Source organism: Panthera onca, chromosome D2 (assembly GCF_046562875.1).
Source record: "Panthera onca isolate mPanOnc1 chromosome D2, mPanOnc1 haplotype 2, whole genome shotgun sequence".
Classification (NCBI taxonomy): Eukaryota; Metazoa; Chordata; class Mammalia; order Carnivora; family Felidae; genus Panthera; species Panthera onca.
Window position 1 is genome coordinate 81,325,400 of NC_138349.1, and position 60,948 is coordinate 81,386,347.

General features: G+C 44.1%; 1 protein-coding gene, 1 long non-coding RNA gene and 1 other non-coding gene across 4 annotated transcripts; 1 reads left to right on the forward strand and 2 right to left on the reverse strand.

Moving 5' to 3' along the window:
- Positions 1–13,375: 13,375 nt before the first annotated feature.
- LOC144613143 (uncharacterized) lies at positions 13,376–29,911 on the reverse strand. Its single transcript, XR_013550430.2, has 3 exons — positions 23,091–29,911; positions 21,662–21,810; positions 13,376–21,495 (listed from the first exon to the last, which is right to left on the reverse strand). It is a non-coding gene; the product is annotated as an uncharacterized LOC144613143 (long non-coding RNA).
- Positions 29,912–29,959: 48 nt separating this feature from the next.
- Positions 29,960–59,808, reverse strand: LOC132685551 (uncharacterized). 2 transcript variants are annotated; one of them, XM_078434138.2, is made up of 5 exons: positions 51,850–59,808; positions 35,238–35,392; positions 34,949–35,044; positions 34,205–34,282; positions 29,960–32,590 (listed from the first exon to the last, which is right to left on the reverse strand). In XM_078434138.2, the coding sequence occupies exons 2-5, from the start codon at positions 35,242–35,244 to the stop codon at positions 32,454–32,456; spliced, it is 318 nt and encodes a 105-aa protein (XP_078290264.1). In that variant the 5' UTR covers positions 35,245–35,392; positions 51,850–59,808; the 3' UTR covers positions 29,960–32,453. The 2 variants fall into 2 exon arrangements, 1 of the variants encoding a protein (XP_078290264.1); XR_013550429.2 differs by lacking the exon at positions 34,949–35,044 and having other exon boundaries at positions 29,960–34,282.
- On the forward strand, positions 54,338–54,443 carry LOC132685717 (U6 spliceosomal RNA). Its single transcript, XR_009613286.1, has one exon. It is a non-coding gene; the product is annotated as a U6 spliceosomal RNA (small nuclear RNA).
- Positions 59,809–60,948: the final 1,140 nt, after the last annotated feature.

The following is a 60,948-nucleotide window of genomic DNA, read 5'->3' on the forward strand; positions in this document are numbered from 1 at the left end:
AGCTAGTAAAAAGAAGTGGTTTTTAAACCCAAATGTGCTAAAATCTACAATAATACTCTTAACCTAGAACCTTCTACTCTACTCCAATGCACATTGTTTACTGACTGTACTATTACAAAGCTACTCAAGGGACTCTGACATCAGATGATGTGACCGGATCTGAGAGTCCCTCTATCTTCCTGAGGTAGATGCAGAAAAATAAACTCTTTCCGGGTGGCCGTTTCTCTTACGAAACCTGCCTCACCACTTAAAAAGTACAAGACGAGCATGGGCAGAACACTCGTGCAGACTGGCCTGGGTGGGGGCGTCTACGCTGATCTGTGTTCATTCTTGACCTCTTCAGCCTGTCCTCTGCCTATGCATTGGTTACTGGGTTTAAGCCCAAGGCTGTTCCTTGAAGTCCTGCCAAGATGAAGAGTTACCAAACACAGGCACTTTCCTGGTACCACTTTTTAGATTTAGTTTGAGGGCTTCAGTCTATGCCTAGCACCACCATTTTAGAAACTTATGGCACCAAAACTTTCTCCTCTAGAAGGAAAAGCACATCAGCAGGTTCTCCTTGGTTCAGAGTTGGCATGGGTCAGGGCACTGTCGATACATTATTTCATTTAATCTTTACGTCCACTCTGTGAGGTCTGTGCAGACAAGAAAGCTGAGATCGAGAGAAGACAAGTGACTGGTTCAGGGCCTCACAACTCGTTAGTAGCAAGATTTTGACTCGGGTGGTCTGACGCTTCTACTCTTTACTACCTCTTTATTCTCTACTCAATGAGAAAATGAAGTGACCAAGATCCACATCTTCAATGTGGCCCAAGGCCGCCATCTTCATCAAAGACCCATAGGCTCCCAGATGGATGCTATATTCCAACCCATTCGAGTTAAGAATTTCCCTTGACTGTTGTGGTTCAGCTTTTACATGTTTTAAAGCCATCCTTTGCTGGAAGAAGACCCCACAAACACCACCAAATAAGCAACGGTGGATATCCAAGATTAGCTACTGGGTATATTTTTAGTTGACAGCTCCTCAATCTCCATGGTGGCGTCCTGGATTGCTCCCAGAAAAAGGGATCCTTTCCAAGACTGGATATGTGAGAAAGAAGTGGACAGAATACAGAAACTAACATTGGAATACTGCAGTGTTTCCATGAGGGAATTCCCCCTCCCTCCAGCGTATCCCTAGAAATTGTGTTATTTTTCTGAATCCCAAATCCCAAGAAGAGTTGGTCAAGAAATTGAGCCAATGGGGGAAAGTATTATAATCACACTGAGAGAACTGAAGTTTGGCAATCAACAGAGAGCCACTACTGATTTAACGGAATCCACTGACATCAAGTAGGAATCAAGAGCAGCATAGCTATCAACACGAGCAGCCAGGGGTTAAGGCCAACATTTCAGGGAATCAGGACCAGCACAAGTAGGAGGGGAACTGCCCCAACCCAGTTGATCTTGCTTGTAGCGGTTTCCATGTTTTGAGTGTGTGTTCACGGCCCCCTTTGCAGTCAATGGGGGGTCGTGTGGGGGAATAAACAGCAGTATTAATAGGGGTGCCTGGGTGGCTCAGTCGGTTGAGCGTCTGACCCTTGATTTCAGCTCAGGTCACGATCTCACAGTTCGTGGGTTCGAGCCCCACCTTGGGCTCTGCACTGACAGTGCGGAGCCTGCTTGGGATTCTCTTTCTCTCCCTCTGTCTCTGCCCTTCCCCTGCTTGCACACGCGCTCTCTCTCTCTCTCTCTCAAAATAAACTTTTTAACAAATTTATGTACACATAGACTTATAAAAGATCCCATGAAACCAAAATATGCACCAAAATATAAACCATCTCAGAAGGAAAATGAGTTCTTAAATTGTCAGTTTCGACATGATATTCTGCGTTATGCTGTTAACATTTCCTGTAGATCCAATCTTACATTATTCAAATACTGACTATTAATGTTTGCTGGCGTTTTCAAGCATTTGAATATTTGCTATAAACTACAGTTCCTTGCAAATACTCTAAACTTGATGTTACTTACGTATTAAGTGCATTTTCTTAGATAACCATCCTAATAAGAATATGAAAACGTTGGAATATTTCAAGAATAACTTAGGACTTGGGGACTTCCTAAGAATTTCTGGGAGGTCTGATTTCTCACCCTTGAATCCCAGAAATTAAGATCTGTTGGAAATTTGGAAACACTAGGATTCTTAAATGAAATGGTTGGAGCTGGAAAGGTGGAGTGCCCTTCTGCACGCTCTAGAGCCTACTCTTTTTAGCTTTCGGGAGCCACAGCAGCAGCCCCCAACCCAAGTCATCCCACCAGCCGATTGCTGACATGTCACTGCTGCTGTGAGCTCTGGGACAAGAGACTCGGGATGAGCTATGAAGTTGGGGTGCTCACTGCAGTGCCCAGAACTCAGCCTGCTTTGGTCGAGGCAACGCCACACTGCCCATATCATCCCTCGTAGGTTCTTGGTTGGCCCTTTGAGGACCCATAAAACCAAGAGGAAGCCAATCCTAAATCCAAAGGAAAGAACGAGCTCGATTTTCCAGAGACAACACGTGAAACTTAGACCAAAATCTCCCCCCCGATTTGTAGAGAGGGGACGGAGGAGTCGAAGCCTGCCACGAGCTGTAAAATCGGAGGAGACGCAGACCCCAGAGAATATCCCACAGACGGTGAGCGCTGAGGGCTCCCTGAGAACTAGGTTGGACGCCAGTGAGTTCAGGACAACAGAGAAGCTGACACACCTCTTCTCCCTTATTTTTGTCCCTGCCACCTGTTTGTGGCCAACACTGAGCTCTAGAACACCTTGTCTTGGCCTCGTCCTCTGTATGGCCAGTGCCTGTCCTTTGAGAGAAGACACGTCTTTGAGAGGTAATTCTATCTGAATTTTCCTTATGCATCTGTTCACCTTACCCCCCACACCGAGCTTGGCAGCCTACCCACTCACCTGTGTACCTGTATATAGAAGTAAATATATACATATATATATATGCATACATAGTATATACATACGCACATATACGTATATATAGTTAACATATATGTAATATGCAATAGACGTGAATATATATAAAGATAGGCAGATATTGCCAAAAAATGTTAAGTTCGAGGGCAGTAATTCATCAAGAAAAGTCCACTGTTGGAGTAGACTTCTGTCTGTGCCTGGACGTTCTATCCAGTTTCCTCCCGTACGAATGCACTGCACAAACAGAGCTCTATCTGCCTGAAAGTTCTTCATGTAGCTGCTACTCCCCGAAATGGAACTATCAAGAAGTAGGTTATCCGCGTGCAAGGATCTATGCCAATCCATTCTCCATGCATTCATTGTGAGTGCGTGTGCTGCCAGAATGTGGTCTTGTGCAGTTGTTTCTTGAGTTCATTTTATTAATAAATCCAAGCGTTTCTCCAGAAAAAGAGGCAGTGGCGGCACATTTTTTAAGGAGCAAACAGCAGACTTCACAAGACAATCCCCACCTGACCAGCCGGCGAGGACTCGGGTAAGCCCCAAACCCAAGAGTGACACTCAGAGTGACCTGACATGGGGTGTTCAGGCAGAGGAATTTGGTCTTTATTCTGGGGAGAACGGAAAGCCCTTGCGAGGTTTGCAGAACATGCCCAAGGCAATATTTTCGGAAGATAAATTTGCCTCTTGAATGGGACGATACAGTCATCTGTCGGCCAGCAGTTGGCCCATTACCAAAAGTACCTCTCTACAAACCACTTTTATGTTTTTTAGCCGATTGGAGGGTACGGGGAAAGAGGCTACAATACGCTATTACATAAATTGCTAGGAAGTAGGAGACCTGATGGAAGCCAGAGACTCCGTGGCCGGATGGAAGAATGGGCAAGTCCTCATCCGAAAAATGAGAGTCACATTCCTACCGCGTGAGACTGGGAGTCAAATGCTCGGCAAGGTGCCTGCCGCACAAGTGTCAGACGCAGGGCCTCCGGAATGGGCCTTCCCAGAATCTCTTGAAATCCTCTCCGCAGGCAGCTCTTTATTGCCCTTCAGAGGATCCCTCACTGTGCCGTTCTCCAGCTTGGACAAGTTCCAATCGGGGGTAGAATCTGAGGAAATCATTACGAAGGCTGAGGGTGTCGACCAGGGAAACAAATTAAGTGCTCGTGCAAGCACAATGGCGCTCCCCAGAAAATGTAAATTGGTTGGACACCCCTCGGGTTATGCAGGCGTCCCTTACAGATGCGAATCCACCCTGTGGGGGCCCCTTTACAAACGGCATCGACCGACAAATAGCCTTGCTTAAATCCACCTTAAGAGAATTCTCCAGAAATGGCCATGCCCTGTGCTCTTCCAAGAACCGAGTTGGTTAGGATCAATTTGTTTCCTACTCAGTTCATCTTTTACCCCCAAACACATTCTCTTGGAGCAATCTTCCTCTTTAGAAGTTCCTCTCTTGGGTTTTAGAGAACATTTTGGCTTGGACTCTTTCTAAAATTAAAGCCAAGTGCTGCCGCTCTCAGATGCAGTGATATTTCGCTCTGACCAGAGCTGACTATCACAGACGCAACCCAAACCGCATAAGTTCTTATTGTTTAAACTGTCCTAAGCAGCTGTTAAAACATACCCTAAGATATCAAAGCCACTCTAATTAACTTCCTGCTTCTCTGGGACTTCAAAGTCTTTCAAAAAGTTTTAAATAGGGTTTTTATAGAGAATTTGACCTAATATTTAAAGAAAATTTTGCAAGCTTGCCCAAGAGACTCCAACTTCTTCCCTTTTCCACCACCCTCCCCTCCCTACTCTTGGAATTCTGGAACTATCGGGGAGAAGTGAGGAGAAGGATCTAAATCTTCCATAACCAAAAGGATGCGTCTCTAGGCACATCCAGGTTATTTCTCTGCTCAGTAGTTGACCTCCTGCCTGAATGGCTTTCCCCGACCCTCCCTTCTCAACCTGGCAATCCTGTCCCATCCTTCAAGGCACAGCTCAAAGGCACCTTCTCTGGGAAGTGCCCCTCCCAGAGCCCACGCAATCTCCACACCTCTGCCAGGGCGTGACCGACCAGATGAACTGGAATGCATTCATTTGAGTGCCTGTCTCCAGCTGTGTAGACTGGGAGATCCACAGGGCAGGAGCTGTTCTGTATGAAGCTTCGTGCTCCCGCGGGGTTCTGCACGTCCACAGTCAGGGCTCAACAGGTGTCTGATAAGTGACTGAATCCCAACTCATTCTGGGCAAGATAGGGTTGCTTTTCAATGGATCCGTTTCTCACTCATTTTGATCTCCCTCCCTTGGCTTTCTTCATAACAAAGTCATTGGACTTAGCCATCAGAACTCTAAGAAACAGTGTCATAAAAATAGCCAAAACTTAGAAATAAAACCAAAAAAGGGCTGGGGGGCGGTGGAGCTGCGTATCTTTCCAAGGCCCCTTTATTGGAGCATGCAATCAGCTCATCTCCTTGTTCCTATCGACATAAAGGCCCCCGACTTAGTGAAGTTACCTGTTGTCTTACAGATTTCTGTCTGGAAGAGAAGCAAATAGTTTCTGCCCAGTGGAACAGATAACCCCTAGGATTTACGGCCCGTTGGACACTAACCGGTTTATATATAACTCAAATCCTATCCCTACATTTCTTTATTAAATTGCCTGTGAATAGGGGCACCCGGGTGGCTCAGTCAGGCAAGCATCCGACTCTTGGTTTCGGCTCAGGTCATGATCTCACAGTCCGTGGGATCAAGCCCCGTGTCGGGCTCTGTGCTGACAGCAGGGAGCCTGTTTGGGGCTCTGTCTCCCCCTCTCTGTGTCTGCACCTCCTCTGCTCACTTTCTGTCTCTCAAAATATGTAAGTAAATAAACTTTAAATAAATTAATTAAATTAATTAATTAAGTAAGTAAATAAATTGCCTGGAAATACCCTCATTTCTTTGGTAGTTTTTGGGCAGGTCATAACATGTTACTGGTTCCTTCATTAAACAGCGAGTGAAATAAACTCGTTGCCTGTGTTCCTTTTATTTACATTTCTCTGAAAGTCAAAATTTCACCTTTCTGAAAATTATTTGTTAACTCAGTGCATGAGCCGGAGTGACAGTATAAAAGCAAAAGTTCAGTGGGGCAAGTGGTGTGGAGAAGGCGAGAGCCCTGGGCTGGGAACCCAAGAACCTGGCTCTCTGAGGAGCTTCCTGAAACTTCTGCACAACCAGATGCGCAGTTTACTTAAAGCACTTTGCAAAAGTCTAAAGCCATGTCCCCCATGAGGCGCTGGTAAAGGAAGGCCAGCTTTCCCCTCAGGAAGCGGTGGCGGGGCAAGACCCGGGAGGAGACCAGAACGAACACAGACAGGAGGAGCTGCCGCCATTCCCCAGGCGAGGCCACCGTCACCGCCTGCGCGGACATCAGCCGGAGCCTTCTACGGCTTCCGTCTTTACTTCTGTCTCCAGCCGTTCACCTCATGGCGGCCGGTGTTCTGTCAAAACCGTAAGGGAGATCATGTCACGCCCCTGCTTCAAGCTCTCCCGTGGCTTTCCAGCACTGGCGAGGATAACTCTTAAGCCCCTTTCCGGCCCTACGAGGTGCTCTGCGATCCAGCCCAACGGCTAACTCCCCAAGTTCACCTCAAGCCTTTCACCCCCTCACTCACTTTGCCCCGGCTCATCTCAGGTGTCAAAGCGAGCCTCTTCAGATGTGCTTAGCATTCTCACCTCAGGGCCTTTGCACTTGCTGTTTCTTCCTCCAGAAAAGCTCACCCCCACCCCCCTTTCTTCTTCCTTTGATTTTAACTTCAATCTCTCCCTCCCATGATGGTCATCCCTACCCATCCTTTCTAAAGGATACCTGCCGTTTTTCTATCTCTCGGGACCCCCTTCTTTGCCTGCCCGGAACCACCAGAATGTGACTGTAGGCATGTGTTGTTCTCTCCCCGGCCCACTGCGAGCACTACATCGGCAGAGACTTGTGTTCGCCTGCGTGCCTGGCACAGACTGGGCGCTTGGGACGTGCGTGTTGAATAAGTGAGTGTGAAGGCAGGAGAAATCCAGCTGGCTCCCAGTAAAGGTTCCCCGCACCGTCCGCATGGACGTCTGACCCAGCGCCATGCCAGCTCCTCAATGTCGAGCGCATCTCAAAAGCCCGCAGCCAAGACGAAAACTCTGAGAGCCCGCAGACAGCATCTCAGAGCCTCCCACCGAGGATTCAACGTTACCCAGACCCACGGCCGCCTCTGCACCCGAGGCCTGGGTGTGAAGCGGATGATGGAAACACCAGCGGGAGTTCAAGCCCATTCCAACGGCAGGGCGGGGCGGGGAGGGAAGGCCACCCCGCTGGCTTCAGGGCATCGGCTAACTTGGGCCCCCTCTACCGGCGGGTCCCAGCCGGAGGGCACAGCTCCGCTCCCAGGGGCTTTCGGCTCGACGAGTTCTGTGATGGCTCTTCCCGGGCACACCCACCACTTCTGCAAAACGCCCCTTCCCCTTCAAGATTCTCCCATGAGCCCCGGGGCCGAGCCGCGCCTCCCGCGCCGAGATGCGAGATGCATCCACTGCTGGGTCCTAGTCCCCAGGCGTTACTGCTCGCCACTAATGCTGGTCTGCCCTTCGGGTCCCTCGAAGTGAGGATGTCACACGGCAGCCAGCGGGGGCGTGGCAGCAAGAGCTGTTTCCTGGAAAGGTGTCTGGTGGAGGGAAGGGCCAGGAAGGGTTCAGTCCCCCCCACCCCCGGGCGGCTGGCCCCCGCAGACGGGCCTTGACCAGCCTCCGCTGGAAGTCTTCCCCTGAAGTCCTCCCCCCGCAAGGCTTGTGGCCACCCGGAACACTGAGTCAGGGGTGCTACAGGGGCTGCCTTGCTCTGGGGGAGAAGCTGACCTTAGGATCCGAGATAGGTTTGGGACCGGCAAAGGACACCTGTCTCCGGCTGTTTTCCCTTTACAGGTGCAAAAGGCATTTTTCTCCGCACCGCCTGTCTGCCTGCAGTGCAAATCCAAACTGCAGCCTTTACCGCCGGCACCCGCCCGTCCACGCCACCCCTGCCCAGCCCTCGCCCGTCCACGCCGCCCTGCCCAGCGCCCTCGCGTCCCAACCCGGGAATCGTCGCCAAACGGCCCCTCTTATCACTCCCAGAGGCTCCGGCTTCTCCCCCCGCAAAGCACCTTGAACTCTTAAAACTTCTTCAAACTCAGAAAACTTACACCCATGCTGCCGTGCTTTGTTCGATTTTTTTTTCCCCTCAGAAATATTCTGGTTGCCAAAAATAGAACATTTTCCATTCTGAGGACCAAGCGGCATCCTTGGGAATTAAAGTAGTGCTTCATGCCTCTCCAGAAGATTCCTGCCAAGCACGCACACGCATGCACACATAAGCCGCCTGCAAGTTCTAAAAAGCTGCTTTCTGTAGGTACAGGGGTGGTCAGGAGCCAAAAGCCCTCTGTTTGTTTTCTATCCAAGAACGTTACCCAAAAAGGGCACAAGGGCACCTCAAGAACGCTTTATAGGGAAAGGCCAACAGCGCCTAGTGCAGTGACTTTGAAAATGGCCCCATTGTCCACCCCTCCCCCCCGCCCACCATCATCCCAGAATCCCTCCCAAGGCTTACTCCTCTAAGAGTCCAAAGCTCCTCTCGGCACAAAGTTCATGGCCTTTATGCCAGCGAGCCGCCGAGGGGTGTTCGCCGTGTTAGCTCTCTCTAAACCCGTTCCCATGGCAGAACCAGAAATCCCACATTTGGGAAGACGTGTTCAAGCTTCAGCAGCGAACCAGACGGACTGGTCAAGTCAGACAAGGCTAAAGTGTCAGAATAATGGCAACGCAGAACATGATGTTGCTAGCACAAGGCAGGAGGGTGTTTTGTACACGCCGTTCTAGAAGTTTGTCACTCTCAGCGCTTCTGGAATCCTCTTTAATGGCACTTACGCGGCTACGACGCCTTCCGTGGTTTTGTGCTTGAACACGCAACCCTTCGCACACCCTCCGGCCGTGCCCCCAAACAGAGAGTGTGGGGTTAGCTGCGAGATCAGCGGGGCTGCGTTGTATACGCAGCTGGTAAGCACTGGGTTACTGCTGAGAAAAACGAGGAGCCCTTTAGAACAAAGACCTGCCGCTCACACCCGAAGTAGCAAAGACCGGGAACCCAATGTAGGGAGAGTGAAGGAGGGCGCCAAAAAGTGGGTGTGCTGGGGGGGCAGAAGCATGAGAATAAGAGAGGAAAGGGGAAGCAGGAGATGGAGAAGAATCAGAAGGTCAGGCATTAGTTGGTGGCGAGTGGAGGCCAACAGAAGCGGGTGGAAAGGTCCAGGAGGGGCCCAGGACAGACAAGCAGGGACAGACAGAGAGGAGGGGGAACAGAGCAGGGCTGGGGGCAGTACTTCCTGGCGGCTAGACGTCAGCCATTCACCAGCTAGGTCGCACCGAGATAACGCACCGCTCCGAGCTTCCCTCGCGTCGTGTATTGACGGAGATAACAGCATCTCTCGGAGGTGCGTGCGGATTTGAGGCGTCGATGGCTGGTGCTGAGGAACCGTCAACAAAGGCCGGGCATCTTCCCTACTGAACGGCAAACACTCTGCCTGATTCCATCAGAGAACATTCGCTTCTCAGCCGGACCTCCCCTGACATCACCCCCGAGTTCTTCGGGGACGCACAGAGGCACGACGGTCAGCTGTGAACCCAGCAAACGTGGGTGGCAGGAGAAGCTTCAGGGTCACAGCCCAGACGCTACTGAGTATCTGGAGCCCTGCACGAGCCCCCCGCCTGCAAGGGGAAGGGGTTCCTAGCTGCCAGAGAGCCGCAATCATTCCCCGAAGCTTCATTAGCTCCCGTACTCAGCGAACGAGGCCGTGCAACCCGTTAAGCCTGCACGCACACCGAGAACCCGTCTAGCTTCTCTTCCTGGCCCCCGCGTGGGCTCCGTCCACCCACCTCACCACTGCACACCTGCACCAGGGTGACTGTTCAATATGGGTTCCTTCCGATCCTGCCCTTGTTTGTCTGCTCAGGCTACCCAGCCTGGATTTCTCTTTCCTTTTCCTTCCGTCTAGCAAAATACGAGTCAGCCGTCGGGCCAAAGGCGGTGGGGTTTTGTGTCCAGGAGAGTGACTCCCTCCCCCCCCGCCTCGCTGCCCCTGCCATACACACAGTAAATACACATACCTTGCTGTGGGGTGAAGATTCCCTTACGGCTCTCAGAAGGAGCCAACGTGGCCAACAGCTCGATTTTGGACTTCTAGCCCCTAAAACTATGAGACACTAAAGCTCCCCCGTTCATGGTTCTTTGTCATGTCCTCTCCATCACAACACGTGAGCTCCTTGAGGTCAGGGACTGAGTCTTACTTGCCTTTGGGTGCTCAGGCCTCTTTAGGGATCTGGCTGGTAAAAGGATCTCTAAACTTGAAATTCTCATGAAGTAACGCTTTAAGAATTCAAAATCTACAACACAGGCAGCCAGCTGTGGCTCACGGGTCAAATCCCGCCCACTCTGCCTGTTTTGGTAAATAAAGTTTTATTGGAACACAGCCACACTCCATTCGTTCGTGTTTCGTCTACGGCCAATTTCACGCTATAACCGCAGAGTTGAGTAGTTAGTTGTAGCAGAGATCATATGGCCCACAAAACCTAAAGTATTTACTCTCTGGCCCTCTACCAAAAAAGTTTACTGACTCCCAGTCCAGAAGAAAAGAAACATAAATGAAGCATAGTGATAGCATAAAATAAATGTTATAACAAGGCCCAGATCGTGCAGCATAGAGAAGGACGGGTTGAAACGAAGCCTTCATAGGGAAGGTGACATTTGAGAAGGGAGAGAGCTTTTACTCAGAAGAGACAAAATACTTCATTTATTCACTCTGCTGTGCCACCTGGACCGATCGTGTCTGCACTAAGTCTTGCCTGGTGGTTAAGGGTCGCAGTCGGCTGGTTTGGGGGGGGAAGTGATGACAGGCTCTGTTCTCTGCACACTGAGCTTGATTCGTGAGAGGCACACCCACGAGAAGGTGCCCAACCATGGACACTACTGAGCAGTCTGGGTCAGAGGCACAGATGTGGGATTCAACAATAAAGACGGCTCTGGAAAAAAGTGCGAAATGAGTAAAGAAGATGGTTGCACGTGCAACTCGGGGAACTTCAGAGCTCCGTGACAGGCAAAGGAAGAGAAAGAACCCCTGAGGGGCTTGAGGACAGGCGAAACAGGAAGAAAGGAAGTCGTGTCCCTAAGTCCCAGGAAAGCGAGGGTTCAGCGGTGTCAAAGGCTGCCAGAGGCCAGGACGACCAATTCATCAGACTTAGCGACGAAGGGACCTTGTGGCGCGGTGACAGTCATGTTAACTCCTCATCACAAATTATCCCTGCAACTAAACCATAAGGAAAAGCATACTTCAGTTGCTTGAGTTATTATTAAGAGGAAAAAGAAAGAAGGAGAAGAGTACATAAACGGGAAAGAAGAAACAAGGAGATGAGAAAAAACAGAAATTGATGATACCCGGGCTGAAATTAATGATTAATCCCTAAAAATCGAAATATTATACTCTTTCTATATAGATTCTGTACCGAGACCATCCTTTGTCTAAATTCAGCAGGACTGAAAATTACTAAGGGGCACAGGCTCCGTCACTGTAGACAGCCCAGCCCCCTGAACAACTGACATCCCCACGCCCAGATACTAATGGCAGAGTAACAGGCAAGGAGACAAGGACAACTACACACTAGTGGCCGCCTGCCCAGCCAGGCAGTGCGAGTTGCTTCACACGGATTACACATTTGATCTCCACTAAACCCCTGCGGACTGACTATATAGTAACGTATCATCTGTATTTTTTTTCAGATGAGGGCCCTGAGACTCAGATAGCTCACACAATCTATAGTGAGAAAAAATAATAATAAATAAAGTATTAAGTTTAAATTAAAAGGAAGAAAGAAAGAAAGAAAGAGAAAAAGAAAGGGGAAAGAAAGAAAGAAAGAAAGAGATGGAGGGAAGGAAGGAGGAAGAAAGAAAGAAAGAAAGAAAGAGATGGAGGGAAGGAAGGAGGAAGAAAGAAATAAAGAAAGAAAGAAAGAAAGAAAGAAAGAAAGAAAGAGATGGAGGGAAGGAAGAAGGGAGGAAGAAAGAAAGAAAGAAAGAAAGAGATGGAGGGAGGGAAGGAGGGAGGAAGGAAGGAAGGAAGGAAGGAAGAAAGAAAGGGATGGAGGGAGGGAAGGAGAAAGAAAGAAAGAAAGAAAGAAAGAAAGAAAGAAAGAAAGAAAGAGACGGAGGGGGGGAAGGAGGGAGGGAGGGAAGGAGGGAGAAAGAAAGAAAGAAAGAAAGAAAGAAAGAAAGAAAGAGAAGGAGGGAAGGAGGAAGAAAGAAAGAAAGAAAGAGAAAGGGGAAAGAGAAAGAAAGAAAGAAAGAAAGAAAGAAAGAAAGAGATGGAGGGAGGGAAGGAGGGAGGAAGGAAGGAAGGAAGAAAGAAAGAAAGGGATGGAGGGAGGGAAGGAGGGAGAAAGAAAGAAAGAAAGAAAGGGATGGAGGGAGGGAAGGAGAAAGAAAGAAAGGAAGAAAGAAAGAAAGAAAGAAAGAAAGAGAAAAAGAAAGGGGAAAGAGAAAGAAAGAAAGGAAGGAAGGAAGGAATGGAGGGAGGGAAGGAGGGAGGAAGAAAGGAAGGAAGGAAGGAAGGAAGGAAGGAAGGGAGGGAGGGAAGGAGGGAGAAAGAAAGAAAGAAAGAAAGAGAAGGAGGGAGGGAAGAAAGAAAGAAAGAAAGAAAGAAAGAAAGGGAGGGAGGGAGGAAGGAAAGAAGGAAGGAAGGAAGGAAGGAAGGAAGGAAGGAAAGAAGGAAGGAAGGAAGAAAGAAAGGAAGGAAGAAAGGAAGAAAGAGGAAGAAAGAAAGAAGTAAAGAAAGAAAGAAAGAGAGAGGGAGGGAGGGAGGGAGGGAGGGAGGAAGGAAGGAAGGAAGGGAGGGAAGGAGGGAGAAAGAAAGAAAGAAAGAAAGAAAGAAAGAAAGAAAGAGAAGGAGGGAGGGAGGGAGGGAAGAAAGAAAGAAAGAAAGAAAAAGAAAGAAAGAGAAAGAAAGAAAGAAAGAAAGAAAGAAAGGGAGGGAGGGAGGAAGGAAAGAAGGAAGGAAGGAAAGAAGGAAGGAAGGAAAGAAGGAAGGAAGGAAGAAAGAAAGGAAGGAAGAAAGGAAGAAAGAGGAAGAAAGAAAGAAATAAAGAAAGAAAGAGAGAGGGAGGGAGGGAGGAAGGAAGAAAGAAAGAAAGAAGAAAGAAAGAAAGAAAGAAAGAAAGAAAGAAAGAAAGAGGGAGGGAGAAAGAAAGAAAGAAAGAAAGAAAGGGAAGAAGAAAGAAAGAAAGAAAGAAAGAAAGAAAGAGAGGGAGGGAGGGAGGGAGGGAGGGAGGAAGAAAGAAAGAAAGAAAGAAAGAAAGAAAGAGGGAGGAAGAAAGAAAGAAAGAAAGAAAGAAAGAAAGAAAGAAAAGAACGGAAACTCACGCGATCATTCGCCATCCCAGGCGGAAGAAAGTTCAGGGAACGTGCAGACCCAGAGGAAGTGGAAGCCAGTATCTACTGAGCGCTTACTCTGGGGACGTATGTTACATAGGTTAGCTCACCGAAGCCTCCCAGGAACCTAGGTGGAAGAGGAGGAGGTCAGGAAATGAACGTGGAGAGGTTTGATCCAGTGCCAAAGGGCAAAATATCGAGGGAAAAACCTCTTGGTTTTCCAAAGAAATCCTTCAGAATTCGGTGGCAAACTAGATATTGAGGTATTTGAAGGTAGCATCAGCCTAAGTCACTGCTAAAATAATGCAAAATAACTCTGGTGACATCTTAGAAGGGTTCCTCTGACCACGAATGAAAGATAACCGAAACCCAGCTCCTGCACGGCCACCCCCAGAACAGGGAAATGCCCCTCCCCTAGCAGGCGGCTGCCCTGACTTCATGCTCCTCCAGCTTGAAATCAGGTGGGGGCTAGATGACCCCAAAGGTTTTTGTTCCCAGCATTAAACATTGGTGTTTCCAAGCACATGATAGAGTCCAGCTCGTAAAGGGTGGATAGTGCTTATTAAATAAGCAGTTCAACGGAGACTCAGAAAAAGACCCTGGCAAAGAATTTTTGGGAAACCTTTCCATTATCGAAAACTACTCCCGCTGTTTCTGGAGGACGGTCTTCTCCGGGGTTTCCATTCGCCTGCTTCACTCCCAGCGAGGGGTTGCAGGTTCACGTTCTCTCCCCGCCCTCATTCACGCATTCATTCTGCAAACGAAAAATTCTTCTTGGAAATGTAGGCGGCACAACGGAGTCAACCCTTACAAGATGATCCTGAAAAAGTTGTGTGTGCTAAAACAAAAAGAAAACCTTCTGCTTAAGGACCACCGACGTTCAGGAGCGCCTGGCTGGCTCAGTCGGTTAAGCATGTGACTTTGGCTCAGGTCAGGATCTCGTGGCTCGTGGGTTTGAGACCCGTCGGGCTCTGTGCTGGCAGCTCGGAGCCTGGACCCTGCTGCGGATTCTGTGTCTCCCTCTCTCTGCCCCTCCCCAGCTCACGCTCTGTCCCTCACTCTCTGTCAAAAATAAATAAACATTTTTTAAAAATTAAAAAAAAATTTTTTTAAAGAACCACCGATGTTCAGAATGCCTGATGGAAGACAAGGAAATAGAGGACTAGTCGTGTATCATGGTTCTAAGGATTCAGGGTTTTCGGGGTTGACTGCGCTGAAATAAACCCTCTTCCTCTGCTAGCGCAAGTACTCACTGCTTCTGGAAAACCGTCTGGCAATTCTTATCGTGAGTTCTAAAATAAATCAAGCCCTTTGACCTCGGAATTTTCCTTCTAAGGATATGAACTTCAGGAAAGCAGGTTAAGCAGTACAGTGTATTGTTTGACCTCTGGATTTAGAGGGTCTGTATTTCACCAGCTGTGCAACTTTGCAAGGGGGACTCAACCTCTCTGGACCTTGGGTTCCTCGCCTGCAAAATGGGGATAACTGGCTCTGCGTCACGGAGGTGTGAAGACGACTGAGTTATTAAGTGTAACATCTTTATTTATATACATCTTCTCGTTTATTTTTCATGAAAACTCCACACGGAAGGCAAGAAAAATATTAGCCTGATCCAGTCAGCAATAAGCAGTCAATTAAGTGTGGACTCTTTTTATTGTTACCGTGTCCATAGCCGAGACACAAATGTGGCTGTGGCAACATCGTCTCTCACGGGGAAAATGTGTTAAAAATGAGCTGTCCCACAATGAGAGAATGGTTACATAGACGATATTTCCACACAATCAAATAGGCATCTACTTAAAATGTTTTCAAAGAAAGGTTCACGAGATGGGGACAATTCACCAAAGATCGTTCAGCAAAAAAGTGGGCTTGAAGTTGTATGTGATGTGGGGGGTGGGGGGGATCCCAATGTGGATGCAATGTGGTACATCATGTGTCTTCACCCAAGTCCCTCCTCTGGAGCCCTGATCCCTCCCCGGCTGCTGGGATGTCACTGCTGATAGCTCACAGCTGCACCCCTCACTGGGAATTGTTCTGGGCCCCAGGAAGTAGACGCATCCAAAATTAGCCCCTCCGGGCGGGGCAGCGGGGGGCGGGGAGGGAGGGGGGAGCAGTGACTTGCTGAGGCAGGGCCACAAAGGCCCATCCACTTACCTTCCTTTGCAAGCATTCTGGAAGGCCAGGCCCGCTCAGCCCCGGCCAGTGGGAGCCACATTTGGAGCCAGAGTCTCCCTCTGCGAGCTTCTCCCTCCCTTTCGTCCAGGGGAGTCTCCCCAAGATACGCTCCGCATGCAACTTTTATCTCGGACTCTGTTTCCAGGGAACCCAATCAGATATTATGAGGGAACATCTCTGAGAGACAAAGTTCCTGGGTTTCTCCAATTCCCTGGGATGCGTCTGTATTATTTTAAACGGATAAGATGGCATTGTTTTAAAAGAGGCAAGGTCCTCCCTGGAGTGTTAAAATTAATCAAGCCCAGGAATTTGTAATACATACATTTTATTCTTCTTCCTGATCTCAGACTTTTTTTTTTTTTAATGTTTATTTATTTTTGAGAGAGAGAGCCAGAGTGCAAGCAGGGGAGGGGCAGAGAGAGAGAGAGAGGGAGACACAGAATCCGAAGTAGGCTCCAGGCTCCGAGCTGTCAGCACAGAGCCCCATGTGGACCTCGAACTCACGAACTGCGAGATCATGACCTGAGCTGACTCAGACGCTTAACTGACTGAGCCACCCAGGCGCCCCTGATCTCATACTTAAAAAAAAAAAAAAAGTGACTATTTTAATTTAAATGATATCACTAGTAAGTAATGAGCCGAGGTTAAATGCTTCAGAGCATATACGTCCCCAACCTGGTGTCAACATGGCTGATGTTTCGGTCCCAAAGATGCTGCTGTGGGTTACAGCGTAATTCTTTTCTCTTGAAGAACTGTCTTCATACACTCGGCTACCGACTAGTCACACCAGAAAGTCACCCATGATACATCTTTGGAATAAGTGCTCGGCCATCCACAGTGGCTCCTTGGAGGGGACAGTGCTTTTTACGGATCAGCGTTGGATGATTGTTTAGAACGAAATCGGCCACATCACGTTCAGAGTCATTTTCATGTTCAACGTGACGCTCCAGGTCTAATGCCGCAGGCTGCCTGTCAACATCTTTGGCTAAAAAATGATGAAACTTTCGAAGTGACCGAGTCAGACTTTGTACGTGGAGGTACCGGACGTGACCTCCTATAGATAAATGCCAAATTGTTGTAAGGACGCCAGCTTGTAGAAAACTCCCAGCCAAACAGTACGCGCTACCCGCAGATAAGTGTTACTGTAACAACTGATAAATGGGCAGAGAAGACGTCACAGAGAGGGTAGGGAAATGGCTTGTTTTTAAGACGGCAGTCTTACAAGCGATCCCGATCCTCGGAGTCTATCTCAAGACAATAGTCAGAAACGGCAGGGCAACTTTCATGCACAAGGATGTCATCACAATGCTATCGCTTATTTATGACGAAGGGAATACGCTAAGTGCTCAACGCAAGGGAGATGGTTGCATAAACGGCCACATTGAACTAAGGGTTCTGAAGACTTGAGGATAATAAGGAAACATACTCAGCCACAGTGTTGAACGAACGAAGCAGGATATTCGCTTTTATGGCTGATGCAATGTCAGCTATATAAAAATACACAAAAGCTATGTAAGCACGAAGAACCAACTTGAGAAAGAACAAAATGTCACCCACCAGTGGATGTCTTAGCACAGTGAGGTGATGCATGATTTCCTTTCCTTCCTTCTACTTGGTCTCATGTTATGGATTCTCTATGATGGAACAAAGATTATAAACTTTATATGATAACAATTGAAGGAGGAGGAGGTGAAGGAAGAACATGGTTGTCCCTTCACCCCAGTTTCCGAGGTAATGAGAAACAGTCAATCTGAGGCATCATAGTTGGAACGGGGCCCCAGGCTACTACAAAATAGGGTGGAAAACCGACAATATGAGAAATGGACCCACACAAACACATTAAAATAACGGGGAAAGGGGAACCACGGTGAGAACCTGCATTGGGGTGATATTTTGAAATGTGAGCCAATGTGATTTTCTTGTGTTTCTTTGTTCCAGATCTTTCTTCCATTTAGTCAGCTTTGTGCTCTGAAGCACTCGTCCAGATGGTAGGGGAACCACGAGTCTGTCCTTGGCTTGAATTTTAGAACCCAAAGCCTCTGAGGGGCTGCAAAACTTGGGGAGGGGAGTAAGAGACAGGCTCTCTGGCCTTCCAGGTTAGAAGGCATTGCCCAGACCAGGAGGACAGGGCAGGCTGGAGAGGAGGCCAGGAGGGACCTCAACAGGGGGTCCTGCAGCACAGCCCCCTCCCCTCATCGTGCAGAGATGGAAGAGGAACAACCAGAAACCCCACACAGGCCGGAGGACACGCGTACCCATTCCCCAGGTGGAGCCAGGGAGGCCACGAGATGCCAGAGAAATATGGCAGGGTCTAGGTCTCCCCGTTCCAAAGAGATGGCAAAGGGAAGCTGGATCCTACATGCCCAAGAGCAGTGGGAAGAGTGAATTCCACCCAGTGCCCAAGAGGATGCAAACTGCCCTTCCTGCTCCAGAGAGCCCACCGAGGGGCCCAGGGCCTCACCAGCTCAGCATCTTCGCTGCCAGGGAGGTGGACCCCAAGCCCACTTGAACTAGCAGAAAGATCCCCCCAACTCTGAAAGAGCCCTGAGATGAGAACAGAAAAAGGACCCAGCAGCGATCTGTGTGGCATCAGACATGGCCATCTCGGTGGCTGCCAGCACAGAGAGAAACTCATGCCCAACAAACACAGTGTCCTCAGTCTAAATGGTAGCTGTGGGTAAGCCCCCAGGAATGCAAGGTAATCATGGGGAGGGGTGCTGCTGAACTGACAGAAATTTAATTTCTAATACCCAAAGGAATGGGAACTCAAATGAGAAAGTAGCTATTTCATTGATACTCAGAAGCCATCGATTGTAAAATGCATCATTAATTTATGTACCACTAAGAAAGAAAGACGCCAATTAATCTCTGAAACAATGCTTTCTCATCACTTAAAATCTGTATTTTATGCTTGCTGAAAAAGCTTTTCTAGACTTATTGGGTCAGAGGCTTTTATTATACATCACACTCACGCATATACAAAAAAGAAAATAAATTAGTTAAGAAATTCCCGAAGTTATCTTCGCATTCAGAGTTTACGCATTCGGAATCAATGTTCATATTTTTCTGCACAGCGCTGTCCTCTGTATTGACGATGAAACATTTCTTACAAGTGTCCCCACTGTTGGCTCCAGGTTTTCTTCCGAGATGCTGCCATCCATTCTAAAAGGTCTGATGTGGGTGCTTGCTTGCTTGACGTGTGCAAACAGGCATTGCCTTTGTACACAACTCAGTAACAAAGTGACCACAGTTTCAAACGCTTGTAGTAATCTAAGTCTATTACCTTGTATGAGGTTGTTGCTTTTCAGCGAACCCCCCAACACAAATACCTGCTTCACTAATACCATATCTGCACCCCACTGCTCTGTTTCCAAACCTTTCTGTTGACGATAACTTTTCATCTCAAACCTGAAACTTGGGATGATCTTTTTGAAAACAGTTCAAACAGCAACTAAACTCAACTTGGGTCCTACCAACAAGGCACAGACTTCAACAGAAGGGACGGTCATAGGAATGTGAACAAGTTCAGACATGCACGGGCCATTCCGTCCACCCTGCCACCCGGGAAATAGCAATTCAAAGATGCCATCAGTGAGAAGATCCTGATTTCTGAGACGCTAACGCACGAAAAGGCATGCATTGGAATTAATGAAGTATGACAACTTGAGTTAAAGAAATACTTAAAGGTGCATATCTTGCACGGTGGACTGGGTAAAATGAAGTTATGCCCATTACACAGGTTTAGCAATGGGAGATCCAAGGGTCCATGAGCAGCCCGGCCACAGAGAAGGGTCCGATGTCCTTGGTCTAACGTGGCCTCACGATATCTGGCGGGAATTAGTTCAGCAGGAACAGCATCCCCGAGCTGCTGACATGAAAACGGAGGCTATATGGTTTCACAGAGGAAGTATCACAGCCATCCATCTTCCTGCCCCTTCAAATAATCCACTTTCAGCCCAGCCCTTGATCAGGTGGTGAGTCCTCCTGACAAAGAGCAGACCAGAACCTTCCCTTCATGGCCCGGCTGTGGTACACTATACATTCGACACAAAACAAGCAAACACTGACAACGAACTGACAGATGAAGGGAAGAAAGGGAGTGTGTAGTCAACAGCTTGCAACTGACGTGGGTTTGGGTCCCCGAGCTGTAATATTTATTATCTTATGAGTCACTTAACCTTTGAGAGACAGAAACTAGCTGCTCACCGACACCATTTCCTCTTCTTCCTGGGCATTTGCCAAGACCATGCATCCCAGCCCCCTTGCCTTTCGATGGGGTCATGGAATCGACACCTGGCCGATGGAATCTGAGCACAGGGAGGAAATAGACCACTTCTCGACTTGGAATCGAAACCCTTCCGCCTGACCCTCACATTCCCTCCCCTTTCTCTTATCAACTACCACCAGATTCACAGGGGCCAAAAGGAGGATTCTGATGCCCTACCGGCTTTCTATATGAAAGGAGCCTGAAGCCCCAAATAACTGTGTTCAGGAGATAACCTTGACCACCAAACTACATGGATGCCACAGTGGCAAAATATAAGTTACCCCACTCTAGGTAATACACCTCTCATGCTGCAGCGTCCTCATGAGGACCAGTCAGCCCTGTGCCCGCCATACAGGAAGTGCTACCTAAACAGCGGCCATGTTACCATTGTTGTTGGTCCTGTCATTCATTGCCCTTGTGGAGGCAAAGAACGCAGATAGAGAATTCTAACAGGCAGGAGGCTTTTTGCAGCATAGAGGGAAGTAAAACTTCTATAAATATCAACTCGTACAGACTATATTTAAAGTGAAATTTGAGCAATCACATCTTCAGAGTCTGAGAATTATCTGTCACTAGTAATAAAGACCCCGAAACGGGGCACCTGGGGGGCTCAGTCGGTCAAGCATCTGACTTCAGCTCAGGTCATGATCTCGTGGTTCATGGGTTCAAGCCCCGCATCGGGCTCTGTGCTGACAGCTCGGAGCCTGGAGCCGGCTTCAGATTCTGTGTCTCCCTCTCTCTCTACCCCTCCCCCACTCATGGTCCATCTGTCTGTCTCTCTCTCAAAACTAAAATAAACATTTAAAAAAAAAAGTCGCTTTAACCAGCTTTCTTTCTAGCTGTGCCTGCAATGTGTTCTCCTGACACCTGAGAGTTTCCCAGCCAATCTCTCATTCATTGGTTTGTTCATGGATTCATTAAAGAAACATTTACTGAGCACCTACTACGCACCAGGCACTGTGTTAGCTTCTGGAGATACAGCAATACCAAAACACACACAGCCCCTGCTCTTCTTGCTCTAACAGCTCGGTATGAGAAGACAGACTAGAAACAGATAAACAAATCAGCATATACTTACATATGTAGAAAAAGTGTTCTAAAAGTGGGGGAAAAAATAAAATCATAGTGTTCTCTGACTGGGGAAGAACAAGAGGGACTCCAGAGATCAACCAAACACCCACCTGAGATGATAATTAAATCATTTGGTCTACACGTGTCTTGTCTCCTCAATAGACTGTAAATACCCTCGGGAAGGGATTCCTGCCGCATTTGGCAATGTCCCCACACATAATAGGTGCTCATTAAATTCGTCGATAAGGCAGCTGGCTTTTGGTCTTCCAGACGGCGTCAGCCCGACCTGGGTTTTGACCTTGTCTTCTGCCCATCTACTGCTTTTCTTCCATCGGCAGCCCCCACTTCAAGGACATGGCCATATTTTTCCATCATCTTATTCTTTTGTCAGATGCACACCGGTGGCCTCTAAGGCAGGACTGATCTTTGTGGTCTCCAGCAAGCTAGAGGATGTTTGGGAATAATCTTGGTAACAGCCATCTCTCGCGCATCAGCCTCGGCGGGTGGCGCAGAGATCCTGGGAAGGTTTACGGGATTGTCTCCTCTTTGGGAGACTTGTTCGGAGCTTAGTCGTTCTTTATCCACTCTCTTAAAATAAAAAAAAATTAAAAAAACACAACAGTCAGAGTCATTATTAAAAGGGAAAAATCAAACAGTAATAACACTCCAGAGACACCAGAAGTATTATGAAAAGGAAGTGTTTAAGTGGAAAATACTGAGCTTTGGAAATAAAACTGCAGGCATCTGAACTTACGTATGAAACCCAGGAAGGGATGTGAGAAATGGTGAGAAGGTCTTTTGCCATTGAGTCAGGTCTCTGGCAAATGATCCCTGATGAATCCACATTTGCTCTGGGATTTGAAACTTTCCATGCTCTTATATTTCATCAGCTGCTTTGAGTTACTTTTAAAGAAACACATTTTTAATGAGAAATTTTTGACAGAGAATGCAGTGCAGATGTAATTCTTTGGAACAATTATTTCCTTTGTTGATAGCTCTTTTTTTTTTTTTTTTCCACAGCACCCACTTGCAATTACAAATAAAACAGTAATTAAAACTCTAAATTCACTCAAAATTATCATCCCATCGGTCACCTCCAGATATCCTTGAAATGTCATTCTGGAAAGAATGTCTTATTAAAGATGCAATGTGCTAAGACAGAGGGTTTAGATTTTTCTGATTTGTAGTCATAAATTGATAGTATGTGGGAAATTTTTAACTGACTTGAAAATTATCACAATGAATTAAAAATCTAAGTCAAGAGACCCTAGGATAGCCGAACTCTCTTGGGGGGGGGGGGAGGGGGGGTACAAAAAGAGGCTAAGTTGGGTTTTGTTGGGTTTTATTTTTTTTTACATTTCTATACAAATTGCAAGCACATTCAAGGATTTAGTGACATATATGTTATAGACCAACACACTTCCCCCAGTGCAGACATGAAACGCTTAGTCTAATTTAGCCATGATCTACATGTATTTTTTTGAGTCTCCCCCTGAGACAGGGTGTGTTGAAATCTGATGGTAACTCATCAACTGAGTCTTTGAAGATTTTTAAAGTGATCCAAGAAGTGCCTCTCTCCCCCCATTCCTCCTCCTCTTCTCCATCCCCTCCCCCTCTGGCATTTCCCACTTTCCTAAAAGTCACCGTCCGTCTTCCACAATGCCATAAACAAGCAACTTCCAAGAGTAGCTCCGACTGCCTCTGTCCTTGGCCCAGGTAGGTCACTCATCTACCCTGGTCTTGTGTCCGATCTCCTCCCTCCGGTCCTCACAAAGCCCGGTCCTCCCTGAAGGCCTCTGATGAATCGCTCTCCTGTTCCTAAAACTGATGCCCACTCTGCCCACGCAAGGAGCACTGCAGGATGTAGCCTCGATTTACCTTCCTGTCCTTGGCTCTCCGTATAGACAGCAAGCTTGACCACCCCATGCTGTCCGCTGTGAGTCGTGCTACCGTCTCTACAGGGAGCATCTTTCCTCTCGTGTGGGCACGTCCATCCACATCCTGCCGGCCCTTCAGTCCCCACAGGAGAAAAGCTGCCCAATGGGCAGCGGGCTCCATGGGAATCCGGGGCGTTCGGAAAATTCCCAATGTTGATGTCCATCACAAAAAAGCCTTCTTTCCTCCACTAAGCTGAGATCAGAAAGGTTCTCCTGATACGCTCACTCCCTACAATCAATTCTCACCTTTTGTTCTTTTGCTCTTTTGTTTCCAAAGAATGGGACTGGGGCTGGGTGGCCCAGTTGGTGGCTCAGATCATGATCACGTGCTGACTTCAAGCCCCACATGGGCTCTGTGCTGACAGCTCGGAGCCTGGAGCTGCTTCGGGTTCTGTATCCCTCCTCAGCTCACTCCTTCTGCCTCTCTCTCAAAATAAATAAATAAACATTAAAAAAAAAAAAGGGACTGAGAATGAGTGGCACTGTCACTGTGGCAGTTCCAGGGGTGTGAGGGGACACGTAGGAGACCGGCTCCCCAGCCCCGCTGGTAAATAACCATTCGTGACTTGAGAGCACCGGACGAGCCCTCCTGGAGCTAAAGGATGATCTCCAGGCCTCCCGGGTTTGAGTGTGAAGAGGTCCAGGCCCTGCTGGCGAACTTTAAAGCCTCAAGCCCTGGACAGTCCCAGACATGCTAGTGTCTGACAGGGTTCCCATGAGGTGGGCAGATTCGGAACAGCGGGGTGAGAGTAAAGGTCCCACTGCCTGTCGAAGGGGGTTCTCAAACTGTCAGCGTCCAGGGCCGGGTCTTTTGACTGCGAGGACACACAGACTAGTACCTGCAGGTGGGCAACGCGAGAATCCACAGGAGTCACAGGGAACACGGGGACACGAAGCAAACACACATGCGGACGCCTCCAAGAACCACAACTGGGAGACATCAGAACCTCAGTCTGTATTTCTCCGGACTTACCCACTCTGCTCAGCACATCTGCTCCTTTCTTCTCCTTTCGCCATCCACTCACTGCCTGTTTCCTCAGTCTTTCCTCTCTCGTAATTTTACTTGTCCTTGGCTTTTCAAGACCTCTCTTGCCCCTAGTTGACCTGGGATCTTCGTGTCCATTTCCTGACTGGCTTGGTCTTTCAGCCCCAAATCTGTCTTGTTGAGAGAGCAGTGTGATTGACCCAAAAACACTTTGAACAAGGTCACTGAAGAGCCTAAGTTAGGTTCCCACTCAGCCTGTGACGTGTTAGCGCAATGGGACAATAGTAACGGGGACGGGTGACATGGTGGCTGTGACCACTCGCTCTGAGAAACTTCACCTCTTAGCAGGGCTGTGATTGGAGCAGGCTCTGAGACCCTTCGCGGCTCCCCTGCTAAAGAGGCTGGAGGTTTTGAGTGTGGCAGCCTAGGGTTCCTATCAGAGTCTCCAGATCTGCCTCCACTGAGCATGTTTTTGGGGAGCAAGCACGATCTGAATCCTCTCTCACAGTTCGATAACCTAGCCTACCAGGCTCATCATTAGGGCCTTAACATGTTTAGCTGTTGTCTTACCCTGTAGTTAAATACCAAGAAAGGCCTTTAGAATCACACACTCAGTGGAAAGATGGCTCACCTTCCATGACTGAATTCTTAAAAAAAACATATCTATATCTATATCTATATCTATATCTATATCTATATCTATATAGATATATAGATATATCTCCCACACATAATTCATTAGCTGGTATTAAATTAGAAAGGTCCAGGATGTACCTTGTGGAAATAATTGTGAACATAGGAGATAATTGGGCACATTAGCCAAACAGCATTCACAAGAAAAGCATTTCCCCATGGCTGGTGGAAATCCTGAGGCTTGGTCCTAAGGGTTTAGCATTAAGGAAAATGGCCAAAGATGAAGTATTTCAGAATCAAAACCACTACTCAGAAAACAAACAAAATGGGAGGAGGGTAAGAAGTTACAGTAGAGAGTCTTCATTAGCTCGGCCCCGGCACCCACTCTGGGCCTGTTGACCTGGCAAAGAGCACACCTGGGGTGTCTGTGCCCAGTTGTTTAGCTGGTAAAGAGCCAGAGTGATGGTTTCCATCCTGTTCCCCAGTTGGTCTGTTCTCATCCATTGGCTATAACATGTGCCTTGTTCTGCAGGACCCTGTTCTCTTTGCCATTGGGTGACACTTTTGGAGAGTGACTTCTTCCCATGACTGACAACTAACCAACCAACCAACCAGCAACAACAACCAGAAAATCAGACTCCCGTCCATCCATCTCGCCATCTTCGATGGCAGGGGACACTCTATCACCTGTCGCCCAGGGGCTCGTTTTCAGCCTGCTCTGCAAAGATGACAGGAGACAATGAAAGAAAACCAAGGACAAAAGGTTGACACTGACCTCCCTCAATTAGGAAATGTATTTATTTCATGAAGTCAAAGGGGAAAAATTGACTTTCTGAATAAAGGTCAAAAGGAATTTGATAAAAATTCAATATCAATACCTATTTTTTAAAAATGGCTTAGTAATCTAGAAATAGAGGGAACAAAGAGACAGAACCCCAACAAGATAAAGAAGGTTTAGGGGCGCTTAGTCGAGCATTTGCCTCTTGCTTTTGGCTCAGGTCACTGTTTGTGAGTTCAAGTCTCGCCTAGAGCTCTGCACAGATAGGGTGGAGCCTGCTTGGGATCCTCTCTCCCTTTCTCTCTGCCCCTTCCCTGCTTGTTTGCTTGTTCTTTCTCTCTCTCAAAATAAATAAATAAAGATTTTTTAAATGTCTATATAAAGCCAACAGCTAATATGATATGCATGGTGAAAAAGTGAGTCCTGTTAACATCAAAAATAAGATAAAGATGTCCTCTCTCACCATGTTTAACATAGTCTAGAATTTCCAGTCTCTGAAATAAGACAATGAAAGAAAAGTGAGGAAAGGAGGTAAAATTGTTGTTTGTATGTGCTATCACTGTTTATCCAAAAAAACCCAAAGCAATTAATGAAAAACTATCAGTCTGAAAAAGAGAATTTAATAGGGCAGAAAGATACAAAGTAGACATAAATTTTTTTCTTAGGTATAGCAGCAATGGCATTGGAACTGGATCAAGGTGATAGATCGAAGAACACACATGACTGTCAAATTTTTAGTACAACAGGGGTAAACCCAACAAGCAGTGGAAAACACAAGAAAGTCTCACCAGTGATTAGTTCTTTGGAAATAGAAACATACACAAGAGAAAAATAGTGTGAAGAGGAGAACCTCAATTCAGATTGAAGAAATATGGAGAGCCAGAGGGGACTGTGGTTCAATCAATATATAATTAAGAGTTCATAAGCAAATTTCACTTATGAACTGATACTGGGAGAGTATTTAAAAACTGAATCCAGCAGAATATTAAGAGAATAACATTATGGCCAAGTAGAATTTATTCTGTAGAGTATGTAGAATATATTCATATAATCTGCTACATTATAACAGATCAAAGGGAAAAATATATGAGTTTTAATAGACTTGAAAAGGCATTTGGTAAATTTCAATACCTATTCTAATTTAAAAAGGAAGAAACCTTAGAAAAGGAATAAAAGGAAATTTCCTTAACAAAGGCGCCATAGTCCCGTAAGAAGAGACACAATTGGACAGCGAACATAGGAGGCTTAGGAGTTGGGAAAATGCAACTTAAAACAATAAAAATATAATGTTTCCGGTAAGATAAAAGAAATTTAAAAGATTAATCATATGCCATGCCGGCAAACCTGTAAAGAAACCTTATTACTGGAAGCAAAATTTTTAAAAGTATGACAAAACCCTTTTGCAGAGCATTTTGCAAACGTGGGACTAGCATTTCCACAATTTGTGAAAACACAGGCGTGAAAGAGATGTTAATTGAAGTACTTTTTTTAAATCGTAGTACATCCCTTCAGGGAACTCAACGCCCACGTGATTCTCAAGCACACTGCTCTCTCCCGGTTGTCACTGCGGAAAATGCACAGAGTACATCCTCGGCCACAGGGTCACTTTTTGGGCCTCCATCACAGAGAGTCTAGGATCTAAGAGGCACAGAAAACAGAAAGAGCAGGGACTCACCACCCACCCCGCTGCCCGGTCTCAACAGCTGTTTAAATACTCCAAGGTCAGATCAGAGAGCTTGAGCCAACCAGGTGGCCTCCACATAAACATGGCTGTGACCCATGGTCTCGTCAATCCTGCCTCCAGTGGATGGAGGAAAACCGGAAAGTGAAATGAAGATGTGCCTTATTTATTGAAATTCCCGGCTGTGGCTGCAACTCGGTTTAGCAAGCATTAACCCAGACACGACATGGGTTCGGTGCTAGGGACACATGGATGAGTAAGGCATAATTCGTGACCCCTAATCATTTAAATCTCAGTTGTGTTTTTGATTCCAGATACTTAGACATAATTAGAATTCCCGGGGCCAAAGCTAGTTACTCTAAACCAGTGGTTCTCAAAGTGAGGCCCTGGGACCTACACGGTCAGCTTGTCTGAGAACCTTGTCAGAGATGCAAATTCTCAGTCCCCACTCCAAACCCACTGAATCAGAATTGCTGGGGGGTGGAGTCTGAAATACACTTCAATTTGAGGACCGTTACTTTATATTAAGCACTAAGCAATGCCTAGATGATTTTCCTTGTGAAAATTTTGCTAAAGATCACCTGTGGATACCAAAGACACTGCTGTGTAACGTGTATATATGCTATTTCGTTACAAGATGCTAGCACACCTTTTGTATGGATGACTTCTGAAAACATACCAGTATCACAGAGCTAGTCTCTGCAGAATGTTCCTAGAGCAGACCCCCTCATGTACTGCTAGATCAATGCATAATTATTTATTGAGCTCCTATTATTTATCTGATACGTACATCATGATGCCATGAACCATTTCATGCATTCTGAATTAATTCCATGGGATAAATTTCCAGGCATGGGAAAACCGTGTGGGGAAAAAAGAATAGGAACATCTTTATAGTTGTTGGGGCGTGTTGTCATGCTGTTTTGCAAATGGGTTTGCCCTCAAATGATGCCAGCTGTCCTGTGAGGGGTAAACTTCATCACCAACTTCCCCACACAGGACAAAATCATTCTATCTTTATGTGTTTAAAATGTTGCCTCAAGGCTGCTCAATTCTACTTTCTTTGTTGTCTAATGAGGTCGTAGATTTTTCCCATGTGTTTCTTTAATACTTGCATTGACTCTTGTATGACTCATCTGCGGATGATTTCTTGGCTATCAGAGATATCACTAAAAAATACCCACTCAAGAATTTCTTACTAGACTCTGGAAACAGTCATGTTTCAGGTTTGCTCTAAGTAAATGAGAGCTTGGAATTATATATCAAAAAATAAGGAATACCTCATCTGGCCACTGGTAGAGTGTCTATTGAGGTATCTTTTTGAGTTTTTCCAGGGCTGCTTCTAGCGGATAAGGAGTATGTCTGTATGAATTAGAAAGAAAAAAAAAAAAGAAGAAAAGAAAAAAGAAAAAAAGATGTCTCTTGCTGGAGTTTCAAACCCATGGCCCAGGGACGAGGCCTGATAAGCAGAGAGCTCCAGTCTTCATTTGCTCCCGAGCCCACGTGCCCCTACACAGTGAACAATCTGCTTGATCTTATCCTACTGCCCTGGGTTGGTCACTCCTGTTTTCTATAAGGAACTCCTGGTTTTCTGAAAACCAGAACAAAGCAGGAGGAATTCTGCTACTTCCCCACTTTTATGGCCTAAGTTTCTTGCATGATGGTTTCAGATTGGAGGTCAGCACCACCACTTCTGGTTGTCTTCTTAACCAGGATCAGGAAGGAAGGAAGGAAGGAAGGAAGGAGGGAGGGAGGGAGGGAGGGAGGGAGGGAGGGAGGGAAGGAAGGAAGGAAGGAAGGAAGGAAGGAAGGAAGGAAAGAAGGAAGGAAGGAAGGTAGGTTTGGTTTAGAAGGAAGCCCTGTGCCTAATGAAGCAAGTTGGACACTAAGAAGGATCCAGGAGTTGGAAGGCATCTCCTGCCATGGCTCATGGAAGTAAGGGCTGAGTGTGCCCCAGTTTCTTATTAGTGAGGAAGTGGGGAGAGGATGCTGCTAAGGTCTTGGTGGTGTCTAAGGCAATTCCCTGCAGGACTCCCTGTCCATCAGCTTAGGTTGTTCAAAGAACTTTCTAGGTCTACCTCACCTTGTCCCTGACCATTGAACTCTTAATATCTCTCCTTGCTCTTCCAGATGTTGACACTCATTTGCACCATCAGCTTAACGTGCTCAGCCTTTCTTAGCTTACAAGAAAAATCCTTTGCTCTATGCAGCCCTTCCTCCATCCCTTGACAGCTGAACTTCTGAACGAATCACACACACGAATCTATACTCCCTCTCCTCCACTCACCACTTAGCCTGTGGAGACAGGGGCCTCCACTCCAGCAAGCCCTTTAGAGCTGTTCTCACAAGCCTACCAGCTTAACGCTTTCCTTGTCAAGCTCAGTGGACATTTTCTAGTCCTTTTTGCCATTGGCCTTGAGAATGTGTATCCTCCATACAGACAGAGCCCTGTCTGGTTTTCACAAACATGTCCCAAGTGTATCCTAAAACAACAGTACCTGGTCCACAATAGGCTCTAAACAAATATTTGCTGAATTAAGTACTCTCTCCCGCTTCTGCTTATCTGGACATTCTCTTTGAATGTCCTTTCACCTGAGGATTCTGCTTCAGCTTCTGAAAGACCAAATAACTAAATACCAACTTCATTGTCATTTCTGGCATCCCTGAACTTGTGCCCACCAATAATCGTGTGATGGCACAGGTTTCCTTCATAGCTGATCACATCACCGTAATACAGAAAGAGCATGTCATTCAGATTTATTGTTAATATCAAAATATTCACTTTCAGGGGCGTCTGGGTGGCTCAGTTGGTAAGCGTCTGACTTCGGCTCAGGTCATGATCACACGGTTTGTGGGTTCAAGCCCCGCGTCGGGCTCTGTGCTGACAGCTCAGAGCCTGGAGCCCACTTCAGATTCTGTGTCTCCCTCTCTCTCTGCCCCTCCCCAACTCGTGCTCTGTCTCTCTCTCCTTCAAAAATAAACATTAAAATTTTTTTTAATGTTTATAACGGTTTTTTTTTGTTTTTTTTGTTTTTATTTTTGGGACAGAGAGAGACAGAGCATGAATGGGGGAGGGGCAGAGAGAGAGGGAGACACAGAATCGGAAGCAGGCTCCAGGCTCCGAGCCATCAGCCCAGAGCCTGACGCGGGGCTCGAACTCACGGACCGCGAGATCGTGACCTGGCTGAAGTCGGACACTTAACCGACTGCGCCACCCAGGCGCCCCTAATGTTTATAATGTTTTAAATACAATTTCAATTAATAATACAGGTCAAAATAGTAAAGATAACGTGTCACCATTTCAGGCTTTGTGAGACTAATTGGTAGGCTAGCATTCGTGAAAATAAATAAAATCACTTTTAAGAGCTATACTTCACGTGCAGTTGCTTAATCACATTAGGCCGTAAGTCTTTCAAGAAAAAGTCTTACTTGGGAACCCTTGCATGCCTTGTAAGGACAAATTAAAAGGACAATGACACCTTGACCGCCTCCAAGTTTCACAAGTAAAGCTTTCCAAAATCTGGACACTGCTGCCATCAGTTATCTTGGTGCACACACAAGACAGAACAGAAAGAAAGTAAAGAAAAAAGTATCAGAGAACAGTAGGGCTCCCCAGAATATCTGGTTCCTCTACTGGCCTCAACTGAAAGTGAACAACAATTCAGTATTGCAAATGTGCACACACTTGGCCAGAGTCCAGGAAGAGACGGCACCGAGGGCTGATGGCTTCTACTCCACTCGAAGTGCTCCAATCTGACTGCTTGGTTTTTAAACAACAAAAGAGTAATAATTATTATAGTTAAAAATAAGAATTCAAATGTATTCTTATATACCAGAATTTCATTCTGTTGTAGTGTACTGGTTTGGGCCGAGTACCGATCTTAACACTAGCAAAAGTATCTATTTGTAAGCTCTCTTTCTCTGATGACACTTTAAATATTGATGTCTCTGTGAGAAATACAGAGAGGATGAGACACGTTAAATAATACTGCAATCATCAAGAAATAGACTGTGGAACAAAACAAACTACCTCAACAAATAAATGTAAAACCTTTAAAAAAAAAAAAAGGATGAACCCACAGGTGGAGACCTAATGGTTATATTAACTAATTGCAATATATACACCTTAGTAGGAACATGACTCAAATAAACAAATAATATAACAAATAAATATATGTATAGGTATGTACATTTATGGAGAAATATACAAAATGGGGAAATTTTAATACTGACCAGATATTGAATTCTATCAAAAAAAAATACTGTTAACTTTTCAGATACCTATTGAAATGCTTAATAATAAAATGGTACAATATTGAGGATTTCTTTCAAAACAATGTAGGCAAGGGGCCGTGAGTTGAGGGTATAGAGGAAATAAGACTGGCTGGGAGTGATAGGGTCACCAGCTTCCAAGATGACCCCAATGACCTCCACCTCTTAGTATTCATGCTCTTGTGTGATCTTCTCCCACAGTGAACAGAGTTGACCTGTGTAGCCACAAGACACTGTGGAAGTGAAGGCGTCTGACTGCCAAGGATAGGTCACATACATCTTCTGCCTTGCTGTCTCTAAAGGTGACTCACTTTGGGAGAAGCCAGCAGGCACACCATAAAGACCCTTGAATAAGACGTCCTGCCAATGGCTGGCACTAATTTGCCAAGCATGTGAGTGAATCACCTTGGAAGCAGATCTCCAAGCCCCAGTCAAGCCTCCTGATGACCACAGTTCCAGATCCACACAGCTAAGGCGTTCCTGGATTTATGACCCACCAAAATGGTATGCAATAATAAATATTTACTGTGTTCAGTTGCTAAGTTTTGGGGTGATTTGTTCTATGCAATAGAAAGCTAATGAACATGAAATCGCTGAAGCATGATGATGGTTGTGCAGAGTTCATGACACCATTCTCTCAGTTTTATATGTTTGAAATTTCATGATCAAAATATTTGAAGGCCAACAGTAAATAGATAGATAGATAGATAGATGCTTCATCGAAGTCCATTATCTATCCTGTTCTCTACACTCTACCTCTATGCTTAAATGAATCATTTCATACCTTCATAAGTTTATCGTCTCCCAAATGTCTAAATCCCAGACCTTCACTAAGTCAGATCCATACCCCTAACACCAAACATCCTGCTCCTCTTCTGGTTCCATCATGGAATGTTACCATCATCTGACCAGTCACCCAAGGCAGGAATCAGGAGTCATGCTGGACCGCTCTCACCCACGAAGCCAACCACTTTCCAGCACGTTTTTTCTTCTAAATAGCCATTTACTCCCTCTCCTCCTGCTTCTCGATCCTCACTTCTATGGCCCCAGCTGAAACTTTCATTTACTTACACCAACCTCTTATGTCACTAAGATTATGATTAGGGTAGCTGAGCTATGCTGATAGATTCATATACACAAGGGCTCACATTAAGAAATATTTATTTCTGGCTCACATATGGTCCAGGGTATGTTTCCAGACAGTAGGGAGGCCTGTGCTGATGGCAGCTCCAGCATCTTCCTGACTTGGTTTCCAAGGTCTCAACCCAGTCGGCCAGGAAGAGGAAAAGCATAAGGCCCAGCACAGGGTAGGTCCCAAAGGCCCCATCTCACCAAAATGAAGCACGATTCACTTCTGCACACATTGCTTAGATTGGAATAAGGACACGCAGCCACACCTAATGGCAAGAGAGACAGAGATGTGGTCTAGTTGCGTCTGGAGGCAGAAGCAGCACGTTTTGGAAAACAGCTGGTTCCCTGTGAAATATCTCTTATGTATTCATCCTTCACTCTGCCACCAGAGTGGTCCAACATGGAACTCAGATGATATTTGTTGAGTGAGCAAGAAAGTGGTATCTAAAAAGGATCTCCTCAAAATTTACCAAGGTCTCCCCATCAATTTTAGGGTAAACATTGTCACTGCTCTACCTCTCGTTTCCTTCTTGGCATCATTTCACATCATTCTGTCCTTCTCACACTTATGTTCAACAAGATGGGACCATGTTCTCTCATAGGTCATGTCTCTACACACTTTATCTTCTCACTCTTCCACCTACAGAACTCCCACGCACCCTTCAAGAGTCAGGTCAAGAGTCGCTTCCTCTTGGAAGCCCTCATGAATACCCCACCTCCACTTGCACCCAGGCAGAGTTGGAAGCTGGCTCCCCCTTCAGCTCCTTAGCAGCTGGCACTGACCTCTTCCATGACTATCACTTTGTCTTGCTATTCTGTGCTGGCATACGTGTCTCTCCCACAGGAAATGAGGCAGCTAATGGGGAGAGCGGTGGGTGTGTCCTATCTACTCTCTTCCTATCAGTAATGGCACATCAACCAGATAGACAGCTTTAGCTTTCTCCATTTCAAACTCCACTAGCAGCCAAAAATAAAACTCTACATGGAAAATATCAGAGAGGTCAATAAAAAGCTCCCTCCTCCTGTTGGGTAAATGACACCATGGCCATCCAATGGGGATTTCTGCATCTCCCCTCATGATGTACATTAAAATCGCCAAATCCTAGGGGTGCCTGGCTGTGCTCAGTCAGTTAAGCACCGTCTGACTTGGGCTTGGGCAATGATGTCCCAGTTCGTGAGTTCAAGCCACAGTTCGGGCTCTGTGCTGACAGCTCGGAGCCTGGATGGAGCCTGCTTTGGATCCTGTGTCTCCCTCTCTCTCTGCCCCTCCCCTGCTCTCTCTCTCTCTCTCTCTCTCTCTCTCTCTCTCAAAAATAAACATTAAAAAAATCTCCAAATCCTATCCATTCAACGTTCTTGATGTCACTAGGTTTCCCTCCTCACTGCGTGCTCCTCCCTGGGGAGTCCTGCCCTTCTCCCCGCTCTCTTCTCCTTCTAATTGACCTCCCTGTCTTCAGTCTCCCCATTACACCACATTTTCACACTGGTGCAGACCTCTGAGGGAACTTTCAATGACACTGTCCCCATCCTAGCATCCTAGCCAAGGCCAGCTCCTCGTCCTAAGTGCTAGGAGGTCCCCAACTCTTTCCAGCTTCATCCCCTGCACACCTGCCATCCACTGATGCTCTATCCCCAAAGAGCTGTTTGTGATTCCTCAACTCCAACATAAGCTTTGAGCCCTCCAAGTCTCTTCCCCTCTCTTTCAAAGCACCCTTCCTCCCCTACCCCCACCCTGCCTTTTCCTACCATAGAACTATTCATTATGAAGCAGCTCAAATAATAGCTTCTTCTGAAGGCATCTCAGCGCACAGAGGACCGTGCAACCTGCTCTCATAGGACTTAGCACAGACAGACTACATCACAGTACAGTCCTGGCTTACCCATCTCTCTCCTAGTGCTGTACTCTGTATTACAAGGAACTTCTTCCTCCCTTTCCTCCAGTTCTGGATGGGTTTGTCCTGTGAAGACACCAGTGAAAGATTAGAAAGCTAGAAACCCAAAGGAGTCAGGATATCTCTCCCCTCCTCTCAGCTTTCTGTGATGCTCCTGGACACCCCACAACAACCCCCCCCACCACCAACTCCCCCCAGCCCTCTGCAGCCCTGGAGCCGAAGCAGTTGCCTGCTCTTACGATAACCCCTGGGTGGCCTTACCACCCACTTTGGCATCTCGGTTTCCCCCTCATCAGGTAACCAATTCCCTGTAGTAAATGCCCTCTGGTTTAAAATGTAGAGTGATTCTGTTTGGCTAAGGGGATCCTGTCTCAGATACACCATCTCTAAATCAAGATCATCTAACTGGCATGGAGGCAACCAGTGCTTAATAAATTTTCATTTAAAGAATGAGTAGAGCCCTATTAAGCTCTATCTCAAGTTAGGCAACATAGGGAAAAAGGAGGAAGCATATCTCTGGAGATGTGAGTGGCTCCCACGGGTAGGTGATCACATGAAACATTTCAATCAGGCCGAGAAAGAAGTGTTTTATGTAGGGGCCTCTACAGAAACAGGCAGAAAATTCTCCCAAACTGACCCTGACCCCTGGCCTTCTTCACTAAGATCAACCAGTATTCCATTAAAAAGTTTCAGCCACAAAACGGGGCATTCTTTCCTTGTGATTCACATTACCCAGAAGCCTCTGGTTTCCCGGAATTTGTGTTAAGTAGTAGCTTTCAAAGATGATAATATTTGCCAACAATCCCTGGGGCACCACTTTACGTTTTCCTAAAACAAAAAGGGGATTATTTTGTCCGTATGTCTCATTTCCACAGGCTTTTGCATATGGTAGCTCTTCCCCCTCTGGCATTAAATAGCAATTTCTCCCATTAAATTACGAGAATGATGCTTCGCCTTTTAAACATCAGTTGTCAATTAAGGTTGACAAACAAGCTTCCTGACCTTCTCGTGAACATCTTACCCAGCATGTGGTTACTAATTTCTCACTCCTTTTGTGAAACACTGGTCACAGACAAGCAGGCAGAAATAAATAGGGAGCGTTTTCACCAGCTTCCTAACATCACTGTCTCAGTTCTCTGCGCCTGCATGGTCATCCAAACAATGATCTTTGAAGATCTGTAGGAAAAAAAATGATTAGAACATTGCGGGTCTAATCAAATCGAACAACGCTCTGTTGACAACTTGTTATTTTTCTCCTCCTGCCTTTCTCCATCCTTCTTCATAACGCAGGGGGTGTTTAATCACTCCCCCTCCTGCCGTGGATTAGTACGCCCAGATTCTGGCTTTCCGGTAAGGTCCAGTTCAAACACCAACATCTGCTCCCTGAGACACCCCAGCATGCTGTCCTCAGGGGAACTCCTCCTCCACTATCTTAGGCTGCATTCGTGGACATGACGTTCGTGAGCTTCATGAGGGCAGACACGAGGTCTCTATGCCCCTGTGGCTCTTATGTAGTAAGTGCTCCACACATAGATACCGAATTAATTCTTCAAGATCCACACCCCTTTCTGTATATATGTTTATCCATATGTGTTCACATACTTCCTTTTTTTTAATATTTTAATGTTTATTTTATTTATTTATTTATTTTTGAGAGAGAGAGAGAGAGAGAGAGAGACAGAGAGAGACAGAGAGAGACTGAGACAGAGTGCGAGCAGGGTGGGGGCAGAGAGAGAGAATGGAAGCAGGCTCCAGGCTCTGAACTGCCAGTACAGAGCCCAACTCGGGGCTCAAACTTGTGAGCTGTGAGATCATGACCTGAGCCGAAGTCGGCCGCTTAACCAACCGAGCCACCCAGGCACCCCTCACAAACTTTCTTTGGATAATTCAATATAGCAATCATCCAAAGCAAGCATCGTTATCCCCATTTTATAGAGGTGCAAACTGAGGGTCAGAGACAGTTCAGTAATCAGGTTACAGGCTGGTTGAGTTGCAGACCTTGCACTGAAATTCAAATGTGCCTGATTACCCAGGGCTCTTTTTACTACAGCACAGTGTCTCTTATGACTTCAAGCGGCTTGGAGTTTTCTCCACTTTCCAAAATCAACAGCACAGCACTATAATCCTTCTAGGGTTAGCATTAATTTTAATATCCATATTCCTTTGGGATTGTTTCTCTTTCTCCTCTTTACCTCGTGGTATGTGATGCTTGGGAAAGCCTTCTGCCTGTGAAGACAGCCTGTGATCTAGTTTTGTCCTCCCTTGGTTTCCTTTTCCATAGAGAACGTATTCTTGGACTTCTCTCAATTCTTATGGTTTAATAAAGCTTTCCCCAAACACACTGAAGGTTTTGTTGTCTGTATGCACGTCTCGTCCTTCCTACTGGTCACCCCTCCCTTATGATGGGCTGTGTCTTTACTAATAACATTTCACTTGAGTGTGAATTGACCGGCTTCCCCTTCACTTTTTCAATTATACAAGCAATACAAGTCCATTGTAGAAATGACAGAAAATTCATATAAATGAAAGGAAAATAGTGATAATTAGAAATCCCACCACTACGGGTGCCTGGGTGGCTCAGTCGGTTGAGCATCGGACTTCGGCTCAGGTCATGATCTCACAGTTCGTGGGTTCGAGCCCCGTGTCGGGTTCTGTGCTGTCAGCTCAGAGCCTGGAGCCTGCTTCAGATTCTGTGTCTCCCTCTCTCTCTGCCCCTCCCCTGCTCACACTCTCTCTCTCAAAAACAAATAAACATTAAAAAAAAAAAAACAAAAGAAATCCCACCACTCAGAGAAAACACTCTTACTACTCCAGTCTCCATCTTGCATTATTTTTACCCACATAAATACATTTGTGGGGTACCTGGCGGCTCAGTCCATACACTCTTGATTTCAGCTCAGGTCATTATCTCATGGTTTGTGGGATCGAGCCCCATGTAGAGCTCTGTGCTGTCAGCACACAGCCTGCTTGGAAATCTCTCTCTCTCTCTCTCTCTGCCCCTCCCCCACTCACATTCTCTCTCAAAATAAGTAAATAAATTTAAAAATAAATATATTTGTATATATCTATACATATTTTTAAGATAAAATTATATTATGTGCATAAGTTATTTTTAATTTAAAACTTGTTATTTAGTGTTCCATGGACATTAAAAAGAAGAACAAAATGTTTTATGTATTTAAAGAAATCTTATTGATTTATATTAAATTTATCTATAATCATAGATATAATCATAGATCTCTTTGGTCAGGTAAAAATTCAAAGGAATGATGCTAGTGTTTCCTTCCTCTGTTGTTTTGATTCTTTTCTTCACACATTATAAATAGATTTCGTATTATGTATTTTGTTGTTCAGTACACATTTTATTACAGTAATTTTATTGAAGTTTGTATAGGTCAACAATAAAACTGCAACCCTCCGTCTTAGTTGTTGATTTTTATTAAGAACATAAAAATTTTTTTATGTTACAATTGGCTATGTGGATTGAGTACCTACTGTGTACAAGACACAGAGGACACAGAAAGTCACCAACATACGTCCAGGTTGCTAGTCTTGCCGTTAATTCGTGCGCGGGCGTATTTGGATCCATTGGCTCCATTTCCTCTCTCCCTCTCAGGACTGTCCGCCATCTGTCCACACCGCACTCTTTCTTGTCTATCCATCACATGTCCGGTGTGCTCCTTCCAGTTCCCTTTCCCGCTGTGTTCTCAGAGCATCCTTTACCTGCCTTTCACTGAACTGACTTTATTCTTGGCAGCGTTGACTCTGTTCCTCATGGCTTCCGATGCCATCGGAATTTCTGTCCTGGTCTTACTGTCCCCCTGCATTTGAGTCTACGTTTCCCTTTCGTCCTCATCTTGCTGTCTCTCTGTAACATCTCTCTTCTCTTCTTCAGAAACTTCACAATTTCTTTAAGGGCCCCGAGAGAGAGCAAATGCTCCCTAAAATGTCATCGTCTTTCCTGAAATACACTCATCCTCTGTATCTGAATCGATGGCAATCCTCTGTTTGCAGCAGAATGTTTTGATACGTCCTGTTTTTGTTTTGTTTTATTGCTGCTTGCTTATTTTTAAAATCATTCCTTTAATTGAAAAATATATTGAGGATCTCCACAGGGCAGGCACCGGAAGGATAATGTTGAAAGGGAAAAAAAAAAAAAAAATTCTAGAACTAGCTTCTAGTCTCATTCTCTGGTGTGAAAGACAGACTTTAAGCAAGTAAGAAAACAAATATGAATTAGGACCAGGTATTAAAGAAAAAGAAGGGAGTCCTATGAGAGACCATACCCGGGGAAACTGCCTTAGATTGGGTGACCCTCTAAACCTCTTGGGAAGTGATATTTGAGATGAGATTTCATGGATGAAAATGAGCAATCCATATGAAGAGAGAGTGTAGGCGTGAACCAGGTAAAAAGAACAGCACATGCAAATGCCCTGAGGCCAGAAACCCTCTTGCTTTTCTCTGCCCTGATCACTCTGCAGGAGTTGCAGTGAAAGAGGCAGGCAAAACCAGGCCACACCCAGGCTGGTACAAGTTTGGGTGTTCTTGGAGATGCTACGAGAATTCACTAGGATCTCCAAGGAAAGGAGTGCATGATCTGACTGACACTTTAAATCCGTTGTGGCTGCTGCTGGGAAGCATGGGGTGGAAAGCCAAGTAGTCGAAGCAGAAGTCTGTTAGGCTGCAAAGTCAGTGATCCAAATAAAAAATTATAGTTTAGAGTATGGCAAAAGGATTCAAGATATATTTTGGAATTGGAATTTTGGATTAAGTGAACTGGGGTTAAATGGGGGTGCAGAGAGGTTTGTTAAACAAAAGGAAGAGGGGTGCCAGGGTGGTTCACTCGGTTGAGCGTCCAACTCTTGATTTTGGCTCAGGTCATGATCCCAGGGTCATGGGATTAAGCCTCAAGTTGGGCTATGCACTAAGCATGGAGCTTCCTTAAGATTCTCTGTCTCTCTCTGTCTCTCTCTCTCCCCCTCACCCTCTGCCCCTCTCCCCCACTCACACACATGCTTTCTCTCTAAAATAAAAACAAACAAACAAGAGGAAGAAATTGCCAGGCTTTAGGCTCAAGCAACCGGGTGGATGGCACCACTGTAATTGAGATGTGAAAGTCCTGCAGAGAAACAGCTTTAGCGCTGAGAATCAGGAGTTCAGTTTGAGACATGGTAAGTTTGTGATGCATTTGAAAAATAGACAAGATCAGGTCTTTACAGGGAAATCTTGGATGAAATTAAAAGTTGGGGAGTCCTCAGGACACAGAAGGTATTTAACATCACATGGATGGATTAGAGAATCGTGGGTAGAGGGGCGCCTGGGTGGCTCAGTCGGCTGAGCGTCCGACTTCAGCTCAGGTCACGATCTCGCGGTCCGTGAGTTTGAGCCCCGCATCGGGCTCTGGGCTGATGGCTCAGAGCCAGGAGCCTGCTTCAGATTCTGTGTCTCCCTCTCTCTCTGCCCCTCCCCCGTTCATGCTCTGTCTCTCTCTGTCCCAAAAATACATAAACGTTAAAAAAAAAAAAAATTAAAAAAAAAAAAAGAGAATCGTGGGTAGAGAGATAGAGAGAGATGAGTAGGTAGCAACACACCACAGCCTGAGGGACTCCCAAATTCAGACGTGTTGTAGGACAAAAAGAGGGAAGAGAAGAACCCACACACTAGAGTCACAGGAGCAAGGAAAGAAGGTGTTTGAAGAAGACAGAGTGGTTGACCTCTGTGTAAAATGGCAACGTAAAGATCCTTCTGCACACCTTTCCTCTTAGAAATCTGCACTGAACAAGAAAAATGAGAACAGAAACACAGATTCACAGATTCCAACCATAATGAATCCTGGAAATGTCTGTAGACCACAAAAATATGAAGAACAGAAAAGATAGGGCGGGACGGTTAGCACATGTCAGAGCAGTGAAATGTAACACTTCAGTGTGTGCCATGAGAGGCACTGACGAGAACGAGGTCAAACCCTGAAAAGATGCCAGAAGCAGAGGCGTCTGGTATTGTGCAGGCACACAGGGAGCTTTGGGATTTGGGATGTCTTGCTTGTCCATATGGATGGACACCTGATATGCGGAAAGACATCTCCACTAGAGGACAACCCATGAAGATCAATGGAATGTCTCGGGGAAAATCAGTGAAATGATAGGTTACAGGTGAATTTGACTCTGTGGAACATTATATTGAAAGGAAGGAGAAATATTAGCAAAAGTACAAGGTACAAGGAAATGGGCAAGTGAAATAAATCGGGCAATTACTAACTACAGGAAAAACAAAAGTCGTGTAAGAAACAATCAGTATGCTGCTTGGCAAAGCAGAGGGCAGTGTTTATTTAGTCCAGTGATATTAATACTTCATAATGATTTAACTAAAACCTGTGGTATAACCAGGAGGACTGGAAAAGCATCAGAATTGGTGTTTGGAGGACGTGTGTGCTAAACAGCATCTACCAAAATAGGAGGTCAATATAAGCTCTAAAATGAAAAAATAAAGAGATTGTGTACTGACATACTTACAAACATGGAGGTAAATACCAGATCCAATATTTACCCCCAAATAATGTACATGTGGAAATGTACATGGAAATGTACATGGACAAATCCAATATTTGCCCCCAAATAATGTACATGGACTCTCCCTGAGTCTCCTCACTGTTCCTGGGCACCCTTTAAACCTCCCCTTAAACACCAGCTGGAGGGCTGATGATATATGTTCTCATAACCATTCCAAAAGAAGTCTATAGAAGGCCAGAAAGAACTGAGGCCAAAGTCTGCCCCGGGTCACACTGGGGTGGGGTCATTTGTCTTTGTTGGTTGACTTCCATATTTCATTCCCTGTCATAGGAAGGCCATTTTCCACGTCAGTTTACTGTTTGGCTTGGTAGCTACTCTTGGTACATCCACTCATTTGGAACAGTGTCCCATCCTCTTGACGAGAAAGTAGGCATTCATGGCACTCCTGCTTGGGAAAGTCCTTATCTGTCTCTACGTGAAACCCGACGTCACTGAGACAATGGATCAGAGAAAATCCCCAACCTGCTTTTCATTGCTGTAAGCCGTGTGTCATATTCTTAATTTAGCCTTGTGTCCCACCCTACGTCAGCCTCGATCAGTGACTTAAGGGGATGCTGATAGAACCTGAAGAATTTCCTTCCTCCTCTGTGACTTCCATCTGGTCCCACTGCACTGGACTTAACAGACATACCTTGAATTTCATGCAGTGTGGTTGGCATCATTCCCTGGTTTCCACACAAATTAGCCTGGGGCATTTTGTTTTTGTTCCTTTAATGTCTTTTGGTCATTTCCAATTCTGAGAAAAGCTTCAGAAACCTACACATAAACTACCATCTTTGCCAAAAGTCTGTGGCAACAGGCACAGCTTCCTGATTCTCCGAAATGCGCTTCATTCATATCTGAAGATTCTTGTAAAATGTGTTAAAAATAGACCTTTTCGAATTCACAACCTAAAAAGGACTTATGTTTTAATGTGTACGAGACCACACCACCTCATCCTGTACCGATTCAATTACACATCGTTAGCAAGGATGTTTAAAATTCTAATGCAGGGGCGCCTGGGTGGCTCAGTCGGTTAAGCGTCCGACTTCAGCTCAGGTCATGATCTCGCGGTCCGTAAGTTCGAGCCCCGCGTTGGGCTCTGGACTGATGGCCCAGAGCCTGGAGCCTGCTTCCGATTCTGTGTCTCCCTCTCTCTCTGCCCCTCCCCCGTTCATGCTCTGTCTCTCTCTGTCTCAAAAATAAACGTTAAAAAAAAATTTAAAAAAATAAAATAAAATTCTAATGCAAATGAAAAGTGGTGTATTATTCAACCGCAAAAAGGAGTGAAGTATAACATGGATGAAACTGGAAAACAGTACGCTACGTGAAAGAAGCCAGACACAAAAGACCACGTATTGTATGAGTTCATTTCTATAAAATGTCCACTGCACATATCTATAGAGTCAGCAGGTGTGTTAGGGGAAACGGGGTGACTCCTAATGGATACAGGTAATGGAAATGCTTTGGAATTAGGAAGTGGTGATGTTCGCACAACTTTAATAAATACATTAAAAACCACTTAAAGTGCATATTTTGAAAGTGTGTGGGGCACCTGGGTGCCTCAGTCGGTTAAGCGACTGCATCTTGATTTCGGCTCAGGTCATGGTCTCACAGTCATGAGTTCGAGCCCCACATCAGGCTCTGCACTGGGCTTGGAGCCTGTTTGGGATTCTGTCTCTCTTTCTTCTGCTCCTCCTCACTTGCACACGTGTGCGCGCTCTCTCAAAAAAAAAAAAAAAAGTAAATAAATAAATAAAAATTAAAAATTGAAAAAATAAAAACAAAAAGAAAGGGTAAATTTTATGGTATGTGAATTACATCCCAATAATTAAAAAAAAAATTCTCATGCGATCTCAGTGGGGCTTGAAACTTTCTGAAGAATTTCAAGCCATGGCACGCACAATTGAATACAAAAAAGAATGCATAGAACTACGGACAAAGTGCCATGCCCTAAAGCTTACCTAATCTAGGGTTTTATGTACCAATAATGGAATCAAAAATATTATTAAATGGTACCCCCCAAAATTCTGAAATGGGTACCGTGTGCTACTATTTGTATAGAAAAGGGGAAAAGTGGGTACATAAACCTTTTATATATGGATAAAATATCTTTAGGCAATACACAAGAATTGGTAACAGTGTTACCTCCAAGGAAAACTGGCTAAGGAGCGAGTAACAAGGTGGCAAGATTTTTCACCATATCTTTATGCTGTATATACCATATACACTATGTGCTTTTCACCTCTGATTTTCAGCCATGTGAACGGAATAACCACTCAAAATAAATCAAAATTAAATTATTTTTGCCTGCTTACAGTTTAGGTCATATTTCCAGATTCAATTGCCACTGTAAGTGTGGATTTCTCTATTTCTCCTTTCAATGCCACTGGCTTTTGTTTCATATATTTGAAGCTCTGTTATTACATTTATACACATTTAAAGCAATTATGGCTTCTTGGTGAATTGGCCTCTCTTACATTAAGAAATGCTCCTCTTTCCCTCTTTATCCTTCATAATAGTCCTTGTGTTTAAGTTTACATTGTGTTGTTTGCTTTGTATTTAAAAATCAGTTATCGAATTTGACAATCGTATTCTCTTTTACATTATTTAACACATGATAACAGTTATAGAAACTATTTTAAAATTATTTTCTTTCTCCCATTTTTTAATGTTTATTTATTTATTTTGAGAGAGAGAGAGAGAGAGAGAGAAAGAGAGGGAGACAGACATAGCATGAGCGAGGGAGAGGCAAAGACAGAGAGGCATAAGAGAATCCCAAGCAGGCTCTATGCTGTCAGTGCAGAGCCCGACTCAGGCTCAAACCCACGAACCGTGAGATCATGACCTGTGCCAAAATCAAGAGTTGGATTTCTTAACCAACCAAGCCACCCAGGCACCCCTTAGGATTTTTTTTTTTTTAATGTTTTTTATTTATTTTTGAGACAGAGAGAGACAGAGCATGAACAGGGGAGGGGCAGAGAGAGAGGGAGACACAGAATCGGAAGCAGGCTCCAGGCTCTGAGCCATCAGCCCAGAGCCCGACGCGGGGCTCGAACTCATGGACCGCGAGATCGTGACCTGAGCCGAAGTCGGACGCTTAACCTACTGAGCCACCCAGGCGCCCCAGGATTATTTTCTATTGACTTTATTAACTATTATTGCTGGGCCTGGTTCTCTTCGTTGATTTTTTTTTTTAATAGCCTTAAAAAATCTTTTTTTTCAATTTTATTTTTCTGAGAGAGACAGACAGACAGAGCATGAGTGGGAGAGGGGCAGAGAGAGAGGGAGACAGAACCCAAAGCAAGCTATAGGCTCTGAGCTGTCAGCACAGAGCCCTTGCAGAGCTCGAGCCCACGAACCGTGACATCATAACCTGAGCCGAAGTCAGACGCTTAACCTACTGAGCCACCCAGGCGCCCCATAGTCTTTTGTTTTTTTTAAGTAGTTCTAGGTTCACAGCAAAATTTAATGGAATGTGCTCCTACACCCCCTGCCTCAACAAATGCATAGTCTCCTCCACTCCTCCTAGGCCAGGGTGGAAATTTTGTTACACCCAATGAACCTACACTGATATGTCATTGTCATCCAAAGTCCACAGTTTAGAGATCACTCAGTGTGTTCACATTCTATGGGTTTTGACAAATGTGTAATGACATACAACTATCATTATAGCATCATACAAAATAGTTTCACTGCCCTAAAATTTTCTTTGCTTCACCCATCCATTCCTCCTTCACCCTTAACTCCTGGCAACCACTGATCCTGTAACTGCCTCCATATTGTTGCCTTTTCCAGAATGTCATATAATTGGAATATATAGCCTTTTCAGATTGGCTTCTTTCACTTAGTAATATATGTTTAAGGTTCTTCCAGGTCTTTTCAGGGTTGTATATTTCATTTCTTTTTAGCGTTAAATAATATTCTATCGTCTGATGGACCACAGTTTATTTACCCATTCACCTACTGAAGGACATCTTGGTTGCCTCCAAGTTTGGGCAATTATAAATAAAACTGCTATACACATTTGCGTGCAGGTTTCTGTGCGGATATAAGTTGTCAACTCCTTTGGGTAAATCCCAAGGAGCCCGATCGCTAGATCATACGGTAAGACTATATTTAGCTTTGTAAAACACCACCCAACTGTCTTCCAAAGTGGCAGCACCATTTTGCATTCCCACCAGCAGTGCATGAGAGCTCCCACTGGTCTCCATCCTCACCAGCATTTCGTGCTCTCAGTGTTTTGGATTTTCCCCTCTGTAATAAGCATGTGGGGGTATCTCACTGTGGTTTTAATTTGCAGTTCCTTGAAGACACAGAATGTGGAACAGCTTGTCCCCTGCCATCTGAGTATCTTGTTTGGTGAGGTGCCTATTTGGATCTCTTGCCACTTGTTTATTTATTTTTCTTCTTGTTCTCTAATTTTTTGTATGTTTCTGTATATTTTGAATAATAGTTCTTGATCCAATGTGACTTTTGCAAATATTTTCTCTCAGTGTGTGGCTCGATTTCCCATTCTCTTGACAGTGGTTTTCGCAGAGCAGAGGCTTTAGTTTGAATGACATCCAGCTTATCAAACGTTTTTTTTTCGTGGATTGCGCTTTTGGTGTTGTATCTAAAAAGTTATCACCACACCCAAGATCATCTAGATTTCTTCTTATGTTATTGTCCAGGAGTTTTACACTTTTACATTTTACATGTAGGTCTCTGAACTACTTTTAGTTAATTTTTGTGATGGGTGTGAGGTATGTATTTAGATTCAGTTTTTGCACGTGGATGTCCAGTGTTTCAGCACCAGTTGTTGGAAAGACTATCTTGTGGTGCCTGGGTGGCTCAGTCGGTCAAGTGTCCAACTCTTGGTTTTGGCTTAAGTCATGATCTCACGGTTCTTGAGTTTGAGCCCCACATCAGACTCTGTGCTGACAGTGTGGAGACTGCTTGGGATTCTGTCTCTCTCTCTCTCTTTCTCTCTCTTTCTCTGTCCCTCCCCTGTTTGCTGTCTATCTCTCTCTCAAATAAATAAAAATAAACCTAGAAAAAAAAAAAGGATTTTTTCCATCATATTGCCTTTCTATCCTTGTCAAAGATCTGTTGATTATATTCACAGGGGTCTATATCTGGGTTCTCTAATCCTGTTTTACTGATATATTTGTTTATTCTTCTGCCAAGAGTATCCTGTCTTCATTGCTGCAAATTTAAGTGGGATAGTGTCAGTCCTCTGATTTTGTTCTTTTCCTTCAATTTTGTGTTGGTTATTCTGGGTGTTTTGCTTCTCCACATATATTTTAGAATCATTTTGTCCACATCCACAAATTGAGATATTGATTAGGATTGCATTGACTAGGTAGACATGTTAACAATATTGAGTCTCCTTATCTTTAAAAATGGAAAATTTCCCCAATAATGTAGTTCTTCTTTGATTTCCTTAGTCAAGTTTATAATGTTCCTTATACTGATCTTGTTACTATGTTTTTAAGATTTATATGTAAGTATTTCACGTTGGGGGTGGGTGTTGTTAATGTAAATTGTATTGTGTATTTACTTCAATTCCACCGGCCCATTGCTGGCACACAGGAAAGCGATTGGCTTTTTATATTAAACTTGTACCCTGCAAACTTGCTATAATCAGGTATTAGTTCCAGGAGGTTTTTGTTGATTCTTTTGGATTTTCTACATAGACAATCACGTCATCTGCAAAGACAGTTCTATTTCTTCCTTCCCAAACTCTATACCATTTATTTGTTTGTTTGTTTGTTTGTTTGTTTTTACCTTATTGCATTAGCTAGGACTTCCAGTATGATGTTGAAAACAAGGAGTGAGAGGGCTCATTCTTACCTTATCCCTGATCTTAGCAGGAAAGCTCCTAGTTTCTCACCAGTAGGGATGATGTCAGCTTTGGGTTTTTGTAGATGTTCTTTATCAAGTTGAAAATGTTCCCCTCTACTCCTAGTTTGCTGAGGCTTTTTATCATGAGTGGGTTATTGGTTGATTTTTCTCCTGGTGCTGGGTCATATCTCCCTGAGTTTTGTACACTGAATGTAATCAGACACCTGGACGTATACAGCAGAAGGGCTACTTGGCAAATAGCCAGTTGTCTAGGGTGACTGGAAAGTAGGATGTGGGATGATGAAAATGGAAAGATAAGAGCAGCCAGACCATGGACGTTTTTGTAGGCTATGCTAAGGATTGAAGAGTTTATCTGGAAGAAATACCCAAGCTTGTTTGTGTGCTAATGGGAACAATCCATCAAGCACAGTGGAAAAATTGCTGAACAAAGAGATGAGATGATTGAAAAAAAAAGTTTGTGACCACTAGGAGAGATAGCATTTGGGCCAATATGAAGAACTTGGTCTTTGAAATGAACTAAGTTTTCCCTTTCGTTGTAACCAAGAAAAGAATCCAAGAGCATGGGTACTGATTCTAGGAGGTTATTCGATTCTGTGGTAGGAATATGAGCACTAGCATGAAATTACTTAAATGCCGTCCATAAAATAGAAGTTTAGGTCATCAGTCAAGGTTATGGAGGTCTGAAGAGTGAGAAGATATGAAGTAGTCACCTTGGAGAATGAGAAAGTAAATTTGCCAGGAAAAAATAGGACTGCCGACTGGTGGGAATGTTTCAGTGGTGGCAGTCAATGCAGAGTGAAACCAGAAAGCGCAGTTGTGTTCTACCCTTTGATGTTCAGCTGCCGACACATAGACAGATAGATTGGAATTTGCCAGGCAAATGACTGAGAAAGAAAGTGTCAAAGAAATCAAGAATGTGCTACAAAAGAATGATTGTAATGAAGAACCATGAAATGGGTATGAATATATGTAAGGCTATAAGGGGAGAAATTAATAATAAAAAAAAGTGGTAGGGTGAATAGTGGTGGTACAAGACAAAGTGAGTGCAAATATCGCAGTCATACAGGGTAGGTAGGAGGCTCAAAACCAGAGATTCGGGTGACTGACGATTAGAAATAACATGATGATAATGGGAGCTGCTGGTTGAGGCAGAGGGGAGAAAACAACGGATAGAAGTGATTGGGTCCGGGAACTGTTGCATAGAAAACCTACCAGAAATCATGGCAGGATTAAGGGATGGGGGGAAACAGTAAGCAAGATACTGTAGTCCTCAGGGAAGAAGAGTAGATGACCAGGAAATTGCACCATGAAGGGGTTCGGATTGGAAAATCTAACGGTATAAACTTCAGAGGAGATGGACACATGTGTGTGTGTGTTGTGTGTGTGTGCGCATGCGTGCACACGTTCTTGTTTTTTTGGTTTTCCGGACAAGAGAGGTAACAATGAGGAGCAAGATCCATCCCTATCCCATCATCCCACCCCTACAAAATCTTACAAAAGGAAAGGAAAGGTAAAATCAGCTTCCACCTTACATACACACACAACAGAATATTACTCAGCAATGGAAAAGAATGAAATCTTGCCGTTTGCAACAACGTGGATGGAACTAGAGTGTATTATACTAAGTGAAATAAGTCAGAGAAAGACAAATATCCTATGATTTCACTCATATGTGGGATTTAAGAAACAAAACAGATGAGGGGCGCCTGAGCGGCTCAGTCGGATAGGCATCCGACTCTTGATTTCAGCTCAGGTCATGATCTTATACTTTGTGGGTTTGAGCCCCGTGTCAGGCTTCTCTGCTCCAAGCGGGGAGCCTGCTCGAGATTCTCTCTCTCGGCCCCTCCTCCCATCTCAAGATAAATAAACATTAAAAAAAAGAAATGCAACAGATGAACATAGGGGAAGGGAAGGAATAAACAAGATAAAAACAGAGAGGGAGGCAAACCATAAGAGACTCTTAAATACAGAGAACAAACGGACGGTTGCTGGAGGGGAGGTGGGGTGGGGGGGATGGGCTAAATGGGTGATGGTCATTGAGGACGGCACTTGTTGGGATGAGCACTGGGTGTTGTATGTAAATGATGAATCACTGGGTTCTACTCCCGAAACCAATACTACACTGTATGTTAACTAACTTAAATTTAAAGAAGTGAGGTTTTTTTTTTAATAAAAAAAATCACCTCCCATTAGAGAAGACTACAGGGGAAGCTGTGCCTTTGGGGTACAGGCAGCTATAAGCTGTGGAGTACTAATACCAGTGAATATCATGAAATAGAAGAAATCACCAAGGAAGGCTGTTGGTATAGAAGAAAGGAAGAGGGAGAGGTTTTGCATCCTGGAGAACAGTGACATCAAAATCTTACCCCTAAGTTTTAAATATTATGTATGAAAATAACACGTGCATAATTTTAAATCTCAAACAATACTCAAAAGTTTATAATAAAAAAACCAGATTCCTACCTTTGCCCCTCTCCATGACTACAGTCTCCAGAGACAATGTCTCAATTGGACCCTCACCTTTTCTTGTTAATCTGTCTCTACATATTGAACTCCACATCATAGTTCTACCTCTTTATTCATCGATATCAGGTGTTAGGTGTTAGCTGGTGACTTCCTAATGATGGCGGAGAAAGACTTAGCTCTCGCACAACACACCTCTCTACCCCACCACACCACCCAACCAACATCTCAGCAATTTTTGGTGAAATCATTAATCGGTGTTTACACTTTAATAATGTATAGTAATGCTTCTGAGGAAACTGATAGTCATTTGTAAGCATAGATCCTATCTTATTCAACATTTCATTTTTCCTGGAGTTGATAATGACCCCATGTTTTCATTTGCTTGACACTCTAACGTGCCTCTGACACTCTGACATATTTTTTTTACAAAATTCTCCAGCATCTCTGTCACCTACCTACTGGTAACTTTTTGCATGCACTCAAACACACTGGTTCCATTTTTTCCCTCCTGGAGACCTGAGTCCTCCCGGAGGACTCCACATTTCTGGTTCAATCTGGACTGGTTTTTCTCTAGGCCTGCTATGTAGCTTTTATTTTTAGGACTTCCCTTTGCTGCCCTCCCTCCCCTTTCCCAGATCCTGTGTCTTCCTGTTTCTTGGTTTACTTCTGCATTTTCATAGAACATATTCTCCCATACCTTGCCAGGAAAGTTGCATAGGAGATAAAGATTCTGAATCCCTAAATATCTGAAAATGTGTATATTCCACTACTATACTTGATTGATAACTTGATGAGGTCTAAAATATTTCTAAATAGACATATTATTCTACATGTGATTCTTGAATGCATTTGTAACTAAATTAATATGGTAAATGTTATAAATAGGAAAATGAGTGAATGAGATGTGAGGAAGTTGAGACAAGGGTAAATTTTTTTTTTAACTTGATTTTAAAAAGACAGAGGAGAGGGGGATGGACAAAAAGGATGAAGGGAAGTGGGAGATACAGGCTTTCAGTTATGGAATGAATAAGTCATGAGAATAAAAGGCACAGCACAGGGACTCTAGCTAATGGTACTGTAATAGCGTTGTGTGGTGACAGATGGTAACCACACTTGTGGTGAACATAGTGTGATGTATAGAGATATCGAATCACCAGGTGCCTGGGTGACCCCATTGGTTAAGCCTCAGACTCTTGATTTTGGCTCAGGTCATGATCTCATGGTTTGTGGGATCGAGCCCCACCTCAGGGATGCCTGCTTGGGATTCTCTCCCTCTCACTCTGCTCCTCCCCTGCTCACGTGCTCCCCCTCTCTCTCTTTCTGTCTCTCAAAATAAATAAACAAACAAATAAATAAATAAAACAAGCTTTTTCAAAAAGAGATGTCAAATCACTATGTTATACACCTGAAGCTAATGTAACATTGTGTATCAACTATACTTCAATAAAAAATTAAAAATTGATTAAAAAAAAAAATAGAGGAGAGTGATACCTAAACAGAATGCAAGGTAGGGAAGGTTTTTTTCTTCCTTTGCAAAGAAAAAAAAAAAAAAAAGGATTTAAGAATATTTAAAAGAATATTTAATAAACTCTTTAAGAAATGACCAAAGGAGATTGAAATGTCAAAAATAAGATGAAAAAGAGGTAATTCAATAAAAAATGGTCTAGGTCCTGGGGAAGAGAGGACTAAGAACACGGTAGAGAAGTCTGCCTTCAACAAGAGGAAGAGTATTTTTCATTTTGCATCTCAGGGAGGCAGATTGAAGGAGGGAGAGGGCTGGGTGATGATAGGACAGAAGTTGGGAGCCTTTGGTTCTCCAGTAAAAGATCAGGCCAAGGTAGGTCTGAGGGAGAGAAGGGGGGAAGGTGGGAGGGAGAGAAGGGGGGAAGGTGGGAGGGACAGAATGGGCAGATGGAGAAGGTTTGGGGAAGGGGAGAGAGCTGGGTGGAGGGGAGGGAAGGAGGATGTGATTGCAGGCAGTCCTGGGTTACAAAAATAATTGCTACTCATCACCCAGGCCTCCACAGAGTCCTAAGGGTCAGATGGCAGGCACATGAGATCAACACTTGACAGGCAGGGGCGGGTCTGCATGGGAGGTGCAGGACTGGAGAGAGAGTGCCTCTGCTCTCTTTGCACCTAAGGGGTCCACTTCCCCACAAGTGGACCTCCCACCAGGAGATGGGGAGATGGGGTGGTTAAGGGCCTCCCGGCAGGTCTGCTTCAGTGACGAGCCCTGTGGAGCCGTTTCAGAATCATGCTGCACAGGTGGTTAGGGGACACAAGGAAGTGAGAACACGCTTACCAACTTGACAGGCAAGGTGTTTTACAAAGGGTTTGTCGTGTGTAGTTTTCTCTCGCAAGCCGTGACTCACACAAGAGCACTGCAGAGTAAGTTTCGTAGCTCGCCGTGTGTCCAGGGAAATCTAGTGCATGCTCTGAAAAGTTGCACCTGCGGACCCTGCATTTTACAGACCAAGACCTTGGGGCACCGAATGGATAGGTAAGGAAGGCCACAGAACTAGAAAATGGTGGCAGTGAGCTGCTGCAAAGCCTGAGTCTTAAACCATCATCCATTTTACCTGAAATACCCACACGCATTTTGTATGCTCTCATTCACTCAATTAGTACACACTGAACATTCTCTGCTTGAATCCGGGAACGGAGGAAAGTCCCCCGTTCTTGTCCTATGTCAGGCATTCCTTTGGGCCATTTCCCTCACCTGCTACCACTGACAAATCCTGGGAGCAGAGCTGAAAGAACCTTAGCACTCACCCAAGTGCAGATGGAGAACCCAGTATAGCCCAGCTGCATAGCACACGCAGTCTTCTGTGAGGCTGTCTTCTCAAAACTGTGACCCGGGTTCTGCTTGCAAACCTCAAAAAGTAAAATTAAAAGTAAATTTGTGTTCTTCTTCAAGTTACTGTTCTTTTGTTGGAAACTCTGTTAGCTAGAACAGCACTGTCTAAAAGAAATATAAGGTGAGCCATCTAATGTAATTTTAAGCTCTCTAGTAGCCACGTATTTTTTAAAAATACCGATGAAATTAATTTAATAATACTTTAACATAGCCCAATGCATCCAAAACTTATCTTTTGCAACATGAAATTAATATGAAAATTACTGATGGGATATTTTACATTCTATTTTTCATATGAAGTCTTCAAAATCTGGTGTGTAACTTACACTGAGAGCAAATCGCGATTTAGACTAGTCCTAGTTTGAGTGCTCAATAGCCATATGAGGCTAGTGGCTTCAGTAATGGACCTCACGGAGATAGGAGGTTATCCGCCGTGAGGCAAACTGGCATCTCCCAAATCCCATTTGTCAACTCTGGTTATGCTCCATGGCATAGGAGAGCACAACTCCGTCCCTTTCAGAGGCCTTAACTTCTTTAATATGACAGATATCAAGCGTAGGTCTAGAATCGAAGTCACTTGCCCAAGGGCAGCCACTGAGTTGGTGGAAAACCAGGATGAACACATTTTCAAGTGTCCCGACTCCTAATGCTATGATCTTCCCATAATGCCATGCTACTTCCTCATATGTGCCCCTCAGAGCTGCCATTTTCCCAACACCACATTTTGCATATGGTAGGTATTCTATAAATTTTCTTTTATGAGAAATTATATTATGTATAATTTCTTTATGTTTGATTTTCTGATCAAAAGCAACATGTGCCATTTTGTACAAGCAGTACCCACACAAATTACTCTTCAACTGTCTTTATGTAGTTATTCAAATAGCTCAGTGTATATACCATGTGACACATTGTGTCACATGATCAGAAAGAAAAAACGATATTTGAGATGACTTCCTAGCCTTCACCACATCTGGCAATCACAGAATTATTTTGTAATGTTAAGCTACCTGCTACGGAAGATCCCGTAGTCTTTTTCTGGGAATCAGAGTTACCCAGAATACATCCCTCTGGAGAGGCAAGGCAGTCTTTTATCATTCTTACATGTCTGAACTCTCTCCCATTCCCCCACTGCTAGTGATTCTGAGACCTCGTCTTCAAGTTCCTTCAGCACCCTGAAAATTAATTTGTTTGGACCTTTAGACAAATGTTTTCTAACTTGCTTCTCCCCAATCTAAGCTCTTACGCCAGTGACCCTCAAAGTGTGGCCTATGGCCCCAGTGGGATACCGAGACCCTTTTGGAAAAACAATTAACAGTATGTATTTTCGGTGATAAAATTCAAGCTTTCAAGTAAAAATAAATATTTTAAATAACTTGTTTCTGCTACTATGAACTTGATAGCTTCCCAGTATTTAAAGACTTTTCTGCTGAGCTCAAGATGATATTAGCATATGTGCTTTTCCCTTTTTTACATTTACAATGAAATGTGTCCACATTTGGAAGATCTATACAAATGAGTGAGCCAATATGTTCCAAATAATCCATGCATGATGTTACAAAATTATACATGGGTAAAAGACCATTCAAAGAACAAGATAAAAGCAACAGGTTTGAATTAAACAGAGCACAAAAAGTTCGATGAGGTTTCCCAATCCCACACTGCAACAACCTTTTTAAAAATTACAACTTGAGTTTGATGATACCAGGTAAGAATACCTACAACTATCTGAAAAGGCTCTTAAAATACTTCTCCCTTTCTAACTACATATCTGTGTACAGAAGCTCTATTTTCTTTATATACTACAACCAAAACAACATATCACAACTGATTAAATGCAGAAGCATATGTGAAAATCCAGCTGTTTTCTATTAAGTCAAGTATTAATAGATACTTGGGGAAGAAATGTATTTTCTTTTTAAAGAAGTCATCCTCATCACCAAAGTTTTGTTTTGGAAAGCATAATTATCTTCATTAAAAAATGTTATTTATGTTAATACGTACTGAGTTTATTGTTATTTTTAATTAATAAATATTTCTCAGGTAATAATGTCACGGATTTAATTTCGAATAGAGTAAAATATCAGTAAGTATAAATAACCCACATGAACAAAAGCTCTTTGAGGTCCTCAAGAAATTTCAGGAGTTTAATGGGGCGCCTGGGTGGCGCAGTCGGTTAAGCGTCCGACTTCAGCCAGGTCACGATCTCACGGTCCGTGAGTTCGAGCCCCGCGTCGGGCTCTGGGCTGATGGCTCGGAGCCTGGAGCCTGTTTCCGATTCTGTGTCTCCCAATCTCTCTGTCCCTCCCCCGTTCATGCTCTGTCTCTCTCTGTCCCAAAAATAAAATAAAACGTTGAAAAAGAAGAAAAGAAATTTCAGGAGTTTAAAAGAATCCTGAGACTGTGCTCGCTTTGGCAACACATATACTAAAATTGGAACGATACAGAAAGATTAGCATGGCCCCTGCACAGGGATGGCACGCAAATTCGTGAAGCATTCCATATTTTTAATAAACCCTCTTTGCGGCCAAAAAAGAAGAATCCTGAGACCAAAAAACACGAGAACCACTGCTTTGACTACTATTCTACCCTTTGTGGCTTGAAGGCTATGCCCTTTTAAAATAACCTGAGCGGCGCCTGGGTGGCTCAGTTGGTCAAGCATTCGACTCTTGGTTTCTGCTCACGTCGTGATCTCGTGGTTCGTGGGATCAAGCCCTGCATCAGGCTCTGCGCTGACAGTGTGGAGCCTGCTTGGGATTCTCTCCCTCTCTCTTTGCCCCTCCCCTGCTCATGCTCGTACTCTCTCTCACACACAAACTTTAAAAAAAAAAACGAAACATGAAATTTCTCCTTTAGTTGCTATAGGAAGTAACATATGTAACACGTGGTTAGTGGCTTAGGCTTGGCGATCGGGCTGACCTGAACTTCAGTCCTGGCTCTGCCACTTACTAGTTTTTCTAGGCTCAACGGTCACTGAACGTTTCTATACCTCGATTCCTAACGCGTAAGATGGATATAACTGTGCTTCCTATCTTGTAAGAATTAAATGGCAACACTTGTTAAACTCTTAAATCCAGAATTATCACCAGCATTACAAGAATTTACACTACCTCTTAAGAGCAATATGGTGCTAATGTAACAATGGGAGGTATTCTAAAGCCTTGAAATTCTCTTCCTTCAGCAGGAAGTCATTTTTCCAAACATAATATACCAGTTCAATCTTACTCCCAATTCACCTTAATGATTTCTCGTAACAGATTCCTAAGTACTAACAGCATTTTTTTTTTTTGTTATAAAATTGAAAAGCATGTATTGTGCCTACAAGATAGGTCAATTTTCATACAGCATCACTGTAATAACATCTATATTTAGGGAGAGGTCCTATTACAAAAGCTGAATCAAAGAGTTAACATGAGCAGGCGAGCCAATCAATTTCCCAGGCGCTGACTCTGATGATGAGCTTGGCAATTACCTAGTGATGACACTCCTATGTTTCAAAACTGCTTTGACTGCAGGTACACAACTTAATGGAGCCGATTGGGAAACTTTTCTTTGTCAATGCATGCATCACCTTGGACATTGTAAGTCGCAGAACATATGTGACATGTTTTCTACATAGTAAGCCTGTGTAAGACGCTGTAGTAGAAAATTTGCATAATCATTACAGTTGGGCCTATGATAATGCTAATTCCTTACTCAACGTAATTGACAAACAGCAGGAATTTCTTCATATGTATCTCAGGAAGCCACAAGAATGTACTTGGATTAATATCTTATTGGGGCTCCCTGTAGCTAATTACAGTCAGATACATTTTGCTTTTCAAAGCCTCATCCACCTTTAAGACTTTAAAGGCATCATTAAAGGAACACTTACTAATTTACTTTCAAATTTGCTGACTCTTTCATTTCCATTTTTCTATTGCCCATCTAGTCGTTTTTAAGTTCAGATATTGTATCTTTTGCTATAGAATTTCCATGTGATTCTTTTTTACAATTTCTCTGCTGAGAACTTCTATCTTTCTGTTCAAGTGTGTTTATCTTCCATCTCATGGGCCATAATTATAACAGTTGCTTTTATGTCTGATAATTCTAACATCTGGTTTATCTCGAGGCTGGCATCTCTTGATTGACTTTTTCCTTGGAAATTGGTCACATTATCCTGGTCTTCCTACTTAAGCAATTTTGGATACTGGGCTGTGTCAACTCCGGGTCTTACTAAAATTGTCTGAGAAATATTTTGTTTGTTTAAGCAGGCAATCAACCCAATTAGGCTCAGATTGCAAATCCTGTGTTACTTTCTACGAACAGTAGTTTTGATCTCATTTTCATTTCTTGCCGACTTTGCCAGAGTTCCTTGGGTCTGCCTTGTGCACACCAGCTCAGGAGTGAGCCCAGGACATGTGGAAAGTCATACACACAGTGAGAGAGGGTCCCCCTTTCCAGCTCTCCCCTCTTAAGGACTTTCCCATTCCCCCCACTCCATGCTCTTTGGCCAACAGGAGAGGCTTCTCCTGGCTCTTTGGACTGGCAGCTGGATTTCTTGCATAGAAAATCCAGAGTAAACCTCCACTGATGTACATCTCCATAAGTGGGGCTGACCCCTGGCGCAAACCTGTAAGAGAAAAGAGAAAGAAAAAGAAAAAGGGAAGGGAAGCATCCTCATAGAGGCTGCTTTTCCAAGTTCTGAGTCTCCTTCACAATCCATCTGAGTTCTTAGGTATTTGCTTTTTTGTGTGTGGTCCAGAAACGTTTAGTTGCTGTTCACAGAAGAAATGGGCTTGAGAGGAATCAGAAGCTTCCCCACCTACTTCTCCAAGTTTTGTCTTCCACGCCTCTCCATGTCCCTCTCCCTGTTCTAGCTTTTCTCTTCTTACAGCTTCCTCAACGGCCAGGTTTGTTCCCACAACAAGCCACCCTGCTTGCTTTGCCCTCTGCGTAAACTCTGTTTCCCAATCTGCAATCTAAATGACCTGTTCTGATTCCACACCACCATAATTCCAACTAGATACCAGGCATGCGGCATATACAGATGCACCTGATAGATGGCTAGATGGACTGCTTAACGGGAACCAATTGCTTTAAACAACAGTGTATTTGAAGTTCAGTTGAAAATAAGGTACAAGTTCATTCAACAGATCTAAGACCAAAACAGCAAACTTTGCTCTCATTCTGAGTCTTGATACAAACATATGTGCCAACACCTTACCATCTTACCTCCCAAGAACTTTGCAAGATTGAGTTGTTTCTCTTTCACGGCGCGAACAGCGGTTAAGTATTTCTCTTCTTTGTTCATCTTGCAGGACTTAAAACCTTGTACTCAAATTTGCTTTTCTTCTGTCAGTAATAAAGGATACAGGCATGACTCCATTACGACCGGTTGTTCACGCTTTTGTTTTTGGTTTGCTTTGTGAATTTGATTTTAGTTAAGAGGTGGTATCATAGTATGGTAAAAATTTGAACCTGGGTTCAAATTCAGTTCCCTACTTACTGGTTGTGAGGCCTGGGCAGCTTGAACACTTTCAGTTTTTGTGCACAAATTAGGATGAAACCACACACCTTGAAGGGTGGGTAAGGCATAGGAAACGTCTACTACAGTGTTGGGCACAAGAGACGGGCACCAAGTATTTTCCTGCAAGTCCTCCAGTACTAAGAGTTAGCATGAGCTCCCCCCCAGGGCTCTTTTCTTCCCTTTTCCTCCCTTTCTTACCTCAGCTTCCTTTCTCTCTGCTCTGTTATTTTGGTCCCTAGGTAGGTGACTTATCACAGAACTCCTATGAATTTTAGACATGCATCTCCAGGTTTTCTGAGAGAGCTGTGTTGAACTTTCTTGAGGAAGATTCAAGTTGCTTGAGATTTTCAAGTACCTCCTCGCAGGGATTTTACCTCAGTTGATCAGGTTTATAGTGGTATTTTTGTTTTAACATTATTGGATTTTTTGTTGTTGTTGTTGTTGTTAATGGAAACAATGGCCTCAGTCTTCTCCAAGGACAACTCAACACATGAAATGGTGTCTGCTGAGTCTGGCAAACGGGAAATTTAATTTATGCCTACTCTTTTACCAAAGACTAAGAGTTATTTCCCCTTTCAAACATTCATTTGATGTACAGTACTAATAATTCTGAGAAGCCCATGCATTATTCATATGAATTGTGATGGCTATACGCAGTAAATAAGGATTAGCTAATTAATGACTTAAAGAACACTTACAGTTCCCTTGTTGAAGATAACCATGTAAAATGTTGAGCTGCCCTGCCAATGATATCTTCATGAAAATATTGAATAAAATGAAATAGTTTGCTAATTTTCACATCCACCCGTAAAACTTATATACATTGGTCTTCCTTACAGATAAGGATTGGAAAATTAGGAGATCTGTAATTTCAAAAACATGATTATAATTGAAAAGAGAAGCATAAACATGACTCTCATCTGTTATTTTTCCTAACTTACAGGTCACGAGGTATCCCAGTATCAGTTGCTTGGACTACTTGAGCTCAGTTTTAATACATAAAAAGCATCGTCATACTTAGGGTATTTTTATAGACTATATTTTTGATAAGCTTCGTAATCTCTACAGGTCACATTTAATGGAATATTATTAAATAGAAAAGCATAACTAAATCTTGCCCCAAGTCTCCGGTATTTCAAGTGGAATAAAAATATGGCTAATTCGTTGCAAATTAAGTTTGAGGCTTATTTATCATTACTATTGGAATATTCTTCCAAATTCCAATGAGGTAGGTTTAAGAGACATGCCCAGTAAATAATGTTTAATCTTCAGGCCGAGACCAAAGGATGTACACAAATATTTCTTCTAAACTTACATGACCATTTTTCTCATGTTGGGGAAACCTATTCAGCTACCTTAAGTTTTTTCTAAAGCAAAATAAAATGTAAAAAAAACAAAAACAAAAAAACAACTCATCAGAGTCAGAATAGAAACGAAATGCAAAATTTCCGAAGGAAAGTGTCTTTAAAATCACTTAGAATTGTATTTTAAATTAAGAAAAGAGGAAAAGCTAATAGTTTACATTTTCTTTCAAAATTTCATGCCCCAGGTGCCTGCCCGGACGGAAGAAACCGATCAACAGCAAATACCGTAAGATGATGCTCCAATAAATAAAAAGTTGCAAGCCTCTATCTTATCAAATTAACTCAATTATACTATTTGCCCTTCATCACAAATTTAAATTTTGTGGATCCTGAAATGAGGTAGGAGAAGGAAGGGTTTCCTCCTTTGTGAAAAAAGTTTCTTTTACTATTTAGATATTGGTGTTTTTCAAGAAACTTTTGCTCGTGAGTTAAGAATTAAAGCATATAGCACTAGGCCATAAATTTCACCCCTTTTGTTTCTGGAGTAACTCAAAATTTATAGCTTGTTTCCCATTGATAAATCATAAATGGCATTTCCTTTCAGCTTTACAGAAATGTTTAAGGCCATAACTTCTACTGAAAAGCGGTTATCAAGTATTTTTGAGACATATACAGATTTCACAAGAAAAAATTTAAAATGAACTAAACTCTGAGAATGAAGAGGAACCTATGTTGTTTATATGGATTTTGCCAAACCAGTTTAGAAAACAGAATGATTTAGATTATTTTGGGTGTCATTCTCAAAAGTTACCCCTAGATAGATATACCAATAATGATCTTATAAAAACCCAGGAACTAATATAGAGTTGTAGGTGAGAATAAAATTTTATAAAGGATAATGGGGTGCATCTTGCTGTTTGATAGGATGGGAAAAAATTCTAATGCCACGGTTTCAGGGCTCTGTTCAGTCCTCACCTTCCCAGTGAGGGCTTTTCCAGACTGTCCTATCACCACTGCAATCTCATCACTTCTGCAAAGCCGAACCCACCCCCCACACCCCACCCCCCCCCCCACCCCCCGCTCCACAATCCCCCAGCCAGCCACCCGCATTGCCTTATATCTGGCCGAGTGCTCGCTGTTTATCACCTAGTATCCCTCGCTGGGATGCAAACCTCATGGGAATGGGGATCTGCCGTTTGCCCATTGGTCTCAGGTACCTAAAACAGTGCCTGGCAGGTGATCCATAATGACTGACCTGCAATTTAGTTTCTTTATTGCACCATGTTGTTGGTTTTAAGACATTGCCCTTTGTTTGGGTTAATTTTAAATCCCCCTTCCCCGCTTCCTTCTCTGACCCTTCCAAAGCATGTCAGAATATAATTAATTACGCTATGGCAACAAGTCGTCCCAGGATCTCGGTCTAACTTAATATCGGTTTCTTGCTCATGCTAATGTCTAACATGTTTGATTTGAAGACGTTCTGCTCCGTAAAGTCACTCAAGACCCAGGCTGACAGAGCTGCACCATCTGAAATGTGTCCAGTCCCTGGTCACTGCCAGAGGGGAAGAAAGGAGCCCAAGGAGTGTGCGAGGAACTTAATTTGTAATGCCTTCCCTCAGAAGTGTCACCTCACTTTCACCGTCTGTTCATTGGAACTGACTAGTTACCATGGCCCCAGCCAAGCTCAAGGGGGTCGAAGTCGAGGGGAGCATATGAGAGGCTTGGTGGTCATTACTGTATCACATGTAACTCCTATTTCACAGCACGGATCACATTTTATTTTAATAAAACATCATTTCCTCTCCTGGCGTGGAAACTCCTGAGGGCAAAAGAGGGTATGTCTATTTTGATCACTAATATTTTCCAAACATCTTATAAAAGGAAGGGACTTGATAAATACTTGTTGAATAAAAAATTTAAAACCAAATATTCAAAATAATTAACTGTTTTAATTTTTTAAAGAAAAAAATACTCTCCATAGGAAAGCATTTGTTTTTATGTCCATCAGTAGCCAAATGGAACTTGGTATCAACATTTCCAATACACCAACTTTGGTTAAATGCACAAGTTTGAAAATAACTCAATGCACACATCAGATGCTACTAACAAGTTCATTAATATCCAAGATTCATTCCTGTATGTCAAAGGTCATCCAAGGTAAACATTATTTTCATTACAATGAACTGTGAGATTCCAGTGAG

Coding starts and splice junctions, on each gene's coding strand:
- LOC132685551 (XM_078434138.2), bottom strand. Junction 34,283..34,948: donor GGGAAACCAGAGGCTTCTGG/GTAATGTGAATC, acceptor GTGTCTTCACAG/GACAAACCCATCCAGAACTG. Junction 32,591..34,204: donor CAGCACTAGGAGAGAGATGG/GTAAGCCAGGAC, acceptor TCTTGCCATTAG/GTGTGGCTGCGTGTCCTTAT.